This window comes from Melospiza melodia, chromosome 13, assembly GCF_035770615.1.
Source record: "Melospiza melodia melodia isolate bMelMel2 chromosome 13, bMelMel2.pri, whole genome shotgun sequence".
Classification (NCBI taxonomy): domain Eukaryota; kingdom Metazoa; phylum Chordata; class Aves; order Passeriformes; family Passerellidae; genus Melospiza; species Melospiza melodia.
In genome coordinates, this window is record NC_086206.1 from 9,702,511 (window position 1) to 9,774,599 (window position 72,089).

The following is a 72,089-nucleotide window of genomic DNA, read 5'->3' on the forward strand; positions in this document are numbered from 1 at the left end:
ATTCCTGAAACAGTTAAAAATAATCAAGTGGAGACTGAAAAGGGGATCCAGTGCATTCAAACCCAGTTTCTTCTTAAAAAAATGCTTCCTTTGAATTAGTCATTTAAAAATTATACAATGCAATCTGACAGAACTTGGTGAGCCACAAGGCAGACAAAAAAATTTGGGATTGTCATATGCACCTCAGCAGAGTTTGAACAGTGCAATGGAACCACATTCTAAACATAAATGCACACAATACATAGATAAAAAATGTACAAATCTAAAATCCATCTGTTCTTTAAAAGTTATCATCTACACCATCTACTTGAGCACTGCAGTATTTCCACTGTATGCACAGAATTACATACCAACACATCCAAAACTGGTAGATTTATGTACAAAATCGAGCACAAACAGTAGCAGTCAGGAAGGTAGGAATAGTCTGGACGACATGAGTTACACTGTTGTAAGGCACTTGGGTTTCCATTCTGCGATAAAAAAGAGAAACTGAACACATCAGAGAAACACCTGCTTACATAACCAGACTCCTCCAAATACCAGACAGCAGTTTAGGTCTCAGAATCTGCAAAGTCATTATTATTCTAAACTGTATTTGTGAAAATAACAGGTCTTATACATGAATTATAGCAGAGCTACTCCTTTCCAATAAAACAGAGCCACCCAGAACATAATCCAGCCCCAGATCCAAAAATAGAATTTAATGCAGCTACACAGAATTCTAGCAGGAAAGGCATTCATATCAAACATAGCCGGCAAGCTTGCAAAACAGAAGGAAACACTGCCAACGTTAGAAAGACACTGTGAGTCACTGTTTGTCATGGAACTTTCACAGGCACTCTCTCTGGTTCAGAAATGCTCTTCCAAAACACAAGCTACCCCAAAAAGGCACTGAGACAGGAAGGAAAACAGCAGCACTAGCACCGACTACTGGGGCTCATCTGAACTTTGCTTGTTGACAACTGCAATGAAATTGTTTACATTACATGCTCTTAAGACATAAGACAAAACACTCCTTTTGGCAGTAAACTCTTGTATTTGTCACAGAAATCCTGCACTTGGCCCCACACCAGGAATCAGTCTCGGGACTTTACTCCTTTAAAGGGAGGGAGGGGAAATGCCAGGTCACTCACATGTAAGGGAAAGTCCCTGGTATTTTCCACTCCAAACACTGCTTCTCGCTGAGTTTTTGCAGCAACCAAGGTTGAACAGCACAAGGCATGCTTCAGAAACAGACTTTGGAGAAAGAAACAGAGAAAGGAGAAAGAGAACCAATCTCTTTGCTCTCATGACAGGACTTGAGGCTTGAAGCTGAGTGGGGGGATTTAGGTTAGATCAGGAAAAAGCTCCTCACCCAGAGGGTGGCTGGGCACTGAACAGCCTCCCCAGGGAAGTGGGCACAGCCCCAAGCCTGACAGAACTCGAGAAGTATTTGGACAATGCTCTCAGGCATGGAGTGGGAATGTTGAAGTGTGGGGGGCCTGTTGAGCTGGATGATCCTTGTGGGTCTCTTCCAACTCCATGAAGCAATTCTCTATGAAATAAAGATTACAATAGATTTATATCCCCACACTAGCACCTATAAAGTGGAAACAACATATGCAATCAGGGATATACCTAATGAAAAGAAGGCAAGTTCTTCAAGGAACATGTTCACACATGTACACAGGCCCCCCAGGCAGTGTGAGGGAGCTGGTGATTATTCTCTTACTATTTATTAAAAGTATACCTACTATACTCAGTGAAACAGGCTTTAAGAACCTGCCTAAGTTTTTATGGGGTTAGAACTCAGAGATTACATAACACTTCACAGGTAAGAACTAGTTCTTGGCAAACATGTGCTGGTCAGAAGGACTCTGCCCACCTGAATAGCAAATCTCCCACTCACTTATACAGAAAAAGGAATCATTTAGACTTGTCTATTTGGATGCAGAAACATTAAGGGCCTCTCTTCATCACCACCTGTATTTTTGAGAAGCTGTAACTACTGCTCATAAAACTTTTTTGTTCTTGCTGCAATTCTCTTTCAGGTTGCTTGTGTTCAGGGAAGAGCAAGACTGCCTTCTGTTTCTGACTTCACAAAACGTGAAAGGGCCATGCAAAAAAGTCTTTCAAACAGTCTTTCAAAACCCCCAATTCCTGAAGTATATTTCAGTTCTTTTGCATATAAACAAAGACTGACTTCAGACCCCATGGAACTGGAGAGAAAGCCACTAATGCTTTAGGGTAAGGCTCAGTACATCACAAGTTGAATGTAGGCTCTGGAGCCCAAGTTGTCTTTACAGCCTAATTTGATTTTACTCATGTGAACACTTGGCACCAGAGACTGGTTAAAAGGAAGGAGTAACAGACTTAAGTGTGTACAGAGATACAGACAATCTTAACTTTGCTCTGCTGTAGAAAGTGGTCCTATTGGTCAGCTTTTATAAATTATCTTCCTTTTTGCCCCTTACTTTTTGGGATAAATCCCAGAACATATCTAAAGAGGTGGAGCTGACTACAGCTGTAGGTCTGCACAAAAAAGCCATTTCTATACAGACAGTGTCTCATTCTGTTAACATCACACCATTCACACTTAGAACAGACAAGGAATCAGTGCAATTGTTAGATATTAAAACTACCCTGAAAGAATACTGATAGTCAAGATAATTTCCAATTTAAAAACAAGGGTAGATTTCAGATCTTTTAAAGAATTCAAAACACCTTCTCCCGATGAGAGCTGTGAACTCACACTTTCTCTTCTAACCGCCCCACACAGCGCTCCCAGCCTGAAGGAGCAAATGGATTTCCTTGGATTGTCACGCCCTTCGCGGGGCTCCTCACGGACCCACAGCCGCCACCTGCTGGCAGCTGCTCCCACGCGCGGGTCTCCAAACGACGGGAATTCTGCCTTCCAGGAAAAGGGTTCTGCAAAAAGCACTAACACTGCTCAAAAGGGAGTACTGCAACTGCTTTAACAAGCAACTCCAGTGAAGCAGAAGACTTTTTTTTCCATAGAAAATATTACTAAAAATCTGTAGTAGCAGCAGTTTTTAATTTACCAAAACCTGGCATCTATTTGCAACAGAACATACACAAAAATATCTTTGTTTATACAAATAAAATTAGGTTTTTAATATTCACAAAGTAACATAAAAGAGCAACATTTTTCTTCACATTGATAATTGTTAGTCAGAGCAGTTGTGATATAAAGCTGTGGAAGCATTCAGTCAAGCACCATGGCAGACAGTGCATTAAGATCTCTCATGAATGGATGATTACATAGTATTTGATCAATCTTCTGCCTTTGATCATAGTCAGGAAAAATTTTGATCAGGGCTTCTCTTAGCTGGGCTGTTTCTGAGGGAGATCTCTGTGGTGGAATTGCTGGACAAGGCTCTGTGTTTTCTTCCCATGGAAGCAATGGGGATGAACGATCATCATACACTCTGCCTCCAGGCTGTTGACTGCTACTGCTCACTCTGGGGAGGAAAGAGGGTGTCTCAGAATAATATTGTCCACTGCTCTGTAAAGCCTTGTGTGTTGACCAGGAATCTCTGTGGAACAAAATAAAAATTTTAATTAAGCTAAAGGACATTCTAGCTGCAGTTCTCTCTGTACATGAGAGAGAAGAGACAAATGTGTATAATTTAAATATCCTTGCTGCTCAGCCAGTTACTGACTGGAATCAAATGACAAGCATTCTTTCAAAGTGAAGCAAAACAGGGTATAACAGTTCTCAATATGAATCCAGCACAATTAACATTAATATCACCCAGGAATAGCCTCAGTATGCTGTGAGTCCTTTACTTGTCAGATTACAGCAAATTTTATGAAGGTATAGATAAAAAGATAAATTGAATACATGTACACTGACATGGAGCATGTGAAAATGCTGACAGACCAGTTCCAAGAGTGCTTCACAAGACAATTCCTCATGTACTTTTGCTCTGGACTGAGCTGTGCTCATATTTAGATCAAGGCCTTGTTTCCCTTGTATAGTATCCTTAACAGGGCAATGAAGTTGTTTTAGCAGTCTCAGGACTTGAATACTCTTAATTATTGCAATTTCATTTCAAACTTTAAAAAGTTATGCTAATCTATGCACTGCTAGCACTACAAAATATAAAGGTGAGTCTACTTCAGACGCCAGCAGATACCAGAGAAATGTGAAGTGGAACTCATGTTACAGTCTAGTTTCCTACCACCAAGGGAAACAGCACCTAAATAAGAGCTCTATTTTAAAAGCATTTGGGTTATGACACCTCTAGTTACTCAGTGCGGAAAGGTTTTCTAATTGCTGAAGATTCTGCCAGTTTCTGATGCAGTTCCTGATGCCATTTATGCTTTCTGCATCATTTAAATCGTGTAGAAAAGTCACGAGGAAGGAATAAAATTAACTCTTTTTTACTGGCAGCTTTTCTCTGCTCTTCCTGGTCCCCCCGACCAGCCCAACCCCAAAACAAGCACCCAAACCTAGTTCCAGTTCCAAATTTACAGATATGAAACCAAGCTTTTCTGTGGTCTTTTCAAAAGACTCTCCATTTCTACAATCATCACATTCACCTACCTCAGTACACTCTGTTTTCATTTTATTTCTCTCAGACACAGGCAGGTAAAACACAGTGTTCTTCTCAAAGGTTTTGTACAAGAGCTTGAATACTCACCATTTCCTTCTGGAGTCCTAGCACTGCACTTGCTTTTTTAATGTGAATACACTTATTTTCAAATCAGCTTGTAATCTATGGTATAACAATGTTCTACTTTCCTCAAATGTTTACAATAGATGAGATTCTTGCTTATTCTTTGTATTAATCCTAAGAATAGCTTGCCTTTTCTATTGACAATTTTTAAGTTACCTCACTTGTTTTTAAAAGACCTCTCACTACACCTCAGAATTCTTAGCATTTCTAATTCCCAAACTGGTGAAAGAACAGAATGCTATTTTCTTTTGCTAAAGAGCAAACTAATCCTCAAATCTTGGCAGTTCATGCAAAACAAATTCATAGTTTGAATACGTGCACATTTAAGAAGTACATTAATCTTAAACAATTTATGTTCATTAACATTTATAATTATTAATCAAATACAAAGATTTAATAACAATGCCTCAAAAATTGTTTTGACAACAGCAAGGTACCCTCAGCCTTGAGGTGAAGTGTGTCCCCGTGACAGAAAAGCTGAGTGTTTGTAGCACCTACTGTCCCACTATGAAGAAGTGACCAACCAAGGTGTTGTAGATAACATCAGATAATTAACACCACACACCCACCTCTGGCACCTCTGGGTGCTGCTAACACACCCGTGCATGAAAGCCACCAGAGACAAATCTCAGAAGAAGCTTTTGTCATACTTATCTCAGTTCTCAGAGAGCTCTCAGAGGCAAATGTCACCAGCAGTTTCTGAATGAACTGAAGTAACAGGAAAAATGTGTTGTTTTTTTTTTGTTAAACTGCTACATGCTACAGTGTTCCTGCTTAACTTTACTCTGCTCTACAGGTGTGTGAGTGAAGCAGGAGAACAGTTGATTTCAAATGTGAAATAACTGCGTCAAACAAAAGTGAAAACAGTGTTTATACCTAGAACAGCCTTCACTTCGAAGGAAGTCATCTAATCTGGGTCCATTTCTTCCCAAAGGATCATCAGGAACCATAAATATGTCACCAGCAAAAGTGTACTGGAGCAACCTGCAAGAGAGTTCTTTTAAATAACAAGGTATTTCACCCTTGTTGTCCTTCACCTTTGTAGCACAGGATGAATTTCCTTAGAGTAGACACCACATCAGGAGTCCCTAAAGACTAATTAGTAAACCCAGCTAAGACACAACCAGCATTCCCTGTCAAAATAATTCCATGGGAGCTGTGAATTCTCCCTATTACACTGCAGAACACAGCTTTTCCCCTTTTCTTTTTTTACAGCAACTGTTTTATGACTGAAGATTTGCAACAAGACTATGGTGGAATTTTCCAGGTGATCAGAATTTTTTTGGTTGTTTTAACTCCTTTTCCTTGCAAGGATCTTCAGTCATGTAGCTGAAATGCCTGTGTTGGCAGAAAGCCACACAACTAGCAAATACAGCATTAAATGCTTACAGTTAAGACACAAAACCTTTTCTCTGGAGTCACTTTGGGACAGGTAGAAATCTGTATTTAAAAAAAAAAAAAAACAAATCGAGTTCAAGTGAAATTTGTCTGTAAGGAGATGATTTGGTACAGTGGAATTTCCCCAGAAGTAAAACTAATAGCAGATGTTAACATAAGCTCTTTAAAAACCGCAGACTCAAGATGCCACATCAAGTATACTTGCTGAAGTTCTGTGGAAGAACAGAACCTGACTTGGGTAGAATTCACTCAAGAAATGATGTAAATGCATACATGATTAGCCAGCATCAACTCCATGGTCTCACAGCCATACTGTGAGAATCCAGGACAAGTCTTTAGTTCCTTATTTCATTAGAGCTATACTGACCCCAGCCACTGTAACATATGTACCTTCAGAAAATGTCAGGGACACTGAGGGATTAGTGGGGAATTTTACTAACAGATCACACCGCAGCAGTAAAATAACCTGATTTAACTGAAACTGGGAAAAAAAATCCCAAACACCCAAACCCAATAAACAAGAAGAAACAAGCAGAAACAAAGTCCACAAGATGAAGAAGGGATATTTGACAACTAAGTGAACTCATCTAAACCCAAAGAACAACACTTGCAGGGAAATGGCTACATGGATATGCTACAAGTGTTAATTTTGTTTAGCTGTGACAGTCTGTCCCACTTGAGTAAAGAGTGATTGATTCTGAATAATTAAAGTGACACTACATCCTCATCAGCTATCATGGCTCCCTGAAAAAAATGAGCTTTCAGACAAGAGAGGCTGTGGAAGTGGACTGCTCAAACAAGATCCAACACTGACCTTCAGAAGTGACACACATGCTGCTATACCAAGCTACTGCTTATGAGAGCAATTAGCACTCATACATGACAGAATATATGAATAACAAGGATATTGGACTACTCAACACATGACTGTAAGGCCATGAATCACCACAGTGAGTCACAGAGTACTTTATTTGGATCTAGCAGAACTGCATGACAGATTAATTACAGATAGCAAAATCCCACATGTAGGTAGAATGCCTACAACTGCAAGGACAGACATCCTTTTAAGACTTGACAGAAATTCAAAAATTACCTTTTTTGAATAATTTCTCTCCAGGCAAATGATTCTGTCACAAATTCTCTGAAGTTATCATTAGTCACAATAACACCTCCAGTTTTAGCAGCAAGGTGTAACAAAAATCTGTAAAATTAATTTCAAAGATCACTAAGATAGCTTGCTTTGCTGAAAACAATCCAAAGGCTTAAAAAAACTAAACATTTCATCATCCCAAAGTAATCTATTTGCATGAAAACAAGCACCTTCATTACCAGGAAATGACTCTGTTTTTACCCACCTTAAACTTACAACAATGTTTTGGGTAGCATGCACTTATTTAGTGCAGAGTTTTCATGGGATGTTTTATTCCCCATCAAAAACCCAAACAAACCATCCCACACAAACAAAAGCCCCCAAACCCCATGATCTAAATATTTGCACAGGTAAATGGCATGCTTTATGCAGTACAGTATTTATTACACAATCCAACACAAACTCATCGCCATAAACTTTTTTGCTTAGCATTAATGACTGTGTTCTGCAAGTCAGTGTTCTGCACATTAGTTGTTTGCTCTGTCAACCTCTTAAAAACCCTTCTGTTAAACTATGACAAAACAACTACTGATTTATTAAGGAAAAAATGTTTGCTTTCTTTTATAATGTCTCTGAAAATACATTTTTTGCCATTTGAATCAATTTTAGCCACAAGATAATGGATGGTGTCCTTTTAAAGGAAAGTGCATGCTTTTAACAAAAGTGCAAATATGTTATTATACCATTTATTTCCACAGTAATCTCAACTGCACTGCCAGAGCATTTCTTATGAAAGGCTGGGTATATATAAAACATTAATGAAGTACTAGGAAACTGCCACAGACTGCTAAAGCTTACTGTGTCTTGTTCACTGACAGATGATCCCCACATTTTAAAGTTGATCTTTGGTGGTCAAATTAACTTGGAGGTTCACTGGCTTATGCATTGTTACAAATACACTGCTCCAAACACACAGCAAGGTCTGTGTACCAACGTGGCATCAAGAAGAAAATGGAGCTAAATGCTCTCTGATCAGCAGCTGATTTATGCCCCAAGAATAAAAGGCAGATCAGGGATAGAATGATGACCAGGAAAGCATAAAAACATTACTGGAGGATTAATTTCTTCAGATAGCCTTTTTTTTTAATTGCCATGAAAATTTGTAGTTCTCCATGACTTTCTGAAAACATAATAGTGTTTCCTACAACAGTGAAATAATGCAACAGATGTAAAATTCAGTCTTAAGTTGGATGCTTAGCTCTGTCTAGAAAGGTTGCAGAACAAGCTAACAGAACTGCTCATGAAATATTGAGCTTTTACAACCATTATTCAGATGTTCAAAAAGACTTTAAAACTACACATATTCTGTACCTGTCATCATGAGCAGCAATTCTTGCTCCTAAAACCATCCTTGCAGGGGTTAAAGACAATATTCCAACATCCTCGAGCTGTGTTAAGAAATTCTGCTCTGTTAAAACATGATTTGACAATTAGTTTGAGATAAAATTACCAGAGAGAAGATGGGCTATTTTTTGTACCAATTAAGCTAGAGAAATGTCATTGATAGGTGATGAATTGCTCATATAAAAAAGGAGAAAAGGGAGGTCAAAACTAGAAATTAAAGAGCAAACAAAAACCAACCCAAAAAGGCCTCCACTGATGGCACACCTGCTAGCCTAAAGAGCATTTCAGGATCTCTCACACTGGGTATGCAAACCCAATTATTCACGCTGAGCAGCCAGATTGCTCCTGCTCAACATTTGATGAATCATTTCTTCTCCAGTTATTCTTCACAGAAGTCCCAAAGAAAAAGTTACAGTCTGCTTTAATTAAGGAAACATTAGGAAATGTCCCTCACCTGTAATGGAAGGGTCACGTCTTGTTCTCCACTGTGGAACAAACACAGTAATATTTCTGTGGCCACGTTTCCAAAAGTAGTCAACAGCTATTGCAATTCCTCGACAGGAGAAGAATTTCCTCAGACCATGACTGAGAGTGAAACAAAAAGAAGGGAGATTAAATTCACTAGGGTTTTACTACCAGGAAAACAAAGAAAATGGAACAAAACCTTGCAAAGTGAAGCTGAAAGTCTCACACAGAGCCTCAGGAAAAGAAAAGGCAGATGGTGTTAAAGACAAGGAATGTTCTAAATGGAAAAGAGCTCTTCAGCAGAAGATAACAAATACATCACTTGGCAACTTCATGGCTCAGTCTCCTTTCAGTTTCCTGGGCACAACAACAATGGAGTAATCAGAAGTGGGTTTAGCTTTAAAAAAAGAGGCCCATAGTGATGGTTTCTGAACTCTATTGAGTATAGATTAAAACGATAATAATCCAATATTGTAGTAGTTCCAAATACAGTCCTACTACAAAATAGAACACCTTTGGTTCGACTGATTACCAAGGATTACATCTGAACAACTCATTGATAACCACTAGGGCCTCCTCTCTCTTCATTTCAACAGTCTGAACAATTGCTCTGAAGCAAAATAATGAAATTTCTTTGGAGAAACATTTTCAAAACACTGTATCTTGGCATTAATCTTTTTCTCAATTAAAAAAGATAAGACATTCATTATCTGCTTTTACAAGTCTCTTAAGTGACTTTCCAGAAAAACCAGCAACTGCCTAAAATGAGGGGACACAAAGATTTCAATTGTGAGGCCCTTCCCAACTGGAATTATCCCAGTGACCCTACTTGCCTGTTGAACACATGACACAATTAACTGTCTAACCAGGCTCCAGCATTTCCAGAGAGGCTACACTTAGACAAAACAAAGATATGATTCCCTAGAAAAGACAGACCGATTGAGCACTGATGGCATGAACAGCCAAAGCATGTCTTGCAAAATAGTGTATAATCTATGTTTTGAATTAGATGCCAAATCACTACAAAGTACTTTTAACAATAAGTGAGCAAGTGGTATTCCTTTTTTAAACCAGTCTCCCAAATAATAGGCAAGTGCTTATCATTAACCCTAATAGTGAGCCCTGCTAGTTTTCAACAGAATCCTATCTTTAAACCCTAGTTTATCCTATCAAGAAATCTTCCTAGTATAATGATCTTTAAAAGATTTCCATGGAAATATTTTACAGTGAAACTCAGCCTGTAGTAGCATTCACTTATCCTTTTCCAGTTTTGTAAATTCTGTAAAAAAATATGCTTTTCTAAAGGTAAACCTATTAAGGTTCTCTGAATTTTAAGAGGAATTCTTTATGTAGACAGGCAGAAAAATGAATAAGCCATATCTTAAATACAAAAGGCAAAAAAAAAATTTAACTCCTCTGATTTCCAGAGGAAAAAAAAATACTATGCCACACTTGCCCTTAATACAATTAAGCATTCTTGGTGTCAAGAACAGTCAAAAACAAAAAGCAATTTTCATAGAAGAGTTACTCTTTGTATACCTTATGGGACATAAGCTTTAAATGCTCATCATACCAATAATTTAAGTTAGGCATCCTATTCATTAAATTGGAAAACTCTGTTAAATATTTTCAACGAATTAATGGTTCTCAACTGGACTTCAAGAAATGCAGAGGTCTCAATATTCATGTCAAAATTTATGCTTTCTCTGCTTGTTCATCCTCCTGTTTTAGAGCTCCAAGCTGGCTGAACTACAGTGTACTGGTTTTTAAATGTTTTGAAGCTTAGAAAACCAGCTGCCAATTTGTCCTGAATGTTCATAAAATTCTGCTCTGCTACAACTTAAAGCATGAGAATAGAAGCAACTTCATCAAATACCATGTAGAATTAATGTAAGCTATAACATGAAAAAATATGTCACTGCTAAGCTAAATTAAATTAGAAGTGTTTTAACTGAGTTAGATAAACACCTGGAGGGACAGCAAATCACCACAGCAAGATGGTCTTTTCAAGATATCCATCTCAAAGACTGCATCTGTTCTCCAAATGCCATTGCAAATACTGCCTTTGCCTGTCTCAGTTCTTTAAAATCCTGTGAAGACCCTACAAAGGTATTTCCTAAATTAAACAAAATATGATCACAAGCAGCACAAAGCAGCAAAGAGCAGGTTGCCTTCTGGGTCATGTAACACTTTCCCTTTGGTTTGTGACTAAAGTAAATACTGTCACAAATGAGTGGTTTGGCTACTTAAAGAAACACTGTCAAAGGTATCACCAAAGGCAAGGTTTGATGTGAATTTGTGAAAATATGGCTTCACACAGTTTGGAGGCAACATTCACTCTTGTGCACTTGTGAAGAGTAAGTTCATTATTTACTGCACAGGTTAAGGCATACAAAGATCAAATTAGAATCAGTTTGCACTGATTTACACAGAAGCCAGAAATGCAGAAGGGGGTGAGGGTGCAAAGCAAATGGATGCCAAGATAAGGGTGCAAAAGGGTTTAGCAGCACTTAATCATGGGGTACTTTGACATTGACAAAGCAATTCCATAGGGCTGGCTGTAGTGGTAACAATGACTTAATGGTAGATTTGAGGCAGTACCATTCACACCATGATCAGTACACACACAGGTACACAATGTGAACATCTAATTCCCGGTGCCTAAAGGAACTCATCAACAAATTCCACTCAGCGTGAGATGCTCCCAGAAGTCCCTTTGCATTTCCCAACCGACAAGGGTCACACCTCAGGAAACGTGGAGAGGTGTGTGGGAGCTCTGACACCAGGAACAGTCCTCTGAGTATGACAAAGGTGAGGATTTGGCAGCTCTGAGCAGTGTCCCCCCCTCCAGGGAGGTGCTGGCACAGCTGCTGAGCCCCAGGAGAGCTCACAGGGCCTCACTCAGGACTGCTGGCTCCAGGGCCACGGGAGGACTGACTTTGGCCAGCAGGAAGGGTCCCCCTGGCCACAACCCAACCCAGTAACTCCTGGGCTTTCTTTCCCAAAGTGTAGGAGCAATGGTGCCCCTCCACCTGGGCTATGATTCAGGTAAACAGTTTACCAAGGCTTCAAAGGATAATTGTTTACCCTTTGCTTCCCACCTTGTTTGGGTACCTGATGTTTCTGATTGGATGCACCACCACAAGTACATATTATTTACAAACTATTCTAGGAAGATATAATTCCATTCAATTATTCTTTCATTCTGAGTTTCTTCCACATTTTAATATAATTCAATGATCCAACAACTGGATATTGCAGTCTGCCTTCAAAAGGCCTGTTTTCAGCATACAAAACCAGGCAATTAAAAAAAAATTACTTGTTAGTAGCTAGGGTAAACTCTGGACATTCTCTCATCCCACAGGCACCCTGAGACAATGTGATAACAGATCAATGAGCTGCACGTGTCAAACGAAAATATTCTACAGCTTTTGCAGCTTTCTAGACTTATGAGGCAAGCACTGATTCAGGAACCCATACAGCATTACTCTATGCATGTGGGTAATGCATTAATACCACAGCCCCATCAAAAAAGGGGGCCAAAAGAACCCTGAACCAGCACAGGCATGGAAGCAGTTCTCAAGGTATTGAGCAGTAAAACTGAGAACAATTCAAAGCAATTTTGCAAACAACTCTTCACTTTATGAAATGCAAGAAACAAATGAGGCATTATTTAGCCAGAGGGAAGCTGCAGAATTACCTCCAGGATCAAACCAACAGCCCCCCAAGCACTGGTTATTTAGTAGGACATTTGAATATCTCAATGGTTCTGCTGTTTTGAGGCAGCTCTGTCCTTTATGTCTCATAACCAGTTTTCATTTGGTTGGGTAGGAGACACCAGATGTTATATAGCCCATATAGACTCCATGTCAGTAGCACCCAGCTACTATGCCCTACTCCAGTGTGGGGTGTGTGCAGCCAATCCACCAGGGTGCATGAAGGAAATATTGGAACCTCAGCAATGCACATTCAGAGTTGATAAATATACATATACACATTTGCAAAGCATAACAGGATCCAAGCAATGCTGTTGGATGAGAAATATGTCACTATTAGATAAGAACCTCCACTTTAAGACTACAAGATGTTAAGAGCACAAAAAATTCCCCCAAACCACTTAAGTTGACAATAATTTAGCCTCATTGTTAGGCACTGGCAAAGCAAATTAAACTTCATGATAACACTGATTGCAACAGAGCAAAGCTTGCCCTGAGATTACTTCTGACTGAAGTGTTACATTGAGCTCAACACTGGTGATTCAAATCAGGTTACACTGAAATGGCACAACTGTGTACATGCACACAAAAACCTAGCTAGCAAAACCTTAACACATGCCACTGCAACCTCTTATCCCCCATTTCATCTGAAAGTTCAGTGAACTGTTAATAAAAGGATAGCTGAAAAGAAAAATACTTACGAAATTGCAACATTGCTTCCATCAATAATTATATGTTTTAGATATGGTTTTCCAGGCTCATTTATCAACTCCAGTTTGTATGGCTTCTTCAGAGAGTCCAAAAATCTTTGAACTCCAGTAACTGAATGATCTGGATGCGGTCCCATTGTGTGTCTGTCTGGATTTGAAGGGTGTTTTTGTGAAGACAGTACCCGGTCTGGGACAGGATTGTCACAATGCGAGGTTTGGGAAAGGCGCTGGTGGAGAGGCCTGGCTTGGGAAGAGCTGCAGTGTCCCAGCTGCTCCTCAGAACCAGCCTGGCTGGTCTGTACAGTTGAGGGCCCTGCAGTTTTTTGCTGAAATGCAGTTTTACTCTTACTTGAGATATGCTGCACATCTGAGCTCCCCCTGGCTACAAAGCCAACATCTTTTAGAGCTCCGGCGTGCACAGCGCTGGAAGTCACCCCACTGTCAGTTTCTACACTGCTTAACCTTGGGTTGTGATTCTTACCGGGGCCATAAACATCTCTCTGTTTATAGCACAGAACTGAATTTTTGCTGGGAGGAGGAGAAGATTTGCATACCAATCTATGCATTTTATCTTCTGCACCAACTTGTGTGTCTGAAGCACCTCTCACTTGGTGATATTCATTTTTTGTCTCCTTTGAAGTATGGCTGGATTTAAGTGGACTTTTATTCCCAGAAATGCCTTTGTCTTCTAGCTTTTGTGAATTATTTACATTATTTCCTAAAGGAACGCTGACAGTTCTAGGCTTTTGAGACGACTGTTCATGTTCTTTTTTAAACTTCAAATTTTCCTTTTCAATTTCTTCTAGCAATAGTAACGGTTCCGTAGATTGTCCTAGGATACCGATAACCTTTTCTACAATATTTTGGGAATATCCCATTGTTCTGAAAAAGTTCACAAGAATCTTATATTCCATTTCCTCAGTGAGAGCATCACCTTCTTTAAGGCAGTAAGTAGGACCATCTGATTCAATGCAGCTATCCAAAACCAGATCAATAACTGCATCAGGGTCCGAAGGATTCTTGTGTAAAGCAGATTTTACTTGTGGATCCTTTTCCAAAGAGAAATGCTTTTTAGGGAGCCTTTCCTCCTCATCAGAGGACCTTCTTTTACATGACTGCCTCTCTTTAAAGGCCACTGCCTCTAACAGAGGGTCCTTTATGGGAACAAATCTTGTTTCAGAAGCATCAGAAAGCACAGTGTCCATTTGTTTTGTCAGCTCAGTTACAGGTGTGCCAGCATTGCTTCTTGCTTCCTCCCCACCTGCCCTTCCGTCTCTGTTTGCAGCAGAGGTGACTCTGGAGGTGCTGCTCTGTCCAAGTTGCTGTGGGCTGTCAGAACCTGTGAGGTCTATTATATCAGTCTTCCCTTCAGAAACAGCAATTTGGGTGAGAGCTAGGAGCTCTCTTTTTAGTGCACTAGGCAAAATCAGTAAATCCATTGTATACTTATCTGCATGTGCTTCCACAAATTGTCTGAACTGCTTTTTAACCTCTGATTCACTGTCGTTTAACAAACTTTCATTATTCTCAAAAAGCTTCACAAACTGCTGCACATGACTTTGTGCCATAACAACAGCTTCTGCACCCCCCTTAATACTGAGCAATCCCATTTCCAGCACTGTTACATCAGCACAGGTATCCTGAATAAGGCTGTTGAGAAACAGGCTCTGTGCACCAACGAAGATGCAGTGCATGTCCTTTGGGTAGTACTCCTTTTCTTCTAGCTCAGGTTCACACACTCCCTTGATGTACTCCTAAGGGGAGAAAGAGAGCAGAGTGAATAGTTGTGAAATCCCAACATATCCCATTGGTATTTACTAGGTCAGTAATGGACAGAAACATTAGAAAACAAAGCAAACTTAGCATAAGTCATGTGAGACAGTAAACACTACCAGTAAACAGGACAATAGAAATAAAACACCAATATCTAAAATAATTTTTAAATAGATCTCACAGAAGGCTCTTTTATATTTTCTTGTTTATACCTGATAGTAACAGGTAACAAAATTTGTAGATCAAACAGTTTAAGAGACTGTCAGAAGAGATTTATTTTCCTATCCCTATTATTTGGTCAAAGAGAACTCTTTGTGAATAAGTGCCTTTCACTAGGGTTCTACCTAGTCCATAAACCTGAACTTCTAAAAAGTTTCAAAGTACATTTCCTAAGGCTTACAATGCTAGCATCCATCCTATATTTCTCCAGATACTTCTGTGTTTGTGAAGTTAAAGATTTTCAAACACAAAAGAAAAAAAACAAACAAACAAACAAACAAACAAAAAAAAAAAATCCCAATGCTATTTCTGCCATCTGTAAACTACTACAGGTAAAGGTAAATTCACTATACTACCTTATAGTAGTTTTAAATGTGTCAAGAGTCCAAAACTCGGTCAATACAGTATACTATTTCTTCTTTCAGATAGTATTATTTTTCCCAAACTGCCTCCTTCTGTTGAAGGAACACGTTGAGGAACACGTGTATGACACAGGTAAGCAATCAAGTTTTTGCCTGAAATCAGTCACAAAACACACGCTCCGGATGGATCCGCTCAACGCCCATACATCGAGATTTTGGGTTGGAAAGGCACCTTCAGCCTAGCTACTGCTCACATCAAACTTCTCATCACAACAGCTGTACTTGCCAGGCTCATTATGAGTAATATAAATTTCAGCATCACCGCCGAGAAACTCCCCCCAAAGTTTAGTTGTGCAAGACATTTAACACGCGAGAAGATACTCCACAGCAACTACTGCCCCCTCTGAGACACACCCCGCATAGACAGTTCTCTTAACTCATCACAGCTGGGCTGAAAAGAGAACTATCTGCTCCAGCCTGGTGAAACTGTTCAGATCTGACAACTTTTATACGAAGGAAATAATAAATGCGTTAAGCTTTAGAGAGAGCTTTGCCAACGAGCCGCTAAATGCCACAGAATAAGCGAAGTCCGTAAGGCAAAACACGGCAACGCCCAAACAACTCCGAGGAATTTCTTGTCTCCGGGAGGAAGAAGGAAAGCGAAACATTTTAATCTCGCTTTAAAACAAACCTCGGCCCATCCCCAGCGGTGCTCCCCCTCAGCTGCGGGCCGGGCCATTTCATAACGCACTGCCCGTGAACTTCGCTCTTCCCAGCTGAGTTGTTTCGCTTTATTCCCTGCGCTTATGTCAACACGGCGGGAGACTCCCTGGCACCGGGCACACACCCACCTGCCAAGGCAGCGCAGTTTCTGTTTCCTCCTGGGCTACTCGGTTTTTCCCCACCCCTTCTTCCTCCAAGCCGCGGTCCCGGCAGTGCCGGTCCGGCGGGCCCCTCCGCACGCCAGCCCCGCTACCCCCGGCCCCAGCGCCCCGCCGGGCCCCGTACCTTGGCGCTGCTCACGGCCTTCGTGCAGCCCGCCAGCTGCACCCAGATCCTGGCGCTGGCGTTGGGCGGCTGCAGCGCGGGCCGCCAGTCCCCCTGCGCCCCCAGCACGGCCAGCCGCACCTCGAACAAGCCCTCGATGCGGTCCCGGCTGCGCTCCAGGAGGCGGCTCTTCTCGGCGGGGACGGTGAACTCATCCACCCTGGGCTCCGGCGCGGAGCCGTGCGGTGTCCGGCGGGCCGCCATCAGCGCGGGGCGCACAATCCCATCGCACCGGGAACAACGACACCGGGAAACGCCGCACCGACCACCCGCGTCATCGGCCCGCGACGGCGCCGGGCAGCGCCCGCCCGCCGCCGCGCCGCCATGGTTAGCACCGGCGGCCTGGCCCCGCCCCGCCGCCGTGTGGGCCGCACCGCCCCCTGAGGGCCGCGGGGCGGGGCCACGGCGGGACAGGATGCCCGCTCGGGCCGTCCCGGGGCACGCGGCACTGCACCGCGCCCAGGCCGGGCCGTCCCGGGGCACGCGGCACAGCACCGCGCCCAGGCCTTGCTGGGGCAGCTCCACACTGCACAGCCTGTCTGGGCAACTGTTCCAGTGCGCAGCCACTGCACAGGACAGAAATTCTTGCTCATATTCAGGCGGAACTTCCTGTGCATCAGTTTCACCACGGAGCAGAGCCTGGTCCGTCCTCCTGGCATCCCCTCTTTAGATATTTATACACATTAATCAGGTCCCCTCTCAGTCGCCTCTTCCCGAGGCTGAACAGGCCCAGTTCCCTCAGCCCTTCCCCGTAAGAGACATGCTCCAGTCCCTTGAGCAGCTTTGTCACCCTCTGCAGGACCGCTCCAGGAGGTGCTTTGCCTTCGGCCTCCATTCTCCACCGGCTCCCGCCTTGGCTGCTGAGGGGCCCGGAACCGCACAGAGCCCTCACGGCACGGCCTCGCGGTCCCCGCCTCACGGCCTCCCTGTCCCCGCCTCCCGGACACTCTTTCCCCGCCTCCCCCGCCCCCCGCCCCCGCCTCCCGGTCGTTCCCCGCCCCACGGCTCCTCTCGTCCCCATCTGTGTGTCCCGGGAGAATGCGAGCGCTCCCTGCAGCCCTCATCGCCCTTGTAGCCCGGCACAGCCCCACGGAGGGGCCGCTCCCCGCCCCGCGGCCACAGCCAGAGGCTCCCGCCCGCCCGGCGGGGAAACTTTGGCACAGGCAGCTCTGGTATTGTCTACTTGGATTTAATTTAAAAATAAATGCAAACTTTATCCCTTCTGATGGCAGGGGACAGAAGTATAGCTCCCATCCCCAAATCTTTAACTCTGATAGCTGGGAAAATATAGAGGGCGCATTTTTACTTAGCGCCCTCCACCCCATCCCCAAGCCGTAAAAGAGACCTGAAGGATAAGATTAGGTCTTAAAAAGTATTTCTGGGACTGCTGTTGATTTTTAAGTGCCTGGAGCTGACAATTCAGACCAGCTGTTGTACAAAGGAGTAAATGTCTCCTTTCACACCGTCCCAGACACAGGTTAGTGTCTTCCAAGTTCCCCTTGGAACTATTTGATTCCTGCATGTTTTGGCCATCTCTTTAGCATCACTGTGAAGTTAGACTTTAGCAGCTGTTCATTGAAGAAATGTTTTATTCTTGTGCAATTAAATGTACATTTATTGTTTTAATCTACTTGTATGTTTAACCAGGAAAGGCTTAATACAGAAATATGAAATATCATTTTTATAAAGCCACTTGTGTCCCCATTAGAACTTCTTAAGCAAATGACAGTTTGCAGTTCTTAGTCCATAGGAAAATCTCACTAAAAGCTTATGTCCAAATATTGCTATATATACTTTCCGATCTGAATTTGAAGTCATTCTTTGAGCCAAATAAAATATTTGTGACAGTGGTAAAATGAAAAAAAAAAATCTGTGTACACAGGCTGCATTTGCACACTAACACTCATTCTGCACAGGATGGTTTTGTCAGGGAGTGTCATATTTAAGAAAGATGCTTCCCTGAAGTACTTTCCTGAAGACAATATTTTTTTTCCTGTTTTTGTTGTTTAGGCATTTGCTATTTGCTTTCCCGTAGAATTATGCTACAAAGTTCAAACATAAGAATGCAATCTACCATTTAGGGAGGCAATTTCTGAGGTGATTGGTGCCATCCACTGTTAAAACGCAGACACTGCAGCCAACGTTTCTTTTAGCTATTATTACTTAAAAACGATATTTTAAGCAAGGAACTTCATAATAAAAATGAAATTGCCAGCATTTTGAGACACAAAATATCATTCAAAAGCAGAAAGAAAATTTATTTTCATCAACACAGCCTTTTGGAATCTCTCATATAAAAGAAGGCTCACTGACTCATGAATGATGTGGATAATGCTTGGTGCTGTGGGTTTTTGTTGCCTGTTGTGTCATGCTGTATGTTATAAAACACGGTTTCACTGCTGAATTTATTGTATGAGTATAATTCTAGATATATTCCTGATAAATCTCTATTCAAATGCATTACAGTGCTCTGAGGCTGCTCTCAGGGAGGTCACTGTATGAGCGTTTGTGGTTGTATGACCCACCCTGCTGAGATTAGGTAGCACCCGACATTGTGACATTCAAGACAAATAAAGCCCTTTTGAGGTGGAAAAAAAGATGCTATGGAAAAGGTGTACTAATGGTTGTATACCTGGGACAATTATTAAAACAAGTTGGAACTTTCTCCCTGCATTGTTGTGATACAGACTAGAAAAAATATAATATTTTTACCTATTTTTTTTGTTTCGGAACTGCAGCCTCAACTTAATCTTCCTCATACTTAGGAGAAATTTCAAACCTCTTGCCATAAGCACAAATGCAGGTGTACAAACCCTATATGTGAGCTAGGATGAGAACACTGGAAATTCTCTGACATCTTACATTAGGCTGCTTACCAAGTGGATTTGTTGAGAAAGAATGATTTTGTTTTCCTCCTGTGGGAGGAATTTATTTTGCAGTAAATAATCCAAAGGGGCAGACTCTGTTTAATTGCAGGGGAAGTTTCACTTTCCTGGATCTTTGCTTGTATCTTGTAAGTTTATTTTAGAGATGGAAAAGTGCAATATTTTGCTGGTAGCAGCTGAAGGAATTTGACACACCCAATGCCTGGTCTTGCTTTTTTGCTTGGCACACCTGCAGGATATATTAGAGATTTTCCTGAAAGTGAGCTGATGCCAAGTTTATTATTTGCATTACTGTTGGGGAAATACTGTAATGGTGATGTGTAAGTAGGTGTGGGGTTTTTTTGATGTTTCACAATAGCTTGCTTCAGCTGCCTGGTGCAACTGCTTGCTCTTTATTAGAATTTCTGCAATTGAAAATTGGTTTTGTGAGTGATTTTATGAAACTGGACCTTCCTGAGTAGTTTGGTTTTGGGCTGCATGCTTGAAACAGGAGCTGGACTTGTTGAAACAATGAGGAGAACAAATTTCCAAACTGTTTTTCAGACCTGTGCTGGGTAAATGAGCTATGGAGTCTATGAATGCACTTTACAGATGGTGCCCTGATCCTCAGTATTATGGTCTTCAGTGGGCTTATTTGCATGCATAAATTTAAATATTTGTTTGATTGCAGGATGTGGGCTTAAAATACTAGGGTATAGGAAGTGTTCTGCATTAATATGAATAGCAAAAGCTTTAATTTGCAGTCTTAGCACAAATAGTAGCATATTCCAAGAGAGATACCTCAAATAAATTCTATGTGTTTCAGAAAGAAATATACAGAAATTATGTGACTAGAGCCCTCAAGTTTTGTGTATAATATAGCCTTAAAACTTAAGGCAACCCCAAATTCTCATTAGGAAATTGTGCATTTTTACACTAAATTTCTTTTGGGTTTTTTTGTTGTTTACAGAACTACAGAGAAAAAAGCCAAAAATGGTTTGAAATGGAATTATTTAAGATGCTTCATAGAGACAAACTTTTACATCTTGTTCAAGTCCCCAGTTATAGTTATGGTGTGACAGACATTAATGTGTGCTTGAAACCCTGGTGACTAAGAAGGTGATGAAGGTTTCCCTTTTGGAGAATTTATTGCAATGCTGCCATCTTAATGAACCTTTAGATCATCAAGTTTCATCTCAAGAGGCCAACTTTTTGAAAATGAACCAAGGTATAAGTTCTGTAATTAATAGTTTCTATAACTGAAACATATTTGATCCCTCAATTTTAGAATTAATTACTTCTCTCAATTCCAATTTCCTTTCAAAATAACCTGTTTCCTTTCAAAATAACCCGTTTCCTTTCAAAACAACCTGTTGTAAATAATTAAGTCTTTATAAAGGGAAGAAAAGACAAAAGTACTGCAATTACACATGCATCATTTATTGAGAGTGGGTAGTATTTTTTTTCAAGTACTGGACTCTGCATTTGGATTTTTTGAGGCTTTTTGAGTGTGTTGGCTCAAGTTTCTTAATTAGTTACAAAAAGCTGCAGGTGTATTGGCAAAGACTGTTATTTAGCCTGGGAAATGTTCCAGGAGACAGTTTTGTGGGGCTTTTTTCTAATGTAAATATTTAGCTATATTATTACCTGTAATTTTAAAGGTTCCACACTGTGTGACTGCTGCGTCACACAGTAAACATTGCAGCTTCACTTGGATGACTGACAGAACAAATGATAACCTAGGAGTACAATCTTTATTGTGAGAGGGGATTGAACAGTACTGAGCAAGTTGCAGAAATGCCAGCTGGTGTCTGCAGGGGTGGCAGCACCATGCAGCTGGCTCTGAGCAGTGCAGAAAGTGAGCCATGCTCAGGTGCCACCCTAAGTTAGTTTAAAATAGAGTACTTTGTCAAAGTTTCTGCAAACTACCAAAAGTTAAAGCAGCATTCTTGCTAATTTTGCTAAAATCTAGGGATTTCATAAAGCCCTTTCAAATAATTTTTAGAGGTTATCAAAAGTGAGACTCTTGAGCATCATTAAGTTTTTTTTTAAATTTTCATAAACATTTTCCTACTACTCTGACTACTGGAATTTAATTTTTTTTTTTTTTTTTTTTCTGTGAAGCACTAGGTATGGTTAACTGCTGAGCAATGTGCTTGCATGTGCTGTACCTGTTAGGTGGCTGACTGCTAACAGGACAGGACCTTGCAGCTGAGTTCTCTCTCTTCTGGGAGGTTCCGTTCAGCTTCAGCGTGGGTGGGAAGTTGCACCAGTAATTGAAGGTACAAGGGGTGCAATGAGCTGTGAAGATTGCTTACAATGGCTTTTTAATGCTTTTAAAAGCTGCAGTCTGTAGCGTGCCGTACCGTGGGTGATGTGCTTTTTGTTTTTCTATTTGTGCAAAGCAGGATGAGAATAGGTATAGAGACGTTTATGTCTGAATGCTGTCAGTTTGCAGATAACTTGCACAAAATCTAACTGTTCTAAGGTTAAGACCAAGATAAGTGAATATTCACCTGAATGTATGGTCCTGCTCACTTCAGTTTGACTGCTGAGCAGACTAAATGTTGATTTACTTCAGTAATGGTTTCCAGAATCTGGTCCTAAATTTCAGTATTATTTTAATGTCTGAAACAGTATGGTAATACTTGGTTTATATTTTCTTCTATAGAGAAATATTTTTTCCTCAATTACAGATGAGCTCCCTCTGAATACAGCAAGTTTTTTTTAACTTTTGTGTATGCAGAGTAAGCTGGGCCAGACTTTCTGTACAGTGATTTCTACACTAAGTGTGTGAAGATGTTTCTGATATATTTACACTGCAATTGATCCTCTCTTGAGGGGTATATGAAAACACTGCAGTCAAAAATTGGACTCACAGGCTTCCTGTGAGAATAAGGCTTGATGATGTAAATCAGAATATTTCTAAAAATGGCTATAAAATTTTAGTTGCATCAACTGGGCATGCAAGGCTTGTGTAATAGTGGTGAAAAAAGCAAATTAAGCTGATTTTCTTTACATAAAGCACAATGATGCATTTACAGTTTATTCCAGTGTATTTTATTGCATGTCTCAGAGCAAAGGCAGTTCAGTTAAATATCAGTGGAAGGCTTTTTCTAGACAGAGACCTCTGGAAATTGCTTCCACCCTTTAACATTTAGAAAGCATATTTAGAGAAATGGGATGCCTTCATTTATGTGCTTGCTTTCACAGTGGTAGAAAAACAGTAAAATGTTTTCAGAATGATACCATCCAATTTCAGCTTATTCCACTATAAGCATTAGTATTTATTGGAGAGTCCTACATCATTATCTAGGAAAAATAAGTTGGAGGTAATTTGCTTTATATGACTGAAAAGATTTTTTGAACCTCTGTCATTCATGTTATCCACCTTTTCACACTGCTGTTCTGTCAGTTTGCAGCCTTCTCCAGACTATTAAATCCTCAAACAGCACACTTCCATCAGGTATGTAGCAACATGTATAAGTCAGGACTGTCCCCAGTGGCATTTGAGCTGTATTTTAGTACAGTTAAATACAATTTTTCCTTAGAAATAAAATGCAATTATTTGAATTTCCTCCCTGGAAAATGCCTACTCTTGACTGGTTTAAAATCATCTCCTTTGACCCTAGAACATTATATATTTATTTAAATCTACTTCTAAGTCCAGTTACTCCCTGGAGATTTATATTATTGTTTATTTTTTATTAGAAGAGCATAGCCATGCTGCAAACCTGAACCAGTGTTACTGAGGCAGTACTGTGGGGGCCAAACTTCCTGCTAGAAACCATCAATAGTAAAGAGAAAAAGAAAAATCTGGGATGGAACCTGATTTCTGAGCTCAGTTGAAAATATACTCTTGGGAAAACATGATACATATGTTTATGACATATAATCTTACAAGTTTGAATAGAATTTTTATTTTGCTAAACCTCATCACTGAGCCTGTCTTGGGTCCAGTTCATTTTGAAACAGTAAACCATCATGAACATTTTTTTCTCTTATTGAATGAGTTGTAAAGTTACTATGAATGAGCAGAAATAGTTCTAACCAAATGTTTCCCAATATACAGGTGCTGCAATTTCAGTTTTGTGTGCTCTGGCAAAGAACGACAAAATTTTTTCATTTCTCACACTCTACTGCAGAAGCATTCTCATAAGAATCAGGTAAAATTGTTCCTCTTGTATCAGTGTTTCATTGTGCTTTGAGCTGAAAATGATCCATGCAAGGTCCCACTAGTTCTGTCTAAATAACAGCAGCCATGGTAAGATTTGTAATAAAATAGGACTTAGTAATAAGAAAAGCATGCCTGTTCATGTTAGCTCATTAGCTTTGCCTACTGATTAAATTTTGGTTATTTTTGTGGCATAAGAACTTGTGAACTGCAGCCATTTCACTTTGCAAGCCTTGAACAAAGGTAGGTGATAGCAGTTTTAAGATTAGATATGTTTAGGAATAGTCACAAAGGTGCTGAAGGTCAGATCAAAGGCAACAATGTACTCAATAATATTTATGTAGTTTACTTTGAAAAGGAGAAGTTCAGTGTCTCCAATATCTTTAAGAATTTGGGGGTTATTTTTCACTTACACTGGTGGAAATCAAGACTTAACAGTATTGATGTCATTGGGTCTACTGTGGCTTAAAAGCAGAACAAATGAGACACCTGTAAAAGCTCTTCAGCATTTGAGCTCTCTTTCCCTGAAAAGTATTTCAAACAATAACCTTGTTACTTTACCTGCCCACCAAGAAATCCATTACAACAGTGTCTGTGATACCAGAACATAAAACTGGGTTAGGAATTGAGCTGTGGTCTTCCACAACCCCAAGGCATGGCATGGGCTTTGTTAGCTTTTAATGAATTGTGTCAAATTGCTACCAGACATCAAACACCACCCTATCAACTTTGCTGTTTGCAAAATATCACTGCTACAGAAAAGTTATTTGAAGTTTGATGTAATCAAAAATGCATGAAGACAAAAAAAATTGAATTGAATCTTCATATTTTCTTCACCAAAATGTGAAACTCCTGAGCAACTTAGATTATAGATCCTCTCTAGCTGTTTGTGCTCCTGAGAGTTTCCTGCACAAGGAAAGGCCCTTCATATATTTTAATTAAAGTCCAAAGAAGAAATAAATTGTCCTTGGCATATGTCATGCTAATGAGTACTAGTTAGTTTGAAAATACATGTTCATTGGTTTTACATGATAATTCCCTTTGAACCAAAATATTGTGTTTGTACAGAAACATTTTCTGGGAGCAGTAGGGGGCATCGTTTCCCTTTTGTAATTCTTCAGAGACATTAACCTCATGCATTATGTGTGCAAACTGGATTTTCGTTTTGTTTATGGCATTAATCCTGGGGTTAAGGTTGGCCTGTGGTGAGCAATAATAAGTTTAACCTTTGACTTTGTGCAATAAGATGTAATTTATTATTTTTAGACTCTTTGTGAGTGCCACTGCCCTCACTTCTCCTTAAAATAAATTGAGACAAGTGAGATTTAGATATCAGTGATCTTTACATGCAAGACATAAATCTAATTTACTTACTGTCTTAGCTTAGTTTTTTAACCTTGATTATGTTTTTAAAACAGTGCAAACATTTTTTTGGTTGATTTATTAATTCATTTTTGTAATTCATAGAATCTTTGCTCCCTCACACAGATTTCAAACCAATAAACATAAATCCTGGAATGTCTAAATGCATAGAAACTTTATGAAATGTGGAAACAAAGCAAGCAAGCTACTCATATGCATAATATTTATTTGCAAAATAACTGAGATCAGGAAAACATTTAAAATTTAATTTTCAAAGGCAATTCAAAGATGATTAAACAACTAGCAGCATGTAAATAAATTGTTTCTGTAGCCCTTGCCTTGACTTATAATGTATATGTTATTTATAATTTTTTAAATTTTAAGTGAAAGAATTTTAACTTTTTTCTTTCTTTGAAAAACACTGCATTTTAATTTGCATTGCATGTTTGAGTTGCCTTTTAGTTTGTAAGTGAAGAACAAATTTATAGCAAGTTTACTAATCTCCATGCTCTTCAAGCAAAAAACCAAAATTTTTAAATTGTGTACTGTGAGTACTTCCTCTTTATGTCCATGTGGAGAAGGTTTTGGATGGGGTGTGAGGTATATGCTGATTTCATAAGTGATTTGGTTTAGGATTATTCAGGTAGAATGATTCAGGCTCATGGTAAGACCAGAACTTTGAATCTCTCCCACATCTCAGGCTTTGTATTTTGTTATTGGGACCTGTGTTTATCATAGCAGTAATCATATAAAAATATTTTTCAGTATATATAGAGTGTGTGCAAGTTAAAGGGCAGAAAAACTTGAATAAAAATAAAAGTCATCCTATTTTGGAAGAGTACTGCTGTTTGGTAGGATTCTAAAATAGGTTTTCCAGTCTGGAATTAATATTTTTGAATTAAAAAAGGAAGTTAAACCACACAGATGAAGAAGCTCAAACAATTTATGCACTCTTTTCATGAAAGCTTATATAGAAAATATGTGTGTAATTGCATCATTTCCATGGCAGGACTGCCCAGGATCACTTTATTTGGTCTTCATAGCACCAAGGGTTAGTTTGATGGTAGTTTCAATCCTGCTCATAAATTTAAATATTTGACAACTGAAGAGACTGTCAGTGTCTGTAGTATGTGCTGGTAGGTATTTGAATTTTCTCCAGTTTGTTTGATATAAGTTGTCTTTTGGCTGAGCTTGCTCTCAATAGAGGAGCACTGAGTGGATGAGCTCAGCTCCTGCTGGCTTGTTACAGGTAAGAGATGTGCAGAATATTGCAAATCCACCAGTGACAGCTGCATCTCATGACACACTATAGACAGTGATGGATTGTCAGAGTAATTACACTCCTTACAATCTTAGAAGAGTAATTTTGAAAATCTTCCTGCAGCATGACTTTCACAGATATTCTTTGTAATTTCCCTTAAGTTTTAATTGTTTTGGATAATGAACATGTAATAGTAAAAATTGAAGACACCATCATTTATGCCAGTTTCATACACTGCAGCTGTGTTGAGTAGAATGTGTTTAAATGTGAGTTGAGGAGGAAGAAATTGTTCTAGTGACACAGAAGAAGGAAAGAAGAAAGGAAGTGCTTTTTGTTTTTTCAAATGTCACACATATGACATTAAAAAAGGCAATTTATTTTTTAATAGTGGGCTGTTGTATTTGAGAACACAGAAGCTGTGTGAGAGCTGAAGGGTGTGCTCCTCATTGGTGAACCAATAAAATGTATTGCACTAAGCTGTTATTCATACTTTAACAAACCATATCAAATATTTGCAATAAATACCAAATTCTAAGATTGTAATCCTTCTCACAGGGTTAGAACATCAAGGGATGGTAACTTCCACTTGTGGCAAAATGTGTTTTTCAGCTAGTGATAATAAAATGTCACTTGGGGTTTGATCAGTTTTTAAAAAGGATCTCTTTCTGTGCACCAGCTATCCCCCCCTGAATTTGGAATATCTGATGTTGTTATCAGAACTGTTGTGTTTGGAAACTCCAATCTGGAAGCTTAAAATCTTCAGTGAGGGATAAAAAAATGTGAGGATACTGCATGTCACTAAAATGCATTAGCCTGCCCCTGTAAGTGGTACAGTTAAGAGATATATACTGTAAAATGTCATAGTTCCCAGTTTGCAGCCATCCTCAGGATAAGTCAAGAGGCCTTTTTCTCTGTCCTTTTTGCAGTTATTAATATTTAATGTGCAGTTATGATAAAACAATATAGGATAAAATCCCAGGACAGATATTTCCTCTGACTGCTGTGAGCAGATCACCCTGAGTGCAGGTGCAGGCCCGTGCAGGACACCAGGGGATTGTGCCCAGTCACCCTGGGTTTATGAAAGACAGTTCCTGCTTGAGTAACTTGATCTTCTTCTGTGACAAGGTGACCACTTAGTAGATGAGGGTAAGGCTGTGGATATTGCCTACCTGGGCTTAAGCAAAGCATTGGACACAATTTCCCACAGCATTGTCCTGGAGAAACTGGCTGCTCATGGCTTGGATAGGTGCCCTGTTTGGTGGGTAAAAACTGACTGCAGTGTTGGGACCAGTCCTGTTTGATATCTGTATCAATGATCTGGACAAGGGGTCCAAGTGCACCATCAGCATCCTTGCAGGTGACACCAAGCTGGGCAGCAGTGCTGGTCTGCTGGAGGGTAGGAAGGCTCTGCAGTGGGACAGGCTGGATCAATGGGCCAAGGCCAGTGGTCTGAGGTGCAATAAGGCCAAGGGCTGGGTCTTGCACCCAGGCCACCACAACCCCATGCAGGGATGCAGGCTGGGGCAGAGTGGCTGGAAAGTGCCTAGCATGCAAGGACCTGGAGGTGCTGGTTGACAAGAGCTGAACATGAGCCAGGTGTGCCCAGGGGATGAAGAAGGCCAAGGGTACCTGGCCTGTATCAGCCATAGTGTGCTCAGCAGGACCAGGGCAGGGATTCTTCCCCTGTATTGGCCCCTGGTGAGGCCATACCTCAAATACTGTGCTCACTTTTGGGTCCCTCACTAAAGGAAGGACACTGAGGTGATGGAGCAGGTCCAAAGAAGGGCAACAAAGCTGGTGAAGGGTCTGAAGGGTCAGTCACAAGAGGAGTGGTTGAGGAAACCAGGGGGCTCAGCCTAGAGAAAAGGTGGATTAGGGGGGGAACCTTCTCACTTCCCACAACTCCCTTACAGGAGGGCGGAGCCAGGTAGGGGTCAGCCTCTTCTCTCAATTGACAGGTGATGAGGCAAGAGGAGTCAGCCTCAAGTTATTCCAGGAGAGGTTTAGGCTGAATATTAGGAAAGATTTCTTCCCTGAAAGGGTTTTCAGGCATTGGAACAGGCTGCCCAGCAATGTGGTGGAGTCTGTCCCCAAAGGTATCTAAAAGATGTGGCACTTGGGGACATGGCTTAGTTATGGACTCGGCAGTGCTGGATTAATGGTTTGACTCACTGGCCTTAGAGGTCTTTTCTAAACTCAACCACTATGATTCTATGATTTCATCTGCTTGACATTGTCCCTGTGGACCTAACAGAAGTGATTCTAACATTGTTGTTGCTTCTCTGCTGTCTCTGTATCTTTGCCAAGTGGTTTGAGAAAGTCATACTGGTAGTAGAAGGGAAGGGAACGAATGGAAAGAAAAATCCTGATCTGAAGGTGTTGGTCCTACATTTGCATTGTTGGACTTCCATCTTTCCTGTTCTTTCTCAGAATGGACTGTAACAAATGGTATGGACTATAAAAAACTTAGTTCAAAGCAGCTTTCTTAATGCAAATTCTTTTTTCATTTGATCAAATAAAAAAAGTTGAGACAGCAATGAGCAAACTGCATGACATAATGGCTACTGTGCAAGAAAGACATATATATAATATGTACATATATATAGTAGAAATAAATTTAAAATATACTATATAACAATACCTAGCATATATTATATAATATTATATTATATGTATGTAATATATAATATACAGTGAATATATAAAATATTATATCTTTATAGATAATATATATAGAATATAAAGCAACAAATTAGCAATTTATCAGTAGCCACTTAAAAGCTGAAGTCAAGTGAAATGTAGCTCTGAGCTCTGAATATACCACGCAATTTTTCTTGTGTGTTCCTCTGTGCCGTTGCATACAGAATATTCTGCATATTATGGCAGAATATTTAGAGATGTGTGCTACCAGCATGGGGAAAAAAAAAGCTTCCTTACTCGTCAGAGGCAGCAGGTATGAAGGTCTATCATGAGACCCTCCATTTTACTGAGTAGAAATATCTTTCCACTGGATGGATAGTAGTTCTGACAGCTCTTCAATGTTCACATCAAGGAATGCAAGATTTTTCTTTTTGAAAATAAACCCAACAGTGTTCAACAGTATTGGGATCTTCATTCTATCTTCCTTTCCTGGTGAGTTTCACCTTACTTACAGCAGGGTTTTTAGGTCAGAAGAATGGTTAGCCTTAAAAAATCGAGGGTTAAAGTTTGGGGAGAGAGAAAGTTTTGGCTCATGTAGAGAAGAGAAGCACTTTGGTAGCTGAAGATGAATTAAAGTTTCACAGCAGGGAGCTGCTGCTGACCTGTTACCTCTAATCATTCCAGAGCTTTTCTGGGGTGGACATTTGCTTCAGCTGCAGCTGAGTCATTGGTGTACCTGAATTGATACAGCTTCTGGTACATGCACTTTGCAAGAGTGAAATGATTCAAAAAAGAATAAATTCTGGTGCAATGAGGATACTTGCTTGTCCACACTAGACATATGTGTTGATTCAGCTGCTCTCAGTGGCCTTTCATTGGGACATATTCCCTTTTATAAACAAAGAGTTAAATGATGAAGAAATCCAGTGGGAAACTATAAAGTGAGTGAAAATTTGCTCTCACTCAAATGAAACTGAAATGCTGAGAATTTTTTCAAAATTATCTTGTGTGGGAGATGCTGTATAATTGTGGAGGTTTATTCTTCCCTCTAAAATTTGCACTGCTTTGGCCAATGGCCAGTAGAAGAATTGCATTCTGACAGTTTTGCCTTTTTATAATCCTATCAAATACTCCTAACTACCCAATTAAGGCACTTTCTCTTCCACTAACATGCTTTTTCCCCTTGTATTTTCCATCAAGCCTCTTTTTTCCTGAGTTTAAATACTCGAATTACTGCTTCAAAAGGACAGTTGAACATTTTTAGGTATGCTGAGATCACTTCAGGTGATTTTTTTCTGATAGGTTGTTATGACTTAAGGGCTCTACAGATCCTAAGCAGTGGCATCTGAATGAAGTTTCAGAGCATGTGGAGTCTGGCTGTGGGTTTCAACGTGTTGTCTTTTCTCTCTATTCTTTTTTGTAACAAAAAAAAAATTTCTGGGAATTTCCAAGGAGTACAGTGCACTTAATTTTTAGTTGTCAAGATAGTTGACAGTTTATTATGGTACCATGAATAAATTATTTCAGGGTTCACATTTAAAACAAAAGCAAAGACTTTCTTTCTTCTTTCTTTCCTTTTTTTTTAAAGCTGACATTTTGAATTTATATTAAGCATGGATACACACTGCATGAAAATGTAGACTATTCATAATGAATTATTAACCCAAAGCTTTTACCCTTTCTTAGATGCACTGGAGATGCTCCACAGGATACTACAGGAGGATGAATGTGGGAGAGAATAGGGGGTTTCTAATAAGAAGGATAGCAGGCCACAGTATCAGTGGATGTCATTGTTCAGCAGCTATTTTCCATAAGAGAATTTTTTTTTTTATTACTGAGTGTTGTGCAGAGAGACCTCTGAATATATCATTAGAAGCACAGTAATTTATGGATTTACTTTAGGAAACCTCCTCATATCTAGGTTGACTGCATAGTCAGGATTGTAGTTTAAATGTAGTCAGTAAAACTCTAATCCAATTAGCAACTGAATTTAATGCACATTTATAATAATGATATTTAAAATGTCTAGGTTTATTCTTGTCTCAGTTGTATTTGAAGAGTTGACAGTCTCCATGTACCTCTGCAAGTCTTTTTGGAGCAGCCAGCTCTTTTTTCAAAATGAAATAATCAGCTGCAGATAAAATTCTTCAGCTTCAGGTTTGATGAACATGGTGATAGGTGGCTTGGAAATAGCAAAAGGGTACAGGAAGAACTTTTCTAAATAAAAATTGCAAAGTTTGTCTTATGTTGTTTGATTCACTTGTATTAGATGAATAACTGAAGAGCATCATGACAAATGTTACAAGTGGAGTGAGGCTGCTGTTGGTTTCTGTGGACTTTGAATCATATTCTCAGGATCATATTACTGATTGTCAGAAAGTATAGGATATTATGGGCTTGAGCCTTTTTTTCCCACTGTAGTCCTAGAATATGAAAATACATGGAGTTATATAATCAGCAAACTCCATAAAAAGACCTTGACCTGAATATTATGAGAAGATTTTTGTCTCTTTTCAACTCCTCTAATGTACTTGTTTTAATGCCAAGGCCTTATTAAAAAAAAAAAAATTTAAAAAAGGGTCAAAATTACGCAAGTACCTGAGGAAAAATGAGTTAATCCTTAGTTAATATACAAGCCTCAACCCCCTCAGTTAGTTGGCATACAGGGCTGGAGAAAATGAAGTTTAGCAAGGGCTAAAATATAACAAAAATGATGTTGGTGAATTTTGCTCTACTTGTGATCATTTTCACGATTACTTTAGTCTTCCAAAGCATTTTACCTGGTTGCTACTCAGTAACTTTCTTAGCCAGTGGAGAGCTGGGGTCTTCTCAATATATTTGCCTACATGATAATTGTTTTATTTGAAAACATTATTTAGGATGTGAAATTATGCTGTCCTTCTGACTTTCATCATCTCTCTGGAGATTCAACTTTGAATTTTTAAATAATCACTCCAATATTTCTTCCTTTACCTTCTTTCAATTTTGGCTGACATTTTCAACCTGGGATTAATTAGTTTTCTGTCTTCAAATTTTATTAAATTGTACTTAGAAGTAGCAATTTCTGAGTGGCAATGCTATCTCACCTGTAATTCCTTAAGATCAGGCCTAAGTCCAACATAGAGCATTAAAATAGGGATAGAAATATGATGCTAATGCTGCCTAACAGTATAAGAGGTGCAACAAGGGCAGGTATTTCTTTAAAAATCCTGCCACAAATAACTTAAATATTTTCCTCTTTCAAACAAAATTTTTCCGTTTCTAAAAAATGAAGTTTGAAGGTTCAGTTAAACAGCTATTTGCTTAACCTAGCACTAAATTAAGCACAGAAAAAATCTGTTTTGGTCTTCTATAGTCCAGAATGTTTGAAAAGTGACCAGCAGAATCTCTCAACATTCTCTGATGCTGTCATGCTTTATAGCAAACAGCACTGTTTAAAAGGTTCTGGACTTCACAGATTCTTGTAATCCTTCTTCTGTACTTTCATGACATTGTGAAGGTCTGTTTTATTTGTCTTTCTATCTGCAAGATCTTGAAATTGATATTTAGGAATTATTTTACTTGTTGAGATAGCTGGGATGAATTTGACCTCTAGTTTGACAGGCTTCATTTGGCTAAAGTATGGGATATGCTTATGGTTCTTCAGTTGGAGTTTAAAAAGTCATAGGAAGCTCCACAGCTGCATTGAAGAATTTCAATAAATGTGAAAATGAGTTTGAAAACAAAACATGCAAGAATAAGAGCAGTGCCCATTTTCAGCTTTTAACTGTAGTCCTCTGCACAGAAGCTTGAATTTCTACAGACCAGGAGAATTAACAGCTGTTTTTATTTCCTAATTATAATGTAACCACCCAGGAGATAGTAGAAAATCTGGGTGCATCTTTTGTTTACAGACTTATGATTCCTGATTTCCATGGATGTTCTTAATTTTTAAGAAAGCAGATATATATATATATCTTATAAAAAAATTAGCAGGAATTTCTCTCATTGAAAGTCCAAAATGGACTTATTATTGACCTGAGGGAAGGGAAATTCATTTCCCTTGATTAACAGAACCACCATTACTGTTATGGTGCAGAAGACAGTAATTAAAATATAGTTAATATAAGCCACCCTAATTTTGAAGCTGCCTCAGTTTGCAGCCTGGGGGTAAGCCAAGTAATTAAGTTTGGCTGGAGCCCTGAAAGGAAGATACATCTTACTAGCTAAAACCCAAAATGGTTTGGACAGTAATGGCACAGCAGAAGGCTCCCATGAGCTCCCAGAGCACTGTTTGTGGCCCTTAGTGGACTGCTCTAAGTGATGTTAATTCATGAAATGCTGGAGTTGAGGGTTTTACCATCTCCAGGATGTCCAGCCCATCCCACAAAAGCAATGTCTCTGCATTCAAGAACCTGGCAGTTGAGGTGACTCTGATTGCAAAAACACCCAACTTGTTGCAAGATTAGGCAATAAAAAGGAGTCATTTAAGCAGCAATTTGAGTGATCTGTGGATGGACTAGGAATGGGAGACAGAGGAATATGAGTAGATAGGGTAAAGCTGGCCTTGGGAATGACCACTTCTGTGGTAAAACGAGCACATGATCCTAATTCCACAGGAAGCTGCAGGAAGTACCCATATCTGAGGCTAAATTTTGTGGAACTTGATATTTACAGGGAAGATAAAAACAGGACAAAAGCATTCACACTTCCAAAAATGTGCAGATATATCCTCAAGGACTGCAAGAGTTTGAGTGAACATTTCCAGTGTGACTGTCAGTGTCAGTCCCATTATTTTAGTTCTGCCTGTAGTTTCCAGTGTTTCCTGTACCATAGCTAGGACACAACATATTGTGGAAATATATGTGCTGATACATTCCTCGTTTACTGACTGTTGCAAATTAAAGAGTCTGCGCTGATAATTATCATCCCTAATAACATCAGCAGAGTTGTGTATCAGAGATTTTTTCAGACTCCAGAAGACATCATGGTATTAGCAGAACAGCGTAGGCTACTCATTTCTTTAGAATCCCTATAGTTTAGTACTATTTTCACCACAGTTTTGTTCAGCACTCCATTTGCAATATTGTGTTAGGTGGTGTGAAACACCATGTCTTCTAACTGAAGCCAGTTAACACATCTGATGTGAAGAATCTAAGAGGATGCTTGTTGAAGAAAAACTTGTCTCAGGCCTTTTCTTTCTGGTGAAAAAGAACAGAAATAACTCTGTCTTCCTGGAGAACAAGTCTTCTCAATAAAAGAACTTCTGTTGCCTATGAACGCATTTGAGGTTTTGCTGAGAGAATTTTGGCTGCCACATTTCTCTGTACTCAATATGCTGTTAGTAAGATACTTTGTTAAAAAGTTCTTTGGGACACTGTCCTTGAAGAACTATGATACAGAACCAAATTCTGTTTTATTTGTGTGATATGGAAAAGCAACCTATCCACGTTCACCATGATTTTATATTTATTTATTTTTAATCTATTTGTAGGATAATTATCTGTGGCATGATTGATAAATTCAAAACTGGAAGAATGGTTGCATGGAGCAGGGAAGGGACAGGCTTGTCTGCCAGGGTTTCACTGAACTGCAGGCAGCTCTCAGACTGATCCTACCAGAGAAAGAATTCAGTGTACATTGTGGTGATAAAAATGAATAGTATAAGGAAGAAAAATCATGTCCAATTATACTCTACAGTTTAAAATTAAGTGTAAATTTACTGTCTGGTGTTTAGCTCCATGCTAAATAATGGCTGATATCTCTATTGATTTGGGGAATAACTTAATACTTCCAAACCTGAGTCAGACTCCAGCTGTACTCAGAGTGAAAGTGATAGGATGATAGGATATGTCTGTTACAAACTTAGCACATCTGCTGGTTTTTTGAGCTTTTCAAAGGAGCTTGAACTCATGTAGCTTTGTCCATTACACTTTGAAACTCCAAAAGCATGGACTGAGGAATGTGTGTGTTTTCATAGTACATGCTTTTCTTGAGACTGGGATTATTATTTTGCAAAACAATTTCCACCCTCAAAATTCTCCAGTAAATTCATGGAACTACAAATTCACGTTATATTTTTAATATCTCTGTGCACCACCTGTGAAGGCTGAATGGATGGTCTGTGGTATGCAGAACACAGAGAACTGGTGCTGTAAATGCTTTCGATCCTTGGGCAAAGTGGGAAGCCACATAAGGAATACTTAATCAAGGCATAAGGTTACCTGAAAAATATTTTCTCAATAGCAGAGCTTTAACTTACGAAAAACGTTTAGAATATCCACAGGGAAAATCTTTGGTTCTTCAGTTTCATATTTAGATTACTGTAGCTGGAAGTTAATTAGCCCTGCTAGCCTTTTTCTTTTGGGCTAATTAGTAAGAAAAGTGAATATAAAAAGTCAAAGTCATTTTAAGAGAAAGAACTTCAGTATTTTGTACCGAGCAGTCCCTTTGGAGGATATTATCTCCATAATGACCATAGGATGCTCTCCATTCTGACAGAATGTAGTTCTACAGTCTCTGGACTCATTTAGACGACATCTTAGTCATTAATGATTTCAGGCCTAGCTGCTTGCAATTGCCAGATGAAACCACATGACATGTTGTTTAATTATGCAATGATCAGCAGCCTTTACATTTTAATTAGGGAGCCACTGTAATGAAGCCGTCCCACTTTACATATGGCTCCTTGGGCTGAAAGGTTGTCTTTACTAATTGGTTGTTTGGAAATGTAATTTTGACACAGCAATACAGGTAGACTTGTCTTCACTTCTAATGTGTTTCCTGATCTCTTTTTTTGACTTAGCTAATTAGTGCTAATAATTTAAAAGCTGCATGGCATTCCAAAACTCCTGCTGTTTACTATGTGTATGGTAGTTTTGTTAACAGATTTTAGTACTGTTATACATGGTGACATACTGCTAGTTCCTGCTCACCATTTTCTTTGGTTTTGTAAGATCACAGGGACTTTAGCATCAAGCTATCCTTTCAGTTAGCTGTGTGTGAAACAGATTCTTGATGCAAGGAGTTTAAAGAACTATAATTTAATAACCATTTTGAGTACTCTTTAGAGACTACTTGCATTGGAAAATGCATGATCTTTTGAGTTTAAGTTTTTCAATGATTAATTCATGAATATATCTGCAAGAATGCCAAGGTCTCCAAAATGATGAAAGCTTATCCTTTCACTGCTGTTTGTTTTCATTTCAAATCAAAGCTGTCTTGTTTGTTTGTTTACTTTTAAAAATAATAGTCTGTTCTTTCCACTTGGTTTTTGATAAAATTTTGACAAGTAAAAAAATTAATTTACATTAAAGAATCAAATAGGTAAAATTTCCATCTCTCCCTGTATTATATTGTGTGATATGATAAGCACAAACATTCCCAACCTGCTCCACCAATCCAGCCCACATGCTATGTCTATTTCCTAGTTGGTGCTTCATTTTATTTATAACAAAGTAGACTGTGTTCATTTGAGTTCCTCTCAGGGATGGCTGTTTATGAGGATCCTAGCTCAAAAATATTTGTCTCTGTGTCCTTTCTCCCTTAAAGCTATTTTTGAGTACATCCAGTTGGAAAAATATAAGTTGCTTCAGTTAGTCAAGAGACTCAGCAGGAGCATTCCAGGCAAACGTTACTGCTGCTCACTTGTTAGAGCTCTCGTCTGGTCAGACTAACATTGATTAAATCCAGGGTTACTTTCACATGACACTCCCAAACCTTTTACCATCCTTCCCAGAGCACTCCTTAGGTTTTCTATTCAGCAGCTTCTGACAGCCACACAGGCTTTAGATCTGTATGAGTTCTCTAAAAATATTGTTTCATTTCAAAGATTTCCTGTGCATTTCAGAAAATCAATCCCATAGTACTCATCTGTTACTAATGTAAAGGTGTTAGAGTGGGGACATATTGTACTGTGTATTTTTATTTTTATTTTGCCTACCAAAACAAAGACTTGAGAATGATGAAATAACTTTGCAACACTGATAAAAAATGTTAACAATCTCTCAACTGTTAGAACACTAACAAGAGCTTGCACCACCTGCTATCTGGCAGTCAAATAATTTTGTCTCCTGTGTCACAGATATTTATGTGCATCACTATTGTATCTTCAGCTTAGCCATCCAGATTCCTTAATAATATTTGTAGGAGGTAGAAGGTTATCTTGATAATTACTTCCTCTGCTAAATACTTTTTTTGTATAACTTTTTTTTTATTGGTAACTTGGCTTGGCATATACCACTAGGGTACTAGAACTCCATGGGTGTTGTTAAAATAACACAATATCAACAAATCCTTCTGATAAAAATACTGATTATTTAATAATTACTAGATGAGATACATAAGGACTGATGTTTTAGCAAGTTTACTTTTTCCATGATTGCTATCAATTTTTTTATAGTTACCTACAAAAACCTGCTCTAGTATCAAGAACTGTAGATAATTCTTACATGCCCAAAACTATTTCCTCATTTTCTTCAGAGTAAATACTGGATTCTGATCATTACACAGGAGTTAGAATGAAAAATTTCACTGATATTAAAGTTAGCTGGCATTTCTGGAAAAGACTGATCATCAAGACAGTTGAGCTGGACATGTGAAGTAGACACATCTATCAGAATGTATTTGGCCAATAGGATTCCATTGTCTCCAGCCAAAGCTTTGGCTTTCAGCCAAATTAGTTTTGTTGTGTTTATATAGAATGGACACAGGCCACAAAAGATAATAAGGTGCAAAAAATGAATACGAAACATATGAGGTGGTAAGGAGCATTTTGTGGTGCATCTACTGCTTATTTCTGAACTTCTTTATTTGTGTCATTTCTAAACCTCGCATTTATGCTTGAGCAATTGGATGTGACTATGCATGGTTTTCTGGTTACTTCACATCCAGCAATCAGGACATCATCCTTCATGATGCTGAGTGGTTTTCCTTTATTCCCCATAGCAAGTGAGTCATTGTTTCATCTTTACCCTGGTAGCAATGTCTAATTTTATTGAGTACTTGTGTAGGCTAAGTTAGAAAAACTCCAGAATAGGCAGCAGGACCATCTGCATGCTTTGGACTTTACCAACTCAAGGCTTGTACATGCTCAAGAAATCTCTAATGGGACAATCAAGCACTTGCTTCTGATCCAAATGGAGTCTTTAAAAGGAAATTGCTTTTGCAATTTTGAAGTTGCTCACACCTCATTTGGAATGCACTTACATACAGACATCTCTTGTTAACTGCCTCCTGCCAGGGGACTCCTGTGACACACTGACACATTTACACATTGATGATCTGAGGGAAAAGAAAAACTTCATGTCATTTCAATAAACCAATACAAATCAGCTCATGCTAACATGAAATGAAATCTATTGTGCTTCTGGTTTTGTAGGTTGAAAGTTTTTTGATGAGAAAAAAATCTCTGTGAAATTTGTTTCTGTTGATCATAAATACTTTTGAAAAATGCTCTCTTGATCATCCATGTTCACTTTCTGTTGTATTTTTGATGTTCTTTAAACATTTATTTGGAATTTAGAGAGCTTTTAGTGAGTTGGTCTTTTAAAAATGTGGTTATCACAGGGTGCTGAAAAGAAGATAGCAATGTGAATAAATATGGCCACTTTATTTTCTCAAACATGTCAATGTCAAACATGTTTGATATAAGCCTACATTTATTTACCCTGGTAAATTTGGACTCTTTTTTTCAGCTTTCTAGCTTTTCAGCTTGATGTTTCCAAAACATTTAAAACGAGAGGCCCAAAGATGAAGACCATAACATTTGCATGGAAAATTGAATATCAAATATAAATAATAGCTGGATGTTTCAGTAATGTGAAGGTCTTGGAAGACTGATCATGCAAAGAACAATCTTTGCCAAAGAGCCCTCAAGTGATAAGCAGTTTCTGGAATGATAAGAACCACCCGTTTGCATGATGGAGAGATGAGCATTTGATCAGCATGTTTCCCATGTCATGCCTATAGATTTCCACAATCCCTAACTGTTTACTAATGCAGAAGTACTCTTTCTTTTATTAAGTTGAACAATGCCAAAACAGGGCTTTTAAAAGCTTAAATGTAGCTTAAATGTAGCATTTTTGTTTCATGTAGCATTTTTGTGAGAGAAATTAAGAAATTTAGTATTTATGTCATATATGCAGATATATTTAAAGTTTAGGATGAGTTCAGTGGAACTGCCCAGGAGATGCACTTGGCTTTACTTATCATATTATATAAACCCAGGACTTAGATTTATATGTCTTCTGAGGCAAGGATGGTGCATACACAGTTCTGACTTCTACAACATGAAGGATTCTTATGTTGTCAGTAAAATGATATGCAGTGGTTAAGAGTGGAAAAGAACAGGTCAGCATTCAGGCAGTTTCTTTCCATTCTGCATTATGGCAGATTACTTACTGCAATGTCTGATAAGTAGGTGTCACATAACCTGTGACACCTTATTATCACATAACTGATACCAGATTTTTATTGTAAATCCTTGGAAAAAGAGAGGAAAAACCCCACAATCAGAGACAGGCAAGCACACATAAGGTATTTAGATGAAGTAGATAAAGGTACTCAAATCATTAGCTGGTGATTTGCTGATAATTATGTGTGCATTTCAGGTTTGTAACTCTATTTGCCAGAATAGATTTAAGTAAGATACTTTTGCATTCAAAGTAACTATCTAAATTAAAAATATGTTGCCAAAATTTTAGTGGTTTCATTAGGATTTTTATGTTCCTGAATTTTAATAGTGCTATATCAGCATAGCTGGTAAAATACCTGAGAAGCATGAACAGGATTATTGTTCCCTATGGTCGGCTCAAAATATTAAGTATTCAGCCTATATCTTATTTGTGCACTGCACAGCACTATCTGGCATCAGAACAAGATTTGATTTGTTTGTGTGGGATGGGGATACCTCCTATAAATGCTTAGCAAAGGACTAAACTGAAGTCTGCCAGCACCAGTGGGAGCAATTCTGTAGATTGAGTTTGGAACCAGGGCCCAAGTACACTCAGGTGGTCATAGGGGATCCAGGTCTGTGTGTGCAGCCAGGTGAACTGAGGAATGCCACCAGAACAGGAGCCAGAAATGTTTGCCTCATGCACAAGTGCAGGTTCCAGAGCCCACATCCCTCTGATGGGATGTGTCCACCATGTCTGGCAGAAAACTTGCTGCCCAGCAAGGCTGAGAGAATGGGAGGTTCCTGTGGCCTATAGCAACTGGTCAAGCAGCTGGGTAGAGATAACAATAAAGCCTGACATTGACTGGGAACTACAATGAATGGTTCTTGGTCATGCTGAGCCTCTTTCTCCAATCTGTTTCTCTCCTTTTTACCAGATAAAGCAGAATATTTGATAATATACAAGATTTTTCTCAGGGTATTAAATATATGCTTCACAGCAGATAAGGCATTAGTATGATAAAACAACCAGTGGGGTATGTTTTGCTAACTACTGCAACTAATGAATTAAAAAAAATATGTTTTTAAACTAATTTAAAGTAATATCTCTCTTACTGCTTAAAGTGATTGGTATCTTTTAAAAGATAATTAATGGCAATATCACCTACTGTATATCCTTAAATATATATATGATATGACTTCTCTCTTATTTGGGGAACATGAATTGTAAATATTAAGCCTAAATGTTACAAAGAACTGATAACAGTCATAACAATATGAGCCCAAGGAATCCCACAGCAGTTTATGGCTTATCATTACTTGATTGGATTCAGCCTGTAATGGAATTCTCCATCCAGTTTCTACAAGATTTCTAAATATCTCACACTAAGTTCCATCTTTTGAAAATGGTTTTCCATTTTTTTTTTTTTGCTGTAGTACACAACCAAAAGGCCTCATGGTTGCTATATTGTGTTAGTATGAGCTGGTGCACTGAAGTCATGAAGAGTGATTTTCCTGCATCCTGGGCTACCTACATTTTTATTTATCCACCAAGCAAACATTCATCCCCATCACATGAGTATGAGTTTTTGCTGTATCACTGTTTTCCAAATAGAGAGGAGAAATGCAAGCACATTAAGTGTGTCTCTGTAGAGAGAACCATTGCAGAGCAGGGTCCTGGATTGGCACCCCCAAGCCTGTGCCAGAGCCCAGGGCAGTAGGAAGCTCAAGGCAGGGTTTAGTGGCTTCAGTGGCTGCTGCTTCAGTCTTTCCTCTCAGATCCTTGTGGATTTCCATGCCAGTGCAAGGCAGCAGCAGCACAGCCCCACCTCATTACATCCTTGCTACACGTTCACAGTGACTTCTAACTCAGCCTTTTTTTTGTAACAGAAAACAAAGCACAAAGTTTGCATCCACATCTCATAAACTGGTGCCTGGATCACTTGTTTCTCCCCTTAAAAATACCTGAAAGTTACAGCATATTCACCGTGGGGTCCAAATATTCTTCAGAACCAACAATGAGCCCTGCAGATCTGTCTGCTGAATGCTTGAGGGAGATCAGCTTTCAATTCCATCTTACATGCTCATCCACAAAAATATTTGGAAATCTTAGGGATTAAGTCTCTGACAGGTGGTTAAATTCTGCCTTTTGTTGTTTTACAGAAGTAAGTCTGACAACAAATAGCTGTGGAAGTATTTATTGTGTAAAGAGAACGGGATAGGAATTAGCATTGGAACTACCTTGAAAGTTATAGAGACACCTTGCATATTTTCAGTTTGGACTAAGAAAGATGCCTCCCATTACAGAACTGACCTTGGTGTATCTCAGAATGAACGTGGTGGGGGTCATTTATACAAAGAAAGCTTTTGGCCATCAGGATAAAAACAAATTAATAGAAAAGCCCCTTCTAATAGATCAGGATACTCTGTTGGAGAGTCCTTGTACTGCAAGATCTGTGTGGTGCCCTGAAAATTAAAATTCCAGTCTGTTACTCATAAGAAGAATCTGCTGCTGGTAAAAAGAGCACTCCTTTTTGTTTCTTCATATGAATTACTGAATGTTGACTACAATTCTCATTATCTAGCTCCCTTTTTTAAACTCTTGTGCATACCAGCTTGTATTAAATTGGTTTTTTACCAACTGGGTGTGGTGAAAAAGCACCAGCTAACAAGTGTGGTCACCAAAGGTTGTTTTTTACTGTTTGAAGCTGTTAGTTACGTAGGTAATTACATCTCAGCTATTTGGGACAGTTGACTTCATGTTAATCCAATTAAATATTTTAAGCAGTGACTTTATTTAAATAACGTTTTTTTCCAGCACAGCTGCCCCTGAGTTTGACAAAATAATTTTACTGCATGGTGAACTTTGCTAGTACAGAGAATAGCGAGACAAGCTAATTTGAGAAAATTCAATATTTATTTTAAGAAATATATTTTTGTTAATATTTTATTTTTCCTGCTTTATACTTTCCTAATTTCATGTGTGATTTATATCAGCTAATATATGTCCTTGCTGCTACATTGTAACAAGACAATATAGTAGCTGATTAAAAATAAAAGAAGTGAAATAATTTTAACACTTGTAAGCACATGAAAATAAAACATTTATATTACTTAGTATTTAGCTATTATATTGCTGACATTTATTACAAAAAAGGTATTTTGCAGAGATATAAAAAATTGTGAAACTGACCCTTCACAAATGTACTTTCACAGGAAGCGAAAAAAAATAGGCAGGAAAAAGGTCAAAAGTTAAAGTTTAGTAAGAAAACAAGATTCTGAGTTTTAACTGGCTCCTAGATGTTTTTGAAAATAGGAAGTAATTGCTATTGATGCCCTTGTGGATGTGATCTCAGCTGTCCCTACAGCAGATCTCACACCCTGACTCATGGGCACCATGCCCACCGAGGGAGCTCTGAGTTTGGCAGTGGCTCTTCCAGCAGGACAGAGCAGTTTGCTCCTCGTGCCCTTTGAAAACCACTAATGCTGACCAAAACACACTGAACTCCTGGTTCACTGTAGCACAGGGAAGGGGCAAAAGCCAAACCTTGCTTTTTCCACAAGCTTTAAGTTTAATTTTACAAGCTATTGTTGGAGTAAGGAAAAAAATTAAACTTGAAATTTAGTCTTACTTGGAAGTGAATTTTTAATAGGAAGTTCTCCATAGGACAAGTTTAGTGTGAGTTCCTAGGTTTATTTCTTTCTGCAAACATGGATTTTACTTGCCTGGCAAAAGATATTTTTTCACTTGTGTGCCACTGCAGGTTATTTAATAAATTACCTAATTTACATATGCAAAAATATTAAATTAAAAAGTCCCTTACAGTGACAGGTACAGGTGAGTTACAGAGCTGTTTAAAAGTAGCATATATTTGAAACAGAGGTGAAAGTTTTAGAACTCAAGTCCATGTTAAAGAGAAAGTAGGTTCTGCAGATTGATTCAGGTAGAGAAGTGAAGGAATTACTCTATTTGTTTTCAGAGTTTGAAAACAAAAGCAATAGACCAACCTTTGGTTGGACCTGATCTCAGAGATCTTTTCTAGCCTTTAAAATTCTGTCATTCTATGGCATTCTAAAGTAAAACAAGGTAATTAGAACTATCTATAGAAAAATGCCACAGCTCATCCCCGTTTGTTAAAGAAGCTAGTAAAGTCAAAGTTTGCAATGTACTGGGCTCTCTTTTAAAAGATATTTTGAATTCTGGTTGAGTGAATCATTTGAGCCTATGCTTTATTTTAAGTAAATTCTTAAACTTAAGTAAATTCCTCTAAAGTATTGCTGAATGGGAATGACCCAACAAATATACTATTATTGTTTGCTTGTTTGTTTGTTTTTCCTAATCAGAACCTCATTGTTCTTTTAATTTGTATTATTTTCTGAATGTAATACTTTTCCATTTTCATAAAAAATTCAAATGAGAAGCTTCAGCAGAAACCATATTGTTTCTGCATTTCTCAATCAACGTCAGAGCTATTTGCTGAATAATATTTTAAAGAAAATGGGCATTTTTCTAACAAATATTTCTTGTGGTTCTTCAATACTTCAGAGGACTGCTTTTGCTGGGTTAGTTGACTTAATGGTTTAGCACATCTCTAGCCATAAACAAGCATGTTGGGCATGTTGTTTGATGAACTTCAAAGATTTAAGCACTCAGCTTTAATTACTGATGGTTTTAGCAACAGCACAATAACGATGGACTCCTGCTTCACTAAATCAAAGAAATGTGACTGAGGGACTTCTGATCCAATTGTTCTCATTTAGTTCAGCTCTCACAAACGTGGCTGTAAAATATCGTTGTGGCTTGAGTTGACATGAAACGCAATTGACATCAATCAAATAAATAAAAAAATTGTGAGAATCAATACATGACACAAACCTGGTAGTTCCAGCTGCTTAATCAACTGCACATATTTGTGTTTCGTTTCCCTCCTGCCACTTTTTCTCTCCAAATTCTACTTCATTTTTTTTAAGCACTTGTCATCTGCAACCTAGTAAAGCTTAGCAGCTGCTGAGATGAAAAGATCAATATTTTCCAATCAGGGTGATCTGAAAGACACCATTACTATAGAGCATTTAAGTGCAATTGTTACTGAGAAAAGCCCTGTACCTTTTAGTTGTTCAGTGATAATAACAATCTTTTGTCTGCCTGCTGATACAATTGTGCACACTATATTAAATAGTTGTGATTGTGTGGCTTGTCAGCATTCCAAGGTTTTGCCAGAGACCCGGCCATATGAACTCATTCAGAGAAGCAGGGCAGGTTTAATGGGCAAGTTGGATGAAGCATGAAGCCAGCTGGTGTCAGCTGCCTCTTAACAATTGTAATATGTATCAATCACTCAGCATGGATTTTTTTTATTGGTATATTTTTGATCTTTGAGGTCTTATACCAATAAAACATAATTACTGGGATTTAAAGGGGCAGCATTATTTAGAGGGAGGAGATGAAATATTGCTTGAATGGATAGTCTTCAGTATTGCCACCTCTATTGATAGGAAGATAATTCAAAGGAAACTGATAGAACCAAAAAGAGCTTCTTCTCATTGGATTCAGCAGAGACAGAATCCAGTGCATGGTTTCTACAAGGACTGTGGGGTTCTAAAGGACATAATTTAATTTTTTTAAAGCCTGGTAACCAGGTTAGAAAACTGGTTTAAAATACCCAACAGATTATCTTGGAATTATCAGATCACCAGATTTCTAAGAATACTGGCTAATATAATGGCAGAAATTTATTTTTCTGTACTATAAATCTGACATCAATACTTTATGTCTGATATGGATAGCTTAACAAAACTTTTATGTTTAATGTGAGATTGTACAAAAGGCAAAGCAACATCAGGAATGAAGCTGAACTGATTATTGTTCCACCATTACTTGTATTGACTATGTTGTAATCTATCAAAACAAATGTCAGCCATGTCAAAACGAAAACATCCTTCCTGAAATCTTGTCTGAACTTCCTTCATCAAAAATCAGCCACAAACTACCCCATGTACTGTAAAAGGTGTGATTTAGTCCAGGCAAGATGCTCAGAATTTTTCTATTGCTGTGTTGAAGGCAAAGAAGAGGAGGAGACAAAAATGTTGTAGCCAATTATCTAAAATGGTACAATTGGTGCATTCTAAGCTTGATGGGCTCATTAAGCATTAAAACTCCTTGACATTTCCCTGTTGTACTGATAAATAGAAATGAACAGTTTGCATTTTATATTTTTCTAAATTGTATGTCTTTTTGGCTTCTTCATCTGTCATGTTTTATATGTTTAATTTTGCATCTATTTCATTAAAAAATTCAACACTAAAGATTCTTTGCTCTTCTTCTAATTATCCTCCTTTAAAAAACTCCTAGTTTTGTATCAATGATATTGTTTGGTTTTATAGTGTAATAGTTAATGCTCATTGTTAAATTGCCAAAAGGATATAGACTAATTTAGCATGTCGTGGCTGCTTGGTGAAAATGCCATCATTAGTGATCCATGAGTTGCAAAGAAAAATAGAAAAGGAAGAAGGGCAACAGCCTCCTAAACACCCCAAATGATTTTTAGAAGTCCATTTTTATTAAAAGAGTTTTGAATGGAACCCTCCTTGACATAATTAAATACATTAAATCATCATCTTTAAATGGAATTACGACTGCATTGATTTAATAAATAGGAAAGAACAAAAGGCAGATTGTGAATGAGATAGTGTTAGACTTTTTACACTAACAAAATTAACCTCAGGATTACCTTTCTGTACTATTCCCGGTTCAGAAAAATATCCACCTGGATTGGATATTAGTGGCATGAACTGATAAAAAAGACCCTCACGTTTTTTTCCTTTTCTTTTCATTTCCATTCATAACAAATTTGTTCAGAAATCGCCTTTTGGATTTTCAATTGTGTTCTCTCTCTCTCTCTCTCTTAAGAGCAAAGCTCATAAGTCCTTATTTTCTCTAGGTTTTACAGGTCAGCAGCAGGCTCTGTACACTGACCTTGACTGCCTGACCACTCACCGCCCCCCTGAAGGGTCTGAGTGCACCCTGCAGAGGTAACAGGGCAGGCAGGAGAGGGGTCTGGAGTGAGCTAATGGACTTGAGCCTGGTGCTTTCCCTAAGTAAACTTTTGTCTTCTTTGTTTGCCAACACCCAAATCAATAATCAAATATTTATGTTACTGGCAGTAAATTAATTTGTTCTGACTTTAAGAGAGGTTTACCTTTAGCCATCTTTTTTGACATATTACAATATTCAGCTAGATAAATGTGTGGTGCTGCAATTTTTTTTTTCTCATCTAGCACAAAAAGTAACTTTAAAAATCTCTGTTAATTATAATAATACCCATTTTTACAGTTCTGGCAGTCTAATGGGACTTATGGTCATGATTAGCATGATTAGCTCTCATGCTGGATAGACTGGAGTAGCCAGTGAAGTGCTGCAGAACTGCAGAGGTTCTGTTCCCACACTTTATTAGTTGTTCCCATGCTGAGGGCCTTAGGCTGACTTTATATTCCCTGTATTCTACCACATATGATGTAACCAGCTCACATGATTGCTCTCATTCAGGTGTGTGGAGCTGCCAGTGATTGTTCAGTTCCAACACTTATGTGAGACACTAACAAAGCTTCCATGAGCACTGTCAGGGTTACTCCTCGTGCACTTTGCAAACCCTCAATACTCCTGCAGCAACATGAGCTCCTGTAAATGACAACAAGGCCCACAGCCATGTTCTGTCTCATTATGAAATGACAGGGCTGTGGGCTGACATGAACTATTCTTTATGAAAATGGGGGCAGGTGGCTGAATAAAAGCCTTGCAAAATGTTTTTATTCACTGTTTTAGAGGCTTCAATAAGTGTTAAATCACAAGGAAAAAAAAACCAAACAAACAAACCACTTGCTGCATTATTTATTTTGAACGGGTGTAATTTTTTATCCTTTAAAATTCTATTGGTCTATCATAATGCCTATTGCTACAGCTTTGTCTGTGGTGATTTATCACTATGTTCTTTGCATTGTCATAGGCATATTTGGCATCACTAACGTGATGTTTAAACTTCAGATGGTAGACTTTGGTACCGGGGTCATACCAGTAACAAATGGTCTGTACTAAATGGATTCATTTCTGTATGGTGTGAATTTCTGTGTGGTCCCTCTCCCCTCTCCCTCTCCCTCTCCCTCTCCCTCTTCCTCTCCCTCTTCCTCTCCCTCTCCCTCTCCCTCTTTATTCCCCTTCATTCCCTGCAACGTCTCTTTCTCTCACCCACTCCCCCTGTTTGCCTCCTTCCCCTGGTGCAAAACGTCCACCTTTTACATTATGGTAATTCTATTTATCTCCTTGGAAGTTGTCCCAACCTACCTTACATTCCACTTAAAAAAAAAAATAATCTATTATTTCAATCACTTAAAGCACATCATTATGTAGTTTCTATATTTTTCTTGGAAAGATTTTCACCATACGCATGTCAAGGAAAGAGGTTCAAAATACTTACCCACCACGGTGTGTATTTAGTCATACAATATATTTCCCTTTTTGCAAAGAGGCTGAAAAGGACCAATCCAGCTCACAGAGTGAAATCTATTCTCATGATACTAAATTTTGATTCTCCTTCCTCACCAACTCAAACTTCAGGTTAATGGACACTCATATTTAGCCAAAAATTCTCTCTAGTAATCATAGAATTGTGAAAAGAAAGAATTTGAAGGGGTTTTCTCTGCTTTCCTATTTTAAATGATTTTTCCTTAGTGCTGTGTTCTCTTTTTTTACAGTGACTGTATTCATCTGTCATTCTGCTTAAGCAGTCACTCTTTAGGTCTTGATTACCCTTGCTTTGGGCAATGCCTTCTCTTTTAAATAATATGATGAAAGCAGATCCAGTGAGGCTTACACAATGAGACCTTTAAGGTGCTGCTCAATCCTTTCTGGTCTTGCTGAGACAAAAATTAGTCTCTCTTTGCACAGGATTCATGATCACAAACACAGCTGTTATCATGCTTACAAAAAGTATCCTACAATGCAAATACCTAACAACTTTATTAATGCAAGAGACTGGCATTGCTCTTTCTGCTGCTGCTTGATTTGCTATTAAGAGAAATGTTTGTTGGTTCCAGGGAATAAAAACATTTCAAGTGGAAGGCTCACTGCAGTCATTCTGGACAAACATTTTATTGCCTCTCAACACACTCTTGATTAATTTTAACAGAAAAAAGCAAAAAGAAATTAAAATTTTAACTGTGTTTCACTGAAATTGATAATACTCAATATCCATGTGGGCAGGTTGGTTCATGTCCCTCAGTGGAATCTTTGTGACAGTTCTGGAATCTTCAGGCTAGGTTTGTAACCAATAGTGATGGAAACAGGGTAAAGCCCCACAGGTTTGTCACCTAGTTCAGAGTCAAAGCCAGCAGCAGTTTTGTGCCTCTCTGAAGCCATCGATGAAAATCTCTAAATGCCTCTTAAATGTGTGTTACACATTGTGAATGGTTCTGAAGCTCTCTTATGTGGCTGAATAAACAATTTAAATGGATCAACAGGCCAGACTGACCTTCACCACAAGATGGGATGAGGATTCCCAGTTTGTGTTAGCATCTTCTTGGGGTTTGGAACTGGGGTTGTGAAATCCTCAACTGCTTCACATCAAATCCCTCCTGGGAAGTGTCTGCCTGACCAGCAGGGACTCATCACTGGGCATCCCTTACAGGAGGAATGAGTGTTGCCTGTTTGTGCAAAGATACCAAATCCTTTCCAAAAGTGTTTGCTCCCTTCCTTGTTCTCTTTGTGCACCTATACAGTCCCACTTAGGGTCTAGCTCTTGTGTAATCAGTTTCTGAACAGAAAACGCTCATAATGCCTTAATATATCTTTTTGCACTTCTAAACCTTGAAATGAAAACAGAAAACATTGATGTACAGAAGTCTATCTAACTCAGTTTAGGCTTGTGGTTAAAATCTATTTATTGGAATGGACTCCGAAGGGGTGGTTGAAATCAGACATTCTTGTAAGTGATCAGTCAATTTTAATGCTTTGATACCTGAATTTATGGAGATAAGATGGGGGATTTGTTTTTTTGCTTGTTTTGTTTAGGGAAAGTTTCATAGATCTACATAAGCATCATCACTGTGGATTTTTATGTTTTTTCATGGTGTCATTGACACCAGAAAAAGAAGACAAAAATACATTTGAAATCAGAAAAAAGAAGAGATTAGTACAAGTAGAAAGAAAATATGAAATAATTTTAACAACAGGAATACTGAATAAGGTGAATTCCTTAAATGAAAGAAACTGTATACATTTTTCTCTAGTACTTTCTGGGAAATATTTTTAAATTATAAAATGGCAGAAACAATAAGTTGGACCAAGGTTTTTGTGGGAAACTATGAGATTTTCTGATAGGAAAGTTTCCACATGCAAAGCTAGGCTGGATAGAAATACCAGGGTTTTGTCTTAAGTAAAGTTTATAAACCTTTTGCACAGCCATTTCTTTTGTCTTTGCTTTGAGATGCTTGGCCAATATAAATATTGCAGAACTAAAACTTTAATCACAACAGCATAAGACTGGTAAGTTCCTTACCTGTGTTATCTCTACAGTGGCCTTGGCTTTTAAATAGCTCTTTCATTGGAGAGGAAGGAAAGGTCAGTGATCTCTTATTGTTTGACACCACCGAGGGGTTTCTGGAGATTGGCAGCCAGCAGAACCTTGCAGGAAAGTGCTGGATAGTGCTGCCAGCACAGGCTTGCATAGATCAGCATTTCATTACAGAAATAGCAAATGACTGATGTATTTTCTAGGTCAAGGTGGAACAAGTTAAATAAGGATACTGACAACTTGAGTAGGGGAAGGTGGCTATTGTGTGCAGTATTCCACCAGCCGTGGATGGACAGTGTAATCCTCTTTTCTTTCATTATATAACAATACCTAAGTATTTCTTCCCTGAAACCTATTGTGTGTTTGGATATACCAGAGGAGCTACAAGTACTTCTTTAAAGAATTTTAGATTCTTTATTTAGTCGTGATTTAGGTTTAATCATGATTTAGTCATGATAGAGAGAGAGAGGGGGGAAAAAAAAGCAGTTTTGTAAGAGCTTTAAAGTATTTGCTTTTTTCCCAAAATGTTCTTCATAATCACAGCATCTCATCTGAGCTGGTAGGAATGAAGGTTTCAGGATGCAGCTTAGGAAACTGAAGCTATCAAGAGGAAGAATGGCTTCTAAGGCAACAGAGTGGTGTCTCCAGATCTTTCTGTTTAAAAGGCTCAAAAATAAAGGAAAGCATTGGAAGACCATTCAAAGACTTAAGACAGCCAATTAGTTCCTGTCCTCTAATTATTCTGTTTTATCTATTTCTTTGTTGTTTCACTTTCCTGAAAGTAAGAAAAAATGAAGAGGTTCTGCCATTAAAAAATCATAAGAACAATTTTTGCTGGTAATTTATCAGTTCTGTGCAATGCCAAGCAACATTTAAAGTGGATTTTGGCAACATTTAATGAAAATTATTACCTCTTCAAAAGTATTACAAATAATTGCCTTTCTTCTATATCCTTTTCTCCTCTTCTGTAGAAAGAAGCAGATGAGGTTAAAGTAGCATTTGTTTCTTTAGGATAGCTGTTTGGAGATGTACACTTAGAATTTGCACAATTCAGAGAGAAGTCTGTGTAAGTGTGACATGGACACAAGTGACAGGAGCTGATCCTTTGCATTCAGAATTCTTCTCTCAAGGCTGTTTTGATGCAGAGCAGATGGCTTGGCAGATAGAGCTCCACCTGGATAAACCATAGGACACCAAAATAGCCCGTTACCTATTGGCATGCAGGAACCACAACAGGAAATTGAGATAAAATAGGAAAACCTTTTTGCTACAAATTCAGAAATTCAGACAGCTCTTCTGCTAAGGTGGACCAAGGAAAATGCTATAAATTTCTTATTTGGGTTAATAGTGAATGTTTCTTAATTTTCTTTTTTTTTTTTTTTTCATTAGTTATTTTTGTATTTAATTTTTTACATTGGTAGTCAGTTTTGGATTATCACAAAAACAATTGATGGGCACAAAACTTAGAATATATGTGTGTATTTGTGATTGCAGTGACAGGAGAGCTGCAGTTTTTAATTCTGAGGTCAGAATCCCCATCAGGTAAAATCTGGTGAGGTTATGTTATGCAAACTTGGGTCCTCTTGAATAAATGAAAATAAAAGTTCTTTTTTTAAGTTGAATGTGTTTCAAGTTTTAGAAAATCCCATTTTATACTTAGTCTTTACAAAAAATCAGAGTTTTTTCCACAAGACAACTTAGAGTTGTCACCAAGCTGCCAGATAACAAGCTTATATTGTTCAGGAAAATATATTACAATTTTATCTACTTGTACTGTTCAATAAAACATTAGTATCTCAGCATTTTTATTTAACAATAGGCAACCCTAGGCCAGTAATTATGCAACAATTATAATAATAAAAACTGTCCCCTGCTGCTCACCTAGAAACACGAATATATTAAACCAGTACTAACCATCTAAAAGGAAAGCAACAAACTCCACTCATTTTTAATGCCCCTGCAGTGCACCATGGGAAGCTAATAATTCACCCTCTAATTAGTATCCCTTCTGCTGCGGCTGGCGCAAGGACAGACAGAGAGGCATCCGCTTCATTACAAACTTGCCTTGGTAATCTTTACATGTCTTTCTTCTCTGCAGGTTGAACGTGTGGAACAGGGGCGAATAGAATGTGCAATTAAAAAAGGTTTGCTGGTGCTGCTAGTCTGACCATGCATCCTGAGTCTAATGAGTGCACTAAAAAGTGAAAAAAAAAAGCCATTTGAATGTACTCATTCTGTTTTTTGGCTATATTGTAATTCTTCCTTCTTTTCCTTCATTAGTGTCTACACTAGCAGAAAAAAGGGAATACACCAATGGGGTAAAGATTTGATAACTTCCCAGCATACCTGTAATGACAATGTTGTTTAGACTTTGAGTGGTTGGTGAATATTGTAAATCTAGTTTAAGAAAAAGTGAATGACAGTAGGCCTTAATTAATGCCTGAGAAGATTAATTGTTTCAAGGGGAGGGTATCAATTTTAATACATTTCTCTTTTAAAAACCGGAATTATTTTGCCACAGGGCACCACAGGTTTGAAATGTGCAAAGCATTTCTACATAATTTTTAGTACTGTGGTGGTTATAGGGATCATACCATTACAGTGATGCTTTCTTTTATGTGTCTTGTTTACACATGCACAGTGTATTTGTTCACTAATTTAAGCTTATAGAAAATATTGCATGCCTGAGGATATTTTCAACTTGCCAATACACAGCTGATTCTAATTATTATAGAGAAATTTAGCTTTTCACAGTGGCCTGCTGGTGCTGTCAGAAGCAAGGCCAGCTGTGTACTGGGACCTTGTGCTCCAGTTCAAATACAGCTGAAATCAGTTGTGTTATTTCCATTTCATTGCTGTGTAGTGATCTCTGTGAAGCCCATCAGTAGGCACATACCAAAGCTAAGTGCAGTGTTGCCTCTTCTGATAATTTTGAGGGTTACTTATTAAATAATCAGAGGACATGCTCTTCATCCCTATTTAAATCCAGTCCTGCTCTCTGTGAGATTCTGCTTGTGTAATCACTAGGAGAGTTGAATATCATGTCACATTCTTATGTACAGTCAATAGAAAATTTTAAAGCAAATGACTGCAGTAAATTTTTTTAAATTTTACCTTCTATTTTGATGTATATATGTAATGCTCTCTGAATGAATAAGTAATTAAACTTTTTAAAAAAAAATAAATATGTAATTGGAAGAAAGTTAGTGGAACCTCATAATCCTTCCACTTGGATATTATAACCTAAGAGGAGGTGAATACTGGATTATCAGTATGTAAATTACTCATAATACTAAAAAAGTTCCTGAATTAGTTTTTAGTTTTATTATTAATTGAAGGAGCCACAAGTGAAGTGATGGGGTGTTGTCTGTGAAACAAAATAGGATCATCATTTGTTGTTCCCTCCATCTAAAAGAAAGATATTCCAGAGGTTCTTATAGGAGAGTAAAAGGACATACGGTATACTTGTGATAAATAAAAAAATTGTTTGCTTCCATTCATATAGTGCTTCTCTCTTGATCCCAGTTTGTCTTAATTCAAATGTGCGCAAATTAAGAAATGAGAAAAGTTGCTCTCTTAGCCTGTGTGTGCACTTGAAAAGGAAGTCCATGCCATTTTAGATTATCCTAGGATTCATGTTGGGAAATAAAAGATCTGGAGGTTGTCCTGATGTAAAATCAAAGAAGAAAAATTTATGGAGAGCTTACAAGTTTTTATCAGTACAGTATCTGTCCAGAGAATAAATGGAGGACTTAATCAAATAGTTCCATAAATTTAGGCTTGGCACTAAATTCACTTAAAATTGTCAAAATTGGATTTGGTTGGCACTCAGTCATAAAAAATTACTTTCTAAAGCGTTATTCTCCATTTCTATTATTGAGTATCTCGATAAGAAAATAATTGAATATAAATCAGAAAATGTTGGTTTAGTGCTGCATGAAGGCACACTGTGCATGAATAAGAATGGAAGCAAAACTAAAATCCTAATGATAGTCTCTTCTAAAATAAACATATATTTGTAATAATGACTAAACCACAGGTCACTTGGTTAATTGTTAGTGACATGGTGGATTTAATGGATCTGGTTGTAGCACTAGGATACTTCTATAACTGGCCATTAATCTCAACACAAATGCTTTCTGGCTCTGTCATTATTGCTTATTGATCTGACACACTTGAGCATAACTTCTTGTTATCTTATGAATGGCTTCTCATCCAGTGCTGTGGTGCATTGCTTCAGGGTACAGTGTTTTCCATAAAATAATATATTAAGTCTCTATTTTTTATACTTGACTAGAAACAACAATGTCTGGACTAGCAAAACTCTGTGGTGGACAGATTCACAAATTTGTCCTTGGCCAGGCCCCAGCTCCCACAAGAAGGAAATCTTTATGGATTAAGGAGTCCATATGCAAAAGTTATTTTTATTGCCATTTCTTTCAACAAAATCATGCCTGGCTTGCTCATCGTGATGTATTCCCTGTGGAATCTGTTCCTTAATTTCACTTTCCCAGAAAAAGTGTACACTTTGAAAGAGAAAAAACAAATCTACACACAACTTCATGGTTTTTTATTTTGTAACTCCATAGAGTAATTTTGTGAGTCCATATATCCTGAGTCTCAAATGAGACCTTCTCTGACATCCTGGCCAAGGGGGAAGTTGTGCTCCATTTGTGTTCTGCCTCTCGTGTCACCTTCAAAGTTTAATGCAGGGGATTTCTGCTTGATTTTGTAATGATTGGTGGCAACTTGGGGAATAATTACAATAGTAAATATATTAGAGTTATAAATATTGATAAATATGTTTGTATAGATTCCAGCTTCATAACAGTGATATTTTAATTATATTACTTTATTTATTTTTTTTGGCCTTTATTCTCAGAAATACCACTATTCTGCAGAAATTAATCATGTAAATCAAATTAACATTGATAATTTTTAATCTAGAGAATGTGTATTTCTAAGCATTGATCTAGATAAACAGCTTAGAGAAGGTTTTATTTCAAGCCTGGGGTTAAATTTTTAAAATGATTATTGGCTTCTTTCAATTTCTGCTACAAATACAATATTTTTCTCAAGCACACCTCATGTTTCTCTTTGGTGGAAAGTGAGATTTTTCTGAGGAAAAGAAGTAGTCTAGAACTGCTTAATGTCTAAATTGATCACTACTTCTAGGAAATTAATTTTGTTTGTTGCCTTGACATGGCAAAAAACATAGCTAAGAAGTCCTGGATACTTGTGAGACAATTTTCTTGTGTGCTGCACCATATTTGAAAGGTCAAAGACCATTATAAAAGGTGTAAAATCTCCTGCCTCTGCCTCCACCAGCTTTAGAACACAGGCTTGTGCCCACTAAACCAGCTTTCTCTGCTGGTTTCAATGCAACTGCTTTAGATTCCTGCTTTCCACAGTGAAACTAAGAGTGAAGAAACAAAAAAGAAAATGGAATAGTAATTAAAGCAGATAAAAGATAGAATTGTGATATCATTCTTAAGTAGCTTTTTAAAGAGATCTATGCTTTTCATACTGATCCATTTTTCTTCCATCTCTCAGGTCTCAAAAAAATTTGCTTTGTGGTATGTAATATATAGTAGACACATGAGAAAAACATAACTAAAAGTATAATTATTGTTTCTTAAGATAACTTTCAGAAGCAAATCTGCAGGAGCAAACTAACATAACATTATGCTAGTTTTTTATAAACTATAGCTCCTAAATTCCTTATATATTTTCAAAAATTCTCTAGCATAAAGCACATATTGGCCTAGAACACAGAATTAAAAAGCTTAAACCACTGCATGACACACTGCTGTTTATATTGCTCAAACTTAACGTATAAGGTTGCAGAATATTTGGAACCTCTTAGGGTTAGAGTTCTGAAAAGAGAGGAAATACATCCTTAAAATTTTATTATGTAAAAATATTTGCCTAATAATGTGTAATTGAATAGTAAGTTTGCCATCACTGTCACACATATTGTCACATACATGGTTCCATTTAAAGGAGTGGAAAATACCAAATGTAAGTGGTGACCACAAAGTTCTGAAGGGCTCTTATAGATAGTGACAATTTCGACATGGGCTTTGTTAAAATTTATTTGTACCTATTTTTGAGCAGTTGTTGTTTGCAACTCTTATTAATAACACATCATTTAGCACACCATGGCCCTTTAGAGGACTACACTGCAAATTACATTTCTTTTCTGACTTGGGCTGCTGTTACTGGGCTGAATATGCTGTGCATGCACAGGATCGAACGATTATTAATAGTTCTAGTCTTTCCTGGGTTGCTAACTGCACAATAATGAAATAAAAGCATCATGGCCAAGATACAAATCAGATGGAAATATCACCTGTGAACTTCTCATTCTAAATTTGTACAAAGCAATTAAAAGCCCCTGTACTTACATATTTCTTTTAGACTGCTCTAATGGTTTGGAGGTAACAAGGTAAGATAGACATTCTGATTAGAAGAGACCAGCACTTCTCAGATCAATAAGAACAGAATGTTCTAATACCTCTGTACTTCTGGATGAGAGACTTTCTTCCACTGATTTTCAGTTTAGAGGTACTCACAGAAATTTATACCTGTAAAATAAGAGGTTTTTTCCCCCCAAATTCTGAAATACGATAAATGTGCCTCCAAATAGAGTTGTCCTGCTATATAAATTGCAGTAAAATCCATGTGTCTCCTGTCACATAAACTGTTGAACTTTTGGGCACAGGTATATCCATGCCATGTATGTGATAAACAGGTGAAGGTTTTTTGATATGCAATGGAAAAAGGGACTTTTTTCATTACTTTAGATATGATAGGTGGATGAATGGGGATTGGGAACTCACAGATGTGGCATTCACACACAGGTTTTAGACAGTGAAACACTGAACAAACTTCCCATTTAGGGAAAATGAAAATGTTGTGATAATTATATAATGGACGAATCACAGTTTAGAATAAAAAGCAGTAAACTTTTATCTGCTTCTCACTTTCCTCTTTTATTGTAGATTATGCTTTCAAGCATAATTCAATTTTGTCAAATGCTTGCTTGTGAATGTTTTTCATTAAATTATTGCATTTGCCTCTCTTTTTGTCTAGTCTATTTCTGCTTTTTTCTGATTTTTTTCTTTTAATTTGCAAAGTCATTGATGTAGCATCTTTTTCTCAGCTGAAAGAAACAGTTTGAGGAGTTGAATTGTTGTTACAGGATTGCAACAGCATGCTAGCTCTGTCTTGCTCCTTTAGGAGTACTGCTGGCTGCTTCTTCTGTGTAGGGTAGTAATTATTCACTAATTTACTTCACTTCATGTTTTCTGCCTCCAACCTTTCCAATCCCTATTATACAGGATGAAAAGAGAGACTTTAAAGTACTAGTTGCCTAAGGAGAAGGAAGGGTTTTGATGCTATTCCTAAGACAAGCAATGAAGAGCTTGCATTATCTCAGGGCCAGTATCTCAGTATTAATTATTTGAGTATCTGTAAAATAAATTGAGAAGCTGATTTTTTCTATGGAGCTGAGTAGGAAGGTAAGGGATGCTCATCTCTGTACATCTGAGCTTTTTCTGTAAAGAATCTGCAGTGCTATTTCTGTAGCATTAGAGCCATGCAGCCCACCACAGGGACATGCCTTTAATGCCAAGTCATTTTGGACTGCTAAGCCTCACATTCTTTCAAATGTGCTGCTCTTCAAACCAGTCCCTGCTTCCATGGTCCCACCGTGTTTCGTGCTGTTGGAGAATGTCTGTCAGCCTCTTTAGAGTCTTTCTATGGTTTTTCAGGATCCTGACATGCTCTTTGACCCAGCTGCCTTAACATGCTGCTGCTGCTGCTCTCTTGCCTCTCTTCTTTTCTCTATTTGTAGTAGTTGTACAGCCTGTGCCTTGTGTTATGATTTAAAACTCTGATGTGATCTTTAACATAATTACCTCAATTGCAAGAGTTTAAAATAACAAGAATGTAGGATTACTGCAATATTCCTTCGTGCCACCTTGCATGTCCCATAAGGGTTGCTCTTGGAGCAGGTACAAAGGTGGAGCAAGCTCTGTTCTGTCTCTCCTTGCGTCAGCTCTAACATTAGGGCGTGGATGAAACATTTCCAATTTCTCCTAAAGGGCTGCACAGCAGGATACATTGCACCAGCAGTTTGCAGTATGTGTCAAAAGGCTGCAGCATATGCTTTCTCCTCACTGCACTCACCTCCACAAATTTAACTCCAGCAACATTAACAGACGCTGAGCCTGAGATATTGGGACAATGTATTGATACTCAGGAGGGAATCACACTGCAGGCTTTCTTTCCTTCCTGCCTTGTTCACAAAACACTGGAAACAACATGAATCTTACTGTTCAGGGTATTGTAGTTCATGAATGGAAAGCTATTTTCGTGCCTGCAAGAAGCTATGAAAAGTGTTATTCTAAAAAATAATCTGCTGTAAAATTTAAGTAGCGCTCTCTGAAGATGCTGATTTCCCTGTGGCCTCAAGTGGCATATTAACTTTTTAAAAACTATTCCTAATAAACAAAGATTCTTATCTGAGTTTACTTGCTTTGAATTTTATGGAAATGGCAGTTTCTCACTACAATAAACCCAGATCAAAAAGTGTTTTCTTTTGAATTCAAATCAGCCAAATGGGCATCTCTATCTCAGTTCATTCGTGCAACTGATCTTTGGTCTTCAAGCATAGTTGGGAGTTTCATGTGGTAAAAGGGGTGTAACTTGTTTTACACTGAATTATGGATTTATATACAATGTGTGCCAAACAGCCAGAGCCAGAAAAACATCCTCCCCTAAACTGTGGTTAATAAAAATTACTGTCCTTTCCTGGGACTCCAGTTTGACAAGGATTCTTTAAAGATTTCTAGTCCCAGTTGCATTAGATGTTTTTTTAAACTAACTTATTGCACTATCAGCCAATACTTTAGGCAATACTCTACTGCTGTGAACATCATTTCAGTGTGTTCCTTCTACAAAGAAGGACCACAAGATTACTTCAAGAGGATATATTTTGTATAACATATAAATAAGATAGGAATTACATGCAGTATTTAATAATTCATTAATTTTGGTCTATTTGTTGAAATACTGAATGAAAGTAGTTCTTAAGATTTCCCATAAACATCACAATAGAAGATAAGCATTTTTTTTTCTGTTATAGTTACTATTTCCTACAAGCTCTTTTCCTATAATCTGAAGACAATTTCTATAATGAAAAAAATTCTAAGAATGTAGTTTTTTTTCAAATTTGGCTGATATTTTAATTTTTTTTTCCCATTCATATCAGATTCTTCAGGGAACCTATTATCATTATCATCGTTTATGTTATTTAAAAGCTTCCCTGGAAGCTACTATCTAATAAATGTATTTTTTTAATACTTTGAACAGTAAAACTAGTAAGTAAGTTTATTAATCTTTGTCAATCAAGATTAAAAAAAGCTACCAAAACATTTTCAGCCATTGACTGTATATTTTGACAGTATGTGTTAAACAGCTGACTTTTGCCAGCTTACACATTGTAAACACTGGCAATCTTGAAAGGTCCAGCTCTCTCGAAACAGATTTTTTTGAAGAGGAAATATATTGCATGCAGGGTGAAACAATCTGAACTTGCTATGAAGCTGGTGACCCAGAGAGTCATACCTTGGCTTTCAGATTACTTTGCTTGTGGGCAGTGAAATTACCTTTTTCTTTATCTCAGGTCTTTCCCATACCACACTCAGGTACCTGGCAGTGCCCTTTCATGGGCTGCCCAGTACATGCACAAGGCATCCTGCTTCTTCCTCAGGACTCTGTCTCAACAGCATTTCCTCAATAATCCCTGTAGATTGCAATTTTTTGTCAATTCTGTGTGCCAAAAATTGGAAGCAAATCCAATTTTTCCCTCCTCTCTACCTGTGGCAAAATACAGTTCTGTCACTTGCTCAGGTCATAAAATGCAGTTGGTGGATTTACCTGTTAATTTAAACTGCTCTGTACTGCTGTGGTGGTGCAGGGCAGATGTGTAACATCCTGAAACACCCATTCACTTAGCATATGTAAACTAATGACAGAGCTGACAAAGATGTTCTGAAACAATGCACTTGCTTTTCAACTCATGTTGTGTCCATCAGTTTGGCCCAGCTGTTAATGATTTGGGGTTAGAGGGAGTAACACATGGCAAAGAATTAATTTGTTTTAAACGCACATAGAGTTTAAAGTTCTGCTTAAGTCGGTCTTACACCTGCATCTTAATGCTTTCAGGATCTCTATTACTGAGAAGGATTTTTTGGAACTTATTTAAGTGGGAGTTTATTATATTTGTACTGTAAATGAGCTGTTCTGGAGGAAACCCTTGGAGAATCTCCACCAGAATAGGACACAACAAATACAGCAGCAGCTGCAGCATCAGCATGCTCCTCACACTTTCAGCTAGCAGCTCAATGAAACATTTTGGCAAGGCAGAGGACCCACTGGGTGCCAGATTGGCACTGGTACCTATTGTGTTTTCTTTGCCTTATAGGATTTTTTAAAAAATTGTCCATCTATTTTTATGATACTGCAGCTTGAAATAAGGTGGAAAGGGGGAAAATAATTAATTCTTCTTTAGGGTCTTTTCCCTGTCATGGACTTTTGTCTTTATTCTTCTACCTTCTTCATCATGCTAATTAGGAAAAATATTCAAACACCTGATGTTGAGGACAGTTCCTGGAACACGATGATACATTTTAAGGGAGAGAATTTCCTTGACATTAACATCATAGCTTCTTACATCTGTTTTCAAACAGTCTTTGTTTTCAAACTTAAGTGTTTAAGGCGTGCTGATCTCATGCAGTACAGCAGAGAACAGGGCTGCCTTATTTCCAGAACCAGAAGCAAACAGCTGTGCCACTGTGGTGTAATGCTCAGGCTAAGTGGGGGACCTGCTGAGGACAGAGCCTATCAATTCAAGAAAATTGGCAACATAATTGGCAATGCATTACATTTAACATTGTGTAATTGCTAGAAAGGGGATGGAATGGAATTATCTCAGTGAACATTCTGTGCAGTGTCTTGGAGTGACTTCTAGATCTATATATATGGGCTTTCTTTGTTGACAGTTTCAGCAGGAGATGTTCCACATTGAATGTAGTTAGCTCCAGTCTAGGAGCTAAATTTGTGATTAGAATTCCCCTCAGTATCTGTCTTCAGGGGGTGGAAAATATGGCTACCTAATGCAAAGTATGACTACCTGCTCTTTAAGTAGTTCCTAACATGAGCATCCTCTCTAGAGGCTCTGCAGTCACCACCAGTTCCCAATTAACTTTCAGGGTAAGTTCAAGCATATTGGCTTTAACCTGTAAATCCCTAGATGCCTTGGGACTAGGCCAGCTGACACCATTTGTGATATTCCTACAGGAGTCATCAACAAATCATCATCTTGACATTTTTTTGCACTAATGTGTCATTTTCTTTAGTCTGCACTGAGCAACAAGATGCTGAACTCCATGTCTTTCAAGTGTGGTGTTCTGTGGGTGTGTTAAATGAATGGTGGCATAAAGGAATAGATAGGCATGCAGATTATGCACAGTTAGAATTAATACAAGCCCACAATAAATGTAATTAATAAGAGCTCTGGAGAACCTCAGAATAAATAATTTTGTTCACCCTTGACAGCTAGACTGAAAAATTTGCTTGTGACGAATGCAAAAAGATAGAAGTTGCCTCTGCAAAAGATATGAATGTGTTTAAAGTACCTAAACAGTCGATTGTATTTCATGTTATGAGCAGATATACTCAGAAGTATGTTTCTGGAGAAAAAGAAATGCTAGGTGCTAGCACATTCCTGCCTGGATCAGAAATCCAAAAGATTTGAGCAACAGCTTATTTTTGACAGTTAAACTTGTGTTTCTTTAAGAAGATCAAACCAAGTTTTATATAGCACAGCTGTTTCAGAATTTTAAAAGTCTTTTCTACAAGTAGAGTCTGACAGTCTTGTTTTGAAAAATGTATTTTAATAATTAATTCCTGTATTTTCCAAAAACAAAGACACTTGTTTGACTTTATGCATCTCACTGAAGTCAGTGAATTTATGTATATAGAGTTAAACTGCTTACATCTTTATGCCACTGAAGACTTTGATGTTATTTATTGTTTAACAGTTCTGCGGTAAAATTGTCTTCTGAAAACCAAGTGAATGAAATGCAGAAATATTTACAAAGGGGAGGGAAAAAAAATCCTAAATGAATGAGTGCTTATTGGCCACTGAGAATTTTTTAGCAAGATTTAAAACAAGACGGTGATGGTAATTATTATTTGCTGCGCTTTATTTTCTGAATCATAAATTAATGTATAAGCTAAGTAGATCATTACCTCTGCTTTTGTATAATCATAGATAAACTATAAGGAAAAAGTATCACTGATGGGAAAGTGTGCCTGTGCAATTATCTGCTTGCTTGCTGTTTACCATGTCTGACTATAAATGTTTTATTTTGCCCTGACCATGTTAGCTTGAGCAGGGAGGTCAGAACCATTAGCAGATTGATCCTTCTCTCCTCCGTTTTATGGCCCAGATCCATTGTTGTTTTCACTCCAATGACTCTTCTATTTCTCTTTCAGTACAGCTAATTTAAATAAACAAATTTGAGGTTTTCAACTCTGATTTTCCTTTTCTCTCTCTGTAGCTGTCTTTCCTCTGAGCTGTCTGCTCTTCAGATGGCTGTTACCTCCTGTGAGCTCTTACTGATTTTCAATACTTGTATTAGTTTTTGTGACTTTTGCTGTTGGGTAAAAGTGTCGTATCTTAGATCATCTCTATTAATTTTGGAATAAGAATGTTTCCAAACTCTTTATTCACTTTTCTCTTGTGGCGAGCTATAAATTTTCTTAAGCATCTGAATTCAGCAAGGACGCCCAGTTGTCATTCAACACTTTGTTATTAGCTGCTTTAATTCTTGAGAATCTGCATTTATTTCCACATTTACATGCTTATGTTTTAGTCATTTGTCTTTTACTGTGGCTACAATAAGATAGGAGATACTTTAACACACAATTAATATTTATCCTGGCAAATGTGACTGAATTGCTTCATCACTCTTATAACAGTGTTTGATCAAACTGCCAGTCATTCAGCTTATTAGTGTCAGTGTATGTTACTGATTTTTATTGTTCTTCAAGCAGGCTCATTTTCAATTCACTTGCCAGTATCCTTTTGTTTCTGTACTGTAGAAACTTCAGAACTCTTCAGCATCCAGGGTCTTGTTCTGACCAGCATTTTCTTTCACCACAGGACCCCCTGAGCTCATCCTCCCCTTCCAAATGAAGCAGCAGACAGTGTAATTGCTCCTCTGTCCTGTTTCATAGGACATTGTTTCTCCACAAATGCTTACAGTATCCTCTCAGGAACTGGTAGCAAAGTAGTTGTGCGAAGGTGAACATTTGTGCAGGAATCCTTCCCAGGAGAATGGTTATTCTTCTTCTTGAAAGTACCATGGGAGTGTTTGCTTTCCATGCACAAAGAAACAAGCAGCTTGGAGAGAATTGTGTTTAACAGCACCTTTGAAGTAGAGTGCTTCTGATAGAGTAAGTATTAATGAAAGGCAAGAGGATGACAAAATAATGTTAGACAAAAATCCAGATATGGATTTTTGGAAAGGATTTAATGTAGAAACTGCATAATTCTGGAGGAGTCCATAGAATCCAGTGAAATACAGTTTTCATCTTTATGGAGCCAAAATGCAGAGACTGTAATACAGAAAGGATACAAATGGGATGGAGTTAAGTTCCCATAGCAGCCCTCATAGTGCTGTACATATAGAAGAATAATACAATGCCACCATATAAATTTGTATTTTCAGTTCTGGTCACCTCATCTCACAAGGAGTATAAAGGGGAAGAAAAGTGGTTCACAGAAATTATAGTAGACATAAGCAAGTGATATTTTAGTGTTATAAACTAGTCAGGCATAAGAAAAAAACCCTTTGAATTTTGTATTTAGTGCAGAATCACAGATGCATATTAACCCAAGGCCCTGTTTGTGTGTCCAGTGTAAAAGAGCTTCATACACATTGGAAATATTAATAAATCAAATGGGAACAAATATGTGTGGTTGTAATTTTCTGCAAAATAACAGGTGTTGAGTGCACGTATTAAGGCACCTGTTTCATTTGGCTGTTATTTGTCCAGAGATGCTTATTCATGCTAAATTTAGCTAGGCTGTGGCAGAGCATGAGTTCACTTGGGAATGTGAATCTATGAAATATGCTTTCACTGGAGCATGGTGAATAATTTAACTCACTAAATCTCTTTTTCAGCTTGCCATTTAACTGTGAATAGATTTCAATTTTGATTTATTTTGTTCTTCAAGTTATTCAACAAAAGGTTTATGCAAATACATTGCAGCCTAAGGACAGCTCATATATTACCCACAGTGATTACCCACTAGCTTCTGCTGCTGCTGATGGGACTGATTCAGTGCTCATTGGAGTCGTTGTAAAGGCTCCTTACACTTCAGCTACCAAATCCTGCAGATATTTTTTCCATTGACTTCAGTGAGGATGGGATGAAGTTGTTCTCAGCTGTTTTACTCATGGTCTCTGTCTGGTCAGATAGCTCATGTAAAGGGGTTTCTGCTGCTTAACAAGATGACTTGAAAATCTACAGAGTCCTTAAAGATTGTCATGAGACCATTCCCTCAAAAGCTGTGCATTTCTTCATGGTATTCTTTCTGGAAAAAAAAAATTTGAAACTCATGCAGTCTGCAAGAAGTGATTTAACAGCTACACAATACATTTCTAAATCATTACATATATGTTGTGTATTTACCAATTTACAATCAACTTAAACAAAACCTACTGCGAATTTCTGCATTAAATGAAAGGAACACTCTAACATGAAAAGAATTTTTATTAATTTCAATACATGGCAATTAAATAATTTTAAACAGTTATTGATAGTATTGCTTCTAGTATTTTGGAAAGTACCTGGTTTCTTTTCAGCAGTGCAGAGAGTATGGATTTCATTTCTTACACTCCAAAGTCTTATTGGGAAATGTATCTGAATAACAAATATGGGATAACAACTCTCCATTGTATAATTCATGCAGCTAAAGAATTGATGCCCTTTTATAAAATTTCCTTTAATAGTTTTTTTTTTTTTTCAAGGAGATGAAAATGTAAAGATATATCTAAAATAAAATCTTTTGAGATACTTAGGGTTTTTTTCCCATGTTTATGATTTAAAAGAACAATGTGTTCATTCGGATTCTCTACCATCAATTCTAAGAAAGACCAGAAGATTAATTATGAATCTGATTTTATGATTGCTAGGCCTTACTTAGTTCTTCATAAATTCAGAAAAAATGGACTTCATTGTTTTATTTTCAGCGATTAACCACAGAATAACCTGTTGGTTATTGGTTGCTTAACCAAGTGAAAGATTTAAGTGTGTGCACATTTCTTTAGTCATTTGGCAATTTTTATGGCAGTCAATTCTTTGAACTCTCCCCTGACATGACTGATGATGAAATATTTGCATATAATTCATTTATATGCAGAAGTATCATTTGAGCTATCAATATTATTTTGCTTCACAAAGTCCATAATAGCTTATCAACACTTTCTCCATATCCACCCATCATCTGGATGCACAGTATTTATTTTGATGGTGAATCTTTAACCTCTCCTCCTTTTCCAGATGGAAATTCTTGCCTGAATTCTTAGGGGAAGTCATAGAAGGACATAGTTTTTTCAGCGATTACTTAAGAGATTCATGTGGTTAAACCTCATCTTGTTTATCTCAATCTCTTCTTTTCATATCACCAAAACTTTTTTCCATCCCACTCATTTTTCAGCTTATTTAATATATACCCTTTGCATACTAGATATTTTGGTGGTGGTGTGAACCCATGGCAGTGTGAACCCTCTTACATCATATTTCTTTTAATGCCATATGCTTGCACTGCTGGATTTTGGATTTCCTTGGATATTTGCAGAAACAGTAAACACAGATCTATTTTCTTTCTGATTTGTCTCATTGCTTGCACGTTCCAGGCTTCTGTTTTCTTGTAACATTTAGCAGCCAACTTCCCTCTTGGGCTGTTCCAAGTACTCTGTGCCCATGTGGGTTCTTGAAAGTATCATTGCCAACATATTGAGAAAAAGAACCTTATTTCTTTTGTTTTGTGAATAAGCTTTTGAAATGCACCTGGCAAAGGAAAAACAGCAGGTGCCAAGTGATTTGAAGTGTCTGCACTACAATTTTCTATTAAAGTAACTGGACAAAAAACTCATCCATATACAATAACCAGCAGATGAGAGATTTTGTTAGGTTGTATTTTAAAGACTATAGTTAATTCAGTAGATGGCACTATTCCTCCTGAGTCACTGAGTTAATAACCCAAATACAAGGTGCCTCTCCACTATGATAGTTATCTTTTTATTTTTTCCTAGATGAGACTGAATAAAAGTTTTGCATCCATTTAGAATTCCCATGAGATTATTAGCAAGAACATGGGAAGCTTTCTGCCAAGATTCCAGTTTGATTATTTGGTTTGAATCAATTTATAGGTGTGTTCCTCTGTATCTGGGCACTGCCTGCACCCCTTTTGGGCTCAAAGGATTAATGTGGTAGTTCTACATATGGTGTGGTAGTTCTACAAATCATGTCAGCCTGCAGAAGCTCTTGCTATTGCTTCAGAAAATACTCTGATCACTCCCACCCACCTACTGCCTCTGACAGTTTATGGTGGCATGGACATGCCTTTGTGGATTGGGATTGGTCTGGATTGTAACCAAGGAAGGAATCCCCCTGCAAGTTATTTGGCCTGGGTACTTTTCTTGGTCTAGTTCATGTTACAGTGACCAACAAAGTGGTGTAAGGGAGTGGAATCAAAGAGGAAAGGATAAAAGAAGCTGTCAAGATGAATTCTTTTAGTAACATGAACAGTGTATAGCAGCTTTAAGTGGTCACGGCTGCAAACACTAGTGCTGAATTCAAGATTTCAAACTGGGTATGGAAACAGTTCCAGTTCTGCAAACCCTGGTTGGACATGGGCTCCTGCTGTGGAACCAAAAGGACTGCAGCTATGTGAGGCCCTGCTGCAGCACAGCTTCCCTCTGTTAATGTGTTTGATCCCTGTAAATCAGGCCTGAAACTCCACATGATGTGTGAGCAAGGTGACAGCAGCACTGCCATGTCAGCCCGCCCAGGCAGCTCCTGCACTGATCTGGTGTGAGACAGCAGCACTGTGGCTCCTGAGAGTGTGGGAATGCCAGAGCTCAAAACTTGGTCAAAATAGCATTGATTAGGAGAATCAAATAATGAGAAGGGAAGTTCTGTGTGTTCTGGATATGCTTCTGTCCTCAGAAAAAAGAAGCAGCATAGCCTCAGCATTTTCTACAAGGAAAAACTCACTTTTTATTGGATTGGATTTTTCCCCACTTAAAATCTAGGCATTTTTGTCACACTTGTCTTAAAGATAACTATTTTCTTTTTTCTTTTTTCTTTTTTCTTTTTTCTTTTTTCTTTTTCTTTTAAAAAGTGTGATTTAAATTATTCTGTGATTCTACTTTGTTTGGTGGACATAAGAGTGGCAGACATGGTGACAGTCTCATTGCAGGCATTCAAAGCTGACAGAATAAATCCTGAGTCTCTCTTGAAAAAATGTTACAAAATGAGAGATGAATAAAAGGAAAGGAAATAAAATAGTCCAAAAGACTATACCAATGATTTCCCAAATGTCTTTCATTTCACCAGGTGTGAAGTTGCTTTTTTTATACAGGCAAGTCTAAAAGGATGGGGTTGAAAATTTGGTGCATTCTCTATATTCAAGTTCAAGCACTGGAAATTTTCATATGCATGGGCAGTTATTGCATTTATTGCATTTTCCTTGGCCTAATAGTGGTGACTAAGAGTATCTATGAATATAACTATGTTTTCTCTGTAATGTAGCGCTGACTTTTTAAATTAAGTGGAAAACAAAGGTATTTTAGAGTAAATATGATGCAGGCAATCAAAATAATTTTTCTTCCTTGCAGTTAGATATGATGTCTTCTAAAAGAGCCCATGGTCATAAATAGAAAATTATTAAAGATAATGGGCAATTTGAAAGGTAAGGATAGAATTTATTGCTGTGTCTCAAAATGGTCTAATCTAGAATTAATTTTCTTTAATCACAGTAATAACATTTCACTTGCTTGTCTTGGAAATGTGGTGGGAACACAGCTGCTTTCTCTGAGGAATGGGTTGTAGCAGCTTGTAGTTTCCCTCCTAATTTGCAGGGTTGGAACTAATAGGCAGGTAGATGTTTAGTGCAGCAGAACACTGGGGCATTTCTTACTGGAGTATAACTGAATACCAAGTGCAGTTAGCCAGCAGAGTAATTGAATGTACTTAGTGAAGAGAGGGTGGTGTATAAACACAAAGGTTTGTAGACATGGCCTTTGGATACTTACATATTTTTGCTTTTTATAATAATTACTTATGTCCTGAAACCACTTCCTTGAAACAGACATGAGCATTGATTAAAGGGAGAATGATCTGTGATTAAGACATAGGGGATTTGGGTAATCTGAGCACTATCCCCAGTTTGGTTTCTAATGTCAAGTAAATAATTTATGCAGGTTTTGCAATGTTTTGGAGCTGAATCATGGTGATATTCAGGTTCCTGTGCCTCATCCTACCACCTCACAAAGTGAGTTTCTCTAGCCATGTTGTCACTACCATGATTTAACTCTATTCCTTTTATAAAATAGGAGCAATTCCATTTTACTTAGAAAGTTTCTTTAAAATCTTTAACTTCTCTGATATGTCTAGCCACAATGATGGGAGTAATCTGTATGGTTACAGTATTGACACATGATTTTTTAAAAATCAAAGTAGTGGTATCTGATAGGAAATCTGTGATAAATAAGAGGATGATAGATTCCCCCCCCCCAAATCAATAGATTTTAAATTTCATTAAGATATGTAATTAAATGCAAGCTTTTTCCCTTGATTTTATTGGTAGCTTGTTCATATCCTCCCGTTTCTGTGATGTCCTCTAAAACAGCCCTTAAGAAGCAGTACTGCATAGTTTTGATGTGTAAATAACCTGAGCTTGGTTTGAAATAATGAACCTATTAAAAAACCCAAACTAGCAACTATAAATAATTTCCTCCAGCTTTCTCACTGAAGTCTTAAGAGTTATATCACTCTTTTTCAAAAAATTCAAAATAAAATCAGAAAATTTCATGTAAAGATTTTGTTTAAATAGGAAGACCTTTTAAAATAACACATCAGTTGCCATGAATTATTTAGAAAGTGGGAAAATGTTTTTTCCCTTACATGTATTTTTATATAGCTGTGTATAATGGAGTGTTTTACACACTGTGCCATGAATGGCAGTGACCCCTGTATTTCAAATCTGGTGAAATAGGAACCAGGTAGCTGCTACTGATTTGTGTTAATTGCTTAATGTCCAAGCAGTGACCCCCTATTGTTTTAGGTGCTGTATATACAGTATTAAAAGTCTTTGCCATCCTACCTCTGACTCCAGAATGAAGATTACTGCTTGTAACAGGGCAATAAATGATCAGCTTTGTATTTTCTCCACTTAAAAATACTGAATTACTAACATTGTGCTGGTTTGCTCTCACTGGGTTAAAAAAAGAAAAGAGTCTGGCAATAAATACATTTATTTTCTGTACAGAGCATTAATGATTCTCTTTGCATTCTTCCATATTTTCCTGAATTCTGTCACTCAATAATATGTTGCTCTTGTCAGCCTAAAAGGGTCCCAGATGGACCCAGCAAATCAGCTGTGGGTGCATCCTTCCTTCATTTATATTGTTTAATAAGCTGATACTGTGTCTTCAGTCAGTACTTTCTGTCAGGTTCATGTGTGTTCTTTTTAAAGCAGTTCTAATTCCATAGATAAATCTCTGTTTGAGCTGTCAGAGTATTCATTGTGCAAGACCAACTTTGCAACATTCCCAAGGCAAAGCAATTAAAACTCTGCATTTCCCTTAGCCCTTCTGGCTCCTAATGGCTGTTTATATTTTCTGTGAGGGTGATGGAAGAATGAAGAGATAGATTTGCTCAATACAGAGCAGTGGAATTAAATGATACTGACCTTCTTTAAAAATGCATGTTTTGTTATGCTGAATGCTTTCTTATCCTTTCAAACCATGTTTGGCATGGCAGCTTGTTCTGTCCTTGCAGATAAAAAGTGGTTTTGTGCTAATAAAGAGTTAGCAGCTTTTTAAGATCTAGTGAGAGGAAGAAACTTTCATTTGCAGTTGTGCTGGCCATGGGAGATTGTAATTGCTATGGCTTGTGGCAAATTTGTTTGCATCAGAATATATCCACATGGGTGATTCAGAGTTAATTTTAGCTGTTGGTGAGGCCCTGAAAGCTTTACGCATTTTTTCTCTTTAGCAGCGTCCAAGGTTCTCCTGTTTTACAGTTCCAGTGCTTCCTCTGTGAAATTGAGGCATGTGCATGTGACAGTTGGTTTTCATGAAGACAGATCACTATCTGTGCAAGGTTAAACCTCAAGTCCATGAGTTTTGGCAGCCACATCACTCAGACATGGCAAAAGACCATCACCTTTCAGTCCCTTGGCTGCCTGTCTTGTCAAAAGCTTTTCTAGAGCATATTATGTCATTTAGAATGTCTTTATAATGAGTATGCAGAAGTAATTTGGCCCGTGTATAACTGCTACAGGGACCACAAAGAAGAGAAATTAGTTTGAAGCCACACTGTTGAGGAATGTGGATGACAAAGGGACATGAAAAGGAGGCTTCACAATTTTCCTATAAGGAATAACGGGAATATCTAGAAATGAGGATAGGCCTGTGATTTATACATGCTGAATATCCAGTGATCACATGCCCTTGAACACAAACTGTAGATGCTCAGAACTTCTGAAAAGTATCTGTTAAATAAAAATAAACCTCGAAGAGTCCAAAGCCTAATTTTTAAGCATTTCAAGCTGGAGACAGAATTTTAAAAGATCATAACTCCAACTAGGGCACGCAAGTCAGGACCAGATTTTCAAATACACTCACCAGCACAGTTCCCATTGTGACACCTAAGACCCAAGTTTTAAAAGACTTTGGCCCTCAGCATGCTTAGGTCTTTCTAAAATTTGTCTGCAACTGTGTAGATGTAATAGAACTTCTTTCTCTGAAGTATAAATATCTAAACCCAAGAATGGAGTGAAAGCTCATAGAGAACTTTCCTCAGATTTTTTTGAGTGGATTCCATTCTTCTGTTATTCTCTCACTCACCTAAGGACACCTGAAGCTACAGAGAAAATAATGAGTACTGGGATAAATAAGATTTAATATGTAAGAATAATTATGCATTCAACTATTTACAGATAAAATAAGGAGGCTCAAGACCTCCTTCTCTAGTTTCTACTCAAGTTTCTGTATTACTTTTATTCCTTCCAGATAATCTTACTTTGTCATTAGTGAGACCAGGATACCACCAGTAGAAGTTCTATTGGAAAAACATGGACTTATTTATGGTTAAATTAAAAATTTTGTATTTCTGAAACTGCTAGTTAACAATGACAATGCAAATGTTATTTATTGAAAGGTTGTTTTTTCTTTTTTTAAAATTTCTCCCCAACCTATTAAAAGTTTTAAAACAAAATCTTAAAACCAGGAAGTAGCTGACTTACTGATAATATCCTTCTTGAGAAAAAACTTTCAACTGGAAAACTTTATGTATTATTCTGAATTATAAAATACAGCTTAACTAGGAGAATGTGAAGTATCTAAAGTGAAAGACAAGATGTTAAATTTTCATCTTCAATGGCAGGCTAATTAAAAACTATGTACCTAGATTTAACATTAACCTTTTTTAAAAAACCAAAGAGGATTTTTATATCACATTTAACAGACAAAAGCTGTGTGAATGTATACATTTAAATATCTTATATGGTTCTTGAGTGGAAATTTGAACTAGTATCAAAGAATGCCGTGAGTGTGTAAATATAATTAGTCTGGCTATTATGAATCAAATCCTTCATAATCCTCATACATACAAA

General features: G+C 37.9%; 1 protein-coding gene across 1 annotated transcript; it reads right to left on the bottom strand.

Annotated features, from left to right (window-relative positions):
* Nucleotides 1-3,015: 3,015 nt before the first annotated feature.
* N4BP1 (NEDD4 binding protein 1) lies at nucleotides 3,016-17,097 on the bottom strand. The gene is made up of 7 exons (XM_063167743.1): nucleotides 16,828-17,097; nucleotides 13,457-15,219; nucleotides 9,029-9,159; nucleotides 8,542-8,638; nucleotides 7,174-7,281; nucleotides 5,559-5,666; nucleotides 3,016-3,536 (listed from the first exon to the last, which is right to left on the bottom strand). The coding sequence occupies exons 1-7, from the start codon at nucleotides 17,068-17,070 to the stop codon at nucleotides 3,206-3,208; spliced, it is 2,781 nt and encodes a 926-aa protein (XP_063023813.1). The 5' UTR covers nucleotides 17,071-17,097; the 3' UTR covers nucleotides 3,016-3,205.
* Between the last annotated feature and the right edge of the window lie 54,992 nt (nucleotides 17,098-72,089).

Excerpts from the sequence above, each read along its gene's own strand:
- N4BP1 (XM_063167743.1), bottom strand. The coding sequence starts at position 17,070 with ATGGCGGCCCGCCGGACACCGCACGGCTCCGCGCCGGAGCCCAGGGTG. Across the intron at positions 9,160-13,456 it reads GGAAGCAATGTTGCAATTTC|TCATGGTCTGAGGAAATTCT; the intron begins GTAAGTATTTTT and ends TTTCACTCTCAG. Across the intron at positions 3,537-5,558 it reads CGAAGTGAAGGCTGTTCTAG|AGATTCCTGGTCAACACACA; the intron begins GTATAAACACTG and ends TTTGTTCCACAG.